Below are 72,089 nucleotides of genomic sequence, written 5' to 3' on the forward strand. Positions count from 1 at the left end.
TGGGTAAAAGTTTTGTATGTATGGTCTATTGACATGTAGGAATTTTAGGCTCTATATATGTATATGTACGTTCTTGACCGCTTACATTTAATATTGAGAAGATTCAATAAATTATGGGACATGGCATCCTATGTGACCGATAGATTAGTGTATGGAATTGGCTATTCCACATGACTCTAGTAGCGTCATATTTGGGTAAAAGTGAAACCTCTATTATTTGGATCCAACTTTGGGTTCGTTCTATTCTACTACAACTACTTTATGAAAGAGAGCAAAATGAAACAAAAACAATAATAAGTAGTAGTTGTTTTAAAAATAATAAAAATGTATATAAATGTGACATCACTTATTCAATTATCTAATTAGTTGAGTAAGCGATGTTATGTTATGATTTTCAGGGTGCAATTTAAGTACACAAAATAAGTAATAATTCCCTAAAAATACTACTTCTACAAGTATACAGACGTGCAATGCAGTATAAAAGGTGTCGAACCCACAGGGAGGAGGTTAATAGCTAAAAATAGTAAGAACCTAACTAAAAAGTAATAAAATAGTTTAATTTTGGGTTTCTGATCGAGAGGCGAGTGAAGGCCGAAACGAGAAGGAAAAAGGCAAGGGAATCACGATAAAGAGGAAAGACTACTCCTAGCTTGTTTCGGGTTGCTTGTTCACATGAATCCTAAAGTAATTACTTTCCATTATTTATCGGGATCGTGTTGATTTTACGCTCTCATGCAGCTAATCACTGATCGTGGAATTTTACACCTAGGATAAGCTGATCACGTCTCCTAGGCTCTACTCACCAACCCCTCACTCCTACAGTCGCATAGTAAACTCGGGATTCGCTTCTACGAACGTTCAACACCCAAGATCCACCCAGGACTATTCCCTGAACAGTTTTAGCCCTAGATTTCTTATCTATGTTAGCTCCCTACTCCAAGTTAAAGAGACATTAAAGTTAATGCTATTACCGGAAAAAGTTTGCTAGCAAAACCCAACACGGATTGAAACAAACAGAGAGAAAAGAAGCAAAATACGGAAATCAATCAAAACACAATCATGGATTCATATTTACAAGCTTCCATAACTAACTACGAGTAATCCCTAAAATCTAGCCACTCATAGTGGGCAACAATACAAGAAAACAAGTAAATACTAGCATATGAGCAAGATTAGGGAAGAATTATCCTCAAGCTTCTTCTTCTTCCTCCCAAAAGTTAACTCCAAGCATCTTTCTCTTTCTAAAAATCGACTGCAGCCACCAAAAGATGCTTTGGGAATTCATGCCCTAGCTATATAAATAGTTAGAGCTCGAAAAACATGGCCAGTAACATTTGCCCGGTCGGGCATTTTTTTACTCAGAATTCGCCCGATCGGGCGTTTTTTGATATGCAAGCAAATCACCCGGTCGAGCATTTTTTCACTGCAATGCGCAGTCTTCGTAAAACAGCCATATCTTCTTCTACCAGACTCAGATTGAGGCGTGCGAGGTATCCAAGCGAAGCTCTTTCAAAGATGAATGCAATGCTGGTCTTGTAGAAGCATTTGAAATTAATCTTGGAGGGCTGATTACTGTTCAGATTCGGACCTTTTTTTCCTTTCTCCTCTATCTGTTAGAGCTTGGTCTTATGTCCTACAATATATCAAAATGAGTTTATTTTTCACCTTAAAAACTGTGTTAAGATAATGCCATAAAGGACTACAATTTGATTCACATCATGTTACAATAACTTAGATTGTAGATTACAAAGAGAGGTTTGTGAGATATCATATGCGGTCATTCCAAATAGTTCATGAGATCCTCACAAAGCCCTCACAATTGGTCTCAACATTAGGCTATATTTGGTTTATGGTTTTATCAATTTTATTCTAATGTGTTTTGTCATTTTGATTCTGCCACGTGTCAATAAATCATCCAAAGTTTGCCAAACAATTTGAAACATTTTCCACATCAAGGATAAAGTAAATTGAGTATTGGATATCAAAACAATAATCAAATAAACATAAAGTCGGTTACTCACAATCCCTCTAATTCTATTGTTTAGCTACTAATTAACATAGTATCGATAATAATAACTACGGTACCGATATGAAGTAACAACTAGAAAGAACTCGGCGTTAAATTAAGTTTCTTTTGCCTCGATCACAACTCGGAAGATGAAAGAGGGTGAAAATATGAAATAAAGTATGTAGGACTAAATGTAAAGAGCTGAATCCCTTTAAATGAAGTACGAGTGGAGAATTTATTGACTTGGGGGCTCCTTCTCTCATTGGGTAAGAAATAAAGTAAAAAAAATGTAGCAAAAACTCGAATTAGGTCTTCAGCCCATTCGTCGCACAATCTCAGGAACCGTTTTCAGTGGCTCAGCGGACTGCTAGCACTCTCGGTGCCACAACGTACAACTGACTCGGTCTCGGTGGACTGTTCTGCATCTTCTGGTCTTCGCTCCGAAGCAGGCCCTTGGGTGTCACATTTCTCGATCGCTCACTTTGGTCAGTTTATTCATTCTATGTTTATCTGACCTTTTTGGAGTCTATTTGCTATCAAAACTCATGGAACCCGTCATATATCAAAATATCTTATATATGAAATAATAGACCATAGTTCACATGTTTTACAATCAAAATCGGACATGCCTAGGCCCTAAAAAACATGCAATTTCCATGTTTATCACCCACCTCTGGCGCCACCACATGGAGTAACTTGTCACGCTTTGCTCCACGTCGATAGCTTCGCTACCCAAAATGCCAAATGCGAGCAAGAACATGTCAAAAAGCATACAAGCGGAACGTCAATGAGCATCATCACGAACTTTGCCTGATTGTCGCCAAACCATGTTGTACAAACATCAATGAAGATGGACAAAAATTGAAATTTACCTAATTAGTTAAGGGTAATATCATCCACAACCTATTATTGCTGCATCTTTATTACTCACATAAAACAAGATGTTCAATATCCATTTTCTTTCTTGTGTATATCAAATACTTCCTTTGTCCCAATTTGTTGACTTGTATTCCTTTTCGGGGTATTCAACTAAATTGAGTCATTTAATTTTTTGTCAGACTTGTATTTCTTTTTGGGATATTCAACTAAATTGAGTCATTTTATTTTTTATCAAAAAATAAAACATCTAGTCACTCATACTTTATTCATTTTCTTTATTTATTTTTACTTCTTCTATTTAATTCTCTCTCCTATTTTATTCTATCATTTAATCCATTTAACACAAATTTTTAATCTCCGTGGACAAAAAAACTGCTTCAACTTAGTTGGGACGTAAGGATTATTTTCTTAGCCTCCATTTTTTAAGGGTATGAAACTGGGGATATCAATCGGGCCGACCCGCTCGGGTTGTCGGATTATTCGGTGCAGGCTATTCGGTTTGTGATTTTTTTGGGTTATGATTTTCTGACCCTATGATAGGGCTCGAGCATCCAAATCACGCTCAAGATCGCGTCCAAATCTCTCTCAATCTCCAACGTATCTTTTAATTATATTTGATTTGATTTTGCATATCTTTTGTAATCTTTTTATTTGTTTATTTTGCTTGCTTAGCAAGATATGTTTTAGGGTTTAGAGTTCTATAAATAATAGAAATCTATAGTATTTTGATTCATTGAGAAATAAAGTATAAACTTATTCTCATTCCCCGGTTCTGGCGGAAATCGCCCCTTAGTACCTGAACTAGGGTTTATCTTGTTCTTTGTCTCACTACAGATCATTGGTGCTCTAGTCCGATAGATCAAGGGTCTATCAACTGGTGCTTCCATTGAGCTACTCTCCCTCCAACAAAACCAATTTCTGCCTCTCCATATTCACGCCAGTTTCTCCTCCCAGCAGCCACTAAAGAAGTAATATTGACCTCCCCATCCAAATCCGAAACTACAAGTAATCCGCGTTTTCATTTTGTTTATTATTTATTTCCCGCGCTTAAGATATAAATGTCTATTAATTAATTAAAGTCTGTTATGGACTTAATTAATTAACATCTTATCAATTCCAAGAGTGGACTTATCAAGAAACACTTATTTATTATTCATGGAATAATTAAATTCCAACTGGCAAGTTTCCGAATAATAAAACCTTGTTCAAGCTCCTCTTGGGGACATTATCAAACGAGACTCACCTCGCGCACGATTCAACATAATAGCAATCCTAGCACCGCTAGATATTAATCACCGCTACACAATATATCAGGATTATTGGGTTGCGAAAAACCCACACCTTTTGATAAGTCAAAGTAGTGCGTAATCAATACCGTATGCTCAATGCTAACGTATGTAGATTAAGAAATAGTATTTTATCAAGACCTAGTCTTTCAGTAGATAGCATAAAGACACGTCTTGCTTGTTAGATCCATTCAGTGCTATACCACACCAACGTCATCTTATTTCAGTAAGGCTTAGAAATAATCGGACTGACATTGCAATCTTTCGCGATAGGTAGCCAAAGCCTATTTAGGTTGTGAAATTCTTCTTTTTATTTTGCAAAGCATTGCATAGAACCGACAGTAGTTACCTTAAAGTGGATGACGCCCACAACCAGTCTACTAAGCAAACGACTTAGACTTTGTCTGCTTCTTACGCATTTAAATGTTTATAAAACATCTTATAAACGCACAAGCAAACACAACGTAATAATATACTGATTCTATTCGTGCAAACTGCTCGAATAATATTGAAACGGGTTAAAAGTGGATTGTAGAGATTTACATATACAATCAAGATTATACTCACGCGAACTTGCTCGAAACATGCTTTTCAGTATACTAAACCTAACAGGCATACCATTCTTGCATTCTAGGATCTTTACTTTATTCATTGCATTATCATATTCCGTTCACACCATCAGCTTGTGAATCAAGCTGTTTGATTGCAATGTTAACACGTGGAAGGATTTCATGGTGGCGGTCTATCGTCGTTTTACCCCGGAGTTACTTAAGGGGGATTTACATATGGTGGACGATGTCCATCAATTTGAGCCTGTTGTGATTTAGACACACAAGGCTTTCACACACTCAAGAAGATCACACACACACTCACTGTTGTATGAGATCACACAATGCAGAAACACACACACTCACACTTTGAGTATTGAAGATGATAATCTTGGAGAGAAACTGGAAAACTCTTTATTGATTAAACTACTAACTACATACACGGTTTATGAGCTATTTAAAGCTCTACAATCAAGTAGCAACTGCTACTAACTAACTACAACAAGAATCAAGAAAACAAGAAGAATAACCGCTACACTTCAGCTAACTAACTGCTGCTCCAACGGCTAGTTTCTCTAGGTTGCTTCTTCCTTCTCGGCTCAAGACCGTACTCCCTTCTCGGCTCAAGACCGAACTCCCTTCTCGGCTCAAAACCGAACTCCCTTCTCGGCTCAAAACCGAACTCCCTTCTCGGCTCAAAAAACCGAACTCCCTTCTCGGCTAGTTCCAGCTCAAAGCCGAGCTTCCTTCTTCTGCCTTCTTCTTCCAACTGAAATGAGCACTCCATTATTACAATTCTCCACCTGAGGGCTCATCTCAGTTCTTGCACAAACATTGATCAACTTCTTGCAATGATCAAACTTGTCTCTACCTAGAGACTTTGTTAGCATGTCAGCCGGATTGTGCAAGGTGTTAATCTTAATCACCTTCACTCTCCCCTTCTCAATCTCATCTCTAATAAAATGCAACTTTATGTCTATGTGCTTGCTCCTTTCATGAAAACCCGGATGTTTAGCCAAGCACATAGCTGAGCTGCTGTCACAATGAATCACCATTGTCTTTTGGTCAAAACCAAAGTCAGAAATCACTCCCTGAATCCAAAAGCTCTCCTGTACAGCTGCAGTGAGAGCTATATACTCTGATTCTGTTGTTGAGAGAGCAACAACACTTTGCAACCCTGATTTCCAGCTGATTACAGTTCCAAACATGGTGAAAAGATAACCTGTTTGGGACTTTCTGTTGTCCAGGTTTGCAGCATAGTCTGCATCACAATAGCCCTGCACAACCTCCTCAGATTCACCTTCCCAGCCATTGAAGACAATTCCCCAGCCACTGGTTGACTTCATGTACCTCAATATCCACTTAAGAGCATTCCAATGCTCCTTCCCCGGGTCAGCCATGTATCTGCTAGTCACTGAGATAGCATGTGCCAGATCTGGTCTGGTACAGATCATAGTATACATAACACTTCCAACCACACTAGCATAAGGAATAGACTCCATCTCCTCAGCCTCTTGCTTAGATTTAGGGGCCTGCTCCTTTGAAAGCTTAAAACTCTGGGACAGAGGAGTTGATGCAGCTTTTGCATTCTCCATTTTGAATCTCTGCAAAACTTTCTCAATATAGTCAGTTTGAAACATCCACAGCTTCTTGCAGCCTCTGTCTCTCTGAATGTGTATGCCTAGGATCTTCCTTGACTCTCCTAGATCCTTCATTTCAAAGCTAGACTTCAAATCCTCCTTGACTTGCTGAATTTCTGTCATAGAAGGTCCTGCAAGTAGCATATCATCCACATAGAGCAATAGATAGGCAATAGGTGTTTTGCCCTTCCTCTTGATGTAGATGCAATCATCAAACTCTGATCTAATGAAGCCAATCTTCTTCATTTGTGCATCAAACTTCTTGTTCCACTGTCTAGGACTTTGCTTAAGACCATAAAGACTCTTTTGTAGCAAGCACACCTTGCTTTCTTCACCACTCTTCACATAGCCCTCTGGCTGATCCATGAAGATAGTCTCCTCTAGGTCTCCATTTAGGAAAGCAGTCTTCACATCAAGCTGCTGCAATTCCCAATCTAGCTGATTCACCACAGCCAACAAAATCCTAATAGAAGTGTGCTTAACAACCGGAGCAAACACCTCATTGAAGTCAACTCCTTCTTGCTGTGTAAATCCCCTTGCCACCAGCCTTGCTTTGAACCTGATTCTGTCTTTATCAGTGGTCTCTACCTTCTTTTTAAACAACCACTTGCAACTGATCAGCTTCCTCTCCTTTCCATCTGTATTCAGCTTGGATTTGTCCACCAAAATCCAGGTTTTATTCTTGAGTAAAGACTCTATTTCTTCATTCATGGCCTCTATCCATCTCTCTCTGTCTTTGCTTCTCATGGCCTCTTTATAGGTGAGAGGATCAGCAATATCAATACTCTCAGCAGCACACAGTGCATAATAGACCATATCTGCAAATTTCTCAGGAGGCTTTGCATTTCTCCTTCCCCTATCTCTTGCAATCTGGTACTCTCTGGTAGGATCTGCTGTGGGCTCATCATTTCTTCTACCTTGAGCTGGAGCACCATCACCCTCTGGATCAGGTTCATTTTCTGAGTCAGTGACTCCACCTGCTCCTAGGCCAACTCCCATAGGCTCCACCTTGAAGAAATCACTCTCAACTTCACTGGAGTCACTGGAGTCCAGCTTATCTTTCAAGTAGGGCATCTGATCCTCCAAGAACACCACATCCCTACTCACCACCACCTTCTGCCTACCAGGCTCAATACACCAGAGCCTATACCCCTTAACACCCCTCTGATATCCCAGCAAGATACATTTCAGAGCCCTAGCTTCAAGCTTACTTTGCCTAGCATGAGCATAGGCTGCACACCCAAACACCTTGTATTTTGAGTAGTCACTATGAGCTCCATACCACATGTAATCAGGAGTTTCAGATTTCAGGGCAGTAGATGGGCATTTATTGATGAGATAGGCTGCTGTATACACCGCCTCTCCCCAGAACCTGCTGCTTAAACCAGAACCAAGAAGCAGGCACCTCACCCTCTCTAGGATAGTCCTATTCATCCTCTCCACAACACCATTTTGCTGGGGATTACCAGGAACAGTACGGTGCCTCTTCATACCCTTCTCTTTGCAAAATATATCAAATTCAGCAGACAAGAATTCCAAGCCATTGTCAGTTCTTAAACATTTAACACTCCTTCCTTTCTCTAGCTCCACCTCCTTACACCATATCTTGAACTTAGTGAGTGTTTCAGATTTTTCCTTAAGAATATATACCCACAACTTCCTTGTATAGTCATCAATGATAGCTAGATAATACTTTCCTCCACCAATTGAACACACCGGTGAAGGCCCCCAAAGATCACTATGTATGTAGTCTAAAGGGGCTGTAGAAGAGTGAATACCTGTAGGATAGGGTGCCTTCTTTGCTTTTCCAAGTATACACTGCTCACAGGGGTCCATCTTGTTGAAATCTCCAGAGATCAGGCCCTTCTTGATGAGTTCTTTCAAGCTTCCTTCTGCTGGATGGCCCAGCCTCTTGTGCCATAGCATTAGGGAATCATCTGACACAGCATTGCTTTCTCCATCAACAGCCTTAGCCTTCAAATAATAGAGAATATGCTCTCTGTCAGCCTCCATCATCACTGCATCTCCAGATTTCACAAACAATTTTCCTTGGCTCATTAATATAGTGAACCCCCTCTGCTCCAGCATTCCCAATGAGATGAGGTTCCTCTTCACTTCTGGAATATACCTCACCCCAGTCAGGATCTTCACAGAGCCATCTTGTAGGCTTAGCTTCACCTTCCCTATCCCTTTTATCTGACAAGTATGATTATTTCCAAGAACAACCGTACCCGATGCTTCTTGAAGATCATGAAACCAGCTTCTATTGGGGCACATATGGAAGCTGCACCCCGAGTCCATTATCCACCTGTGACTGACCCCACTGTCACTAATATTCATAAGTTGAGCCGGGGGATCAGCACTCTCCACACAATCAGATTGGTTGTGTCCCTCAGAGGCCATCTTTCTCTTCCATGCATGACAATCTTTCTTCAAATGTCCAGGTTTCTTGCACCAATAGCAAGCTCTGGTTTCCTTCTGAGCATCAGAACTTGAGGGTTTAGGGCCCTCAAACTTCTTCTTGAAGTTCTGCTTCTTGAACTTCTTCACATTCAAGGCCTCTGCAGCTTGAACATTGGAGCTTGCAGAGCCTCTGTTGGCTGTCTTCTGGAGTTCTTTGGCCATCAAGGCTGAATAGACTTCTGCATAGGTGATAGGTTTATCTCTTCCATAGATAATTGCATCACTTAACTGGTCATACGAGCTAGGCAAGGCATTCAATGTGAGAATGGCCTTATCCTCATCTGAAATCTTGACATCAACAGATCCCAGGTCATCAATGATCTTGTTGAACTCCTCTAGCTGCTCAATGATGGACCTATCTCCAGAAAAACTATAGGCATACAGCCTCTTCTTGAGATACAGCCGGTTAGCCAAGGATTTGGCCAAGTAAACTTCATCCAACTTGTCCAAGATCTCCACCGCAATCTTGGCTTCTTGAACATCCCTCAAGACCTTATCTCCAAGGCACAGAATCACTGCAGAATGTGCCTTGAGCTGCATCTCCTCCATCTTTGCCTAAGCTTTATCATCAAGCACTGGAGCCTTTCCTTTCTCCTCTGCTTTTGCAAGAACTGCGGCCAAGCCTTGTTGAATCAAAACCGCCTTCATCTTCATCTTCCACAGGCTATAATCATTCTTGCCTGTGAACTTTTCTGCATCAAGCCTTGCTGCCATCTCTGAAACCGTTTGATCCTCTGCAAATCAGCTTCAATATCCCTTCCCACAGACGGCGCCACTTGTTGTGATTTAGACACACAAGGCTTTCACACACTCAAGAAGATCACACACACACTCACTGTTGTATGAGATCACACAATGCAGAAACACACACACTCACACTTTGAGTATTGAAGATGATAATCTTGGAGAGAAACTGGAAAACTCTTTATTGATTAAACTACTAACTACATACACGGTTTATGAGCTATTTAAAGCTCTACAATCAAGTAGCAACTGCTACTAACTAACTACAACAAGAATCAAGAAAACAAGAAGAATAACCGCTACACTTCAGCTAACTAACTGCTGCTCCAACGGCTAGTTTCTCTAGGTTGCTTCTTCCTTCTCGGCTCAAGACCGTACTCCCTTCTCGGCTCAAGACCGAACTCTCTTCTCGGCTCAAAACCGAACTCCCTTCTCGGCTCAAAAAACCGAACTCCCTTCTCGGCTAGTTCCAGCTCAAAGCCGAGCTTCCTTCTTCTGCCTTCTTCTTCCAACTGAAATGAGCACTCCATTATTACAGAGCCTATTGTTGATGCACCGAAAGAAGTCACGTTGGATCCTTCAACTCTAGATGCAGCGCCAGTTTTTTTGTGGCACGAGAGAGGTTGTGTTTGATGATGTCGACAACGTTTCCTTAGTTCAACAAACCCGTCGGTCTGTTGTCGATGCACCACATGATGTTGTTCCTCCTTCTATTGACGTCACACAACTCGTAATTGCATCATATGTGCCCACTTCTACGCGAAGCTTGGAGTTTTGTCCAGAAAAGGAGAATTTGCATACTGTTGATGATCGTGAGTTGTTTCGATTGGAACTACCAGCCGTTCCCCATCAATTACCTACTTTCGCTACTGATGCCCACTCAATTCCGCCGCGCGTTGCATCACCTATTCTAGATTATGAAAGAGAATAAGAGTTCCCTAAGTCCTTTCGGCTGATAATTGCTAATTATTAAAGCATTATTTTTTCGAGCAAGCAAGATTTAATTATTATACTCCTAGAACTCTTTTGGACGGTGTATGGTGCCGTGCAACTCATCAATTTGGTGATGAAATTGGGGTTCACATATTTGATTCGAGACCTTTTGATGTGTCCAAACTGATCCGCTACGGCACGTTGGAAGACTTAACTGCAGCCCTCTCCGTAGGCGTCCACAATGAAGGAGAACATAAAGCTTGAACTACGGTGTTGCTGTTGAAGCCAAGATATGGTGTCACTTTCGCAGTGCTTATTTTTCCACCTTGAGGACAAGGTGGATTTCAACCGGGGGAGAGTTGATAGGGCCCTCGAGTATCCAAATTACGCTCAAGATTGCGTCCAAATCTCTCTCAATCTCCAACGTATCTTTTAATAGTATTTGATTTGATTTTGCATATCTTTTGTAATCTTTTTATTTGTTTATTTTGCTTGTTTAGCAAGATATGTTTTAGGGTTTAGAATTCTATAAATAATAGAATTCTATAATATTTTGATTCATTGAGAAATAAAGTATAAACTTATTCTCATTCCTCGGTTCTGACGAAAATCGCCCCCTAGCACCTCAACTAGGGTTTATCTGGTTCGTCTCACTACAAATCGTTGGTGCTCTAGTCCGATAGATCAAGGGTCTATCACCCTAACCCTTTGGGTTTCGGGCTAACCGGTTGGGCTAATCGGGCCAAAAAAATATAACAATTCTTGGTGTTAGTTTTTGTTTAATTAAAACGTAGAATTCATTTTCACTTCTTCACATAATAAAGTAATTGAAATAATTACTCTTCTTTGTTTTGTAAACAATATAACTATAATGATATCAAATTATTATACTCCCTCCATCCCATGCTACTCGCACATTTTTCATTTTGGACCGTAAATAAAGAATTGAGTAATTAGTTAAATTAACAATTTAAGTGAAATAAAGGAACACTTAATTAACTCAAATATTTTAATTAAATACAATAATTCTTATTTAAAATAAAAATAGTGCAAATAGTTTAGAACATGCTGAAAAAGAAAAGAGCGAATAGCATTACATAAATGAAGTATAAATTAATTATAAAGTATATATTTATTAAATAATAATATTTTAAATATAATCTCATGACCTTTGGGAAAGAATAATTTTAAAACTAATACTCCCTCCGTCCCACATAATTTGACCCAGTTTTCCATTTTGGGTCGTCCCACATAATTTGACCCATTTCACTTTTACCATTTTTGGTAGTGGACCCCACATTCCACTAACTCATTCCTACTCACATTTAATTATAAAACTAATATATAAAAGTGGGACCCACATTCCACTAACTTTTTCAACTCACTTTTCATTATATTTCTTAAAACCCGTGCCCGTTCAAAGTGTCCCAAATTATGTGGGACGGAGGGAGTATATTTTTTAAATAAATAATCATAAATTTGCAGAGAATAAAATTGTTTAACATATAATTGAACTATTTAATTTTTATTAATACTTCTAAAAATATATTAAAATATTAAATATTATATACATAAAATGTATGAAAGCAAGAACTAATGAATCATGAAAGCATGATTTATATTTAAACCAAATCTTAAATTTATTATTATGTTAATTGGAAAGTGCCACCCGTCATGCTGACCCATAACCCTATCAGGTCAGCCCACCTAACCCGTCGACTCATTTGGGCTGGCTCATGCAGCCCGTTTTATATTCGGGCTATAAAATATAGCCTTAACCCTATAATTTTATCGAATTATTTGGACTGACCTTTCTGATTGACCTCCCAAATCAAACATACCCTTAATAAAAAGTAAAAGCAATCCTATAAAATATTATAGGATTGTCCCTCTCCATCGCCAACTTAACTTCCATTTCTGCAAAACCTAAAATCGCATCTTTGCCAAAACGCAGTCGACCAAATCCATGGCGCGTCAAGCCACCAGGCTGATTGCTAGTTTGTCATCGCGCCTGCTCCGCCCTAATCAGCTCAATCAGCTACGCAATTTCGGATCTCCGCCGCCGCCGCCCGCCGTCTTCGTCGATAAGAACACCCGCATCATTTGCCAGGGCATCACCGGAAAGAATGGCACTTTCCACACCGAGCAGGCCATTGAGTACGGCACCAAGATGGTATGATTTCACGCTCCCCATTCGCTTTTAATTTGGTTCAATTTATGTGCTGCTTATTTGTCATTGAGTGAATTCATTGGCTTGTTTTGTTTCGGAAGGGGAAATGTGATCTCTGGTGTGTTTAGGTTTTATGAGTAAACTTTAGGGCTTAGGTTTCAATTACATAAGTTTTTTTTTCTTACTCCAGTGCAGCAGAGGTGAAATTGAGTATGTTTGAAGTACATAATAATCAGGAATCCTGTGTTTTACTATATGACAAGAAAAATGTTGTGAAGTATAAGGCGTAGCATGCTGATTGCTGAGTATTGCGAACTAGAACTTATATAATGGCGTTTGGCTTTATCATTGGGGAAAATATAGTTCATTCAGAGTCAAATATTGGTTATATTTGTACAAGTATGACTTTGCTTGCTGAAGGACTAGTCGACTAGCGAGCATTATTTAAGTTTGCATCTGAGTTTCTGAAGATTGAGCTGACTAACATTAGTTCCCATGTTAGTCCTTTTATTATTTCAAATTACATGGTTGTTCCCTTGCTTTGTTGCTTTAATTTTGTAAATCTGTTATCTAAGTATATTAGTGTTAAGCTATTATTATGAGTTGTTGTAAAACTTTGCGAACTATATGGATTTTTTTTTAAATATATCGTTATTTATCAATTTTTTCTGCATGAATAGGTTGGCGGAGTTACACCTAAAAAAGGTGGAACTGAGCACTTGGGACTCCCTGTGTTTAATACTGTAGCAGAAGCAAAAGCTGAAACAAAGGCTAATGCATCAGTGATATATGTTCCTCCTCCATTTGCTGCAAAAGCCATCATGGAGGCAATGGAGGCTGAACTAGATTTGGTTGTATGTATCACAGAGGGAATACCCCAACATGATATGGTAATACGTTTGTCTAGTTTATCTTCACATACAGATTTCTGTTCGCAAAGATAAATTGAACGATCAACCTCTTCCTATTGCTTTAGTTCTTGTATATTTTATTGTTTGGATCATGCAACATTGCACAAGCTAAATGAGTTATTTGGGTTTCATCTTTATGTTAATTATCATTTTGTATAGTGCGTGAGTCTTCCCCAACTTCTGTAATTTAGTTATTGGAACAAACCACCTGTTATTTTCCATAGTCTTGATAAGGTTATCAAATGATACTCTGTCTGTCCACCTGAAACTTATAGACTAGTGGTTGCTGCCTATTAGTTGCTAATGCCAAGTAACACTGCGTATCATCAAATTGCTTAAACCATGAGTGAAATATTGTGTTTTCTAACTAACCTGTTGACTACAGCATACTACGTCGGGGATACTTACATATCTAGACCTTTACCTATTGTCCAGCTTGGTGCTGGAACTACAGTGTTCCATAAGCCTCTTAGGCGGTGTTTACTTTTAGTGATATGATAGATTGATAAAACACATGATTGATTATTTGAAGGATAAGATGATCATAAACAAGTTGGAAAGTAATCAATCCATCAAAGAAAATGGTAGATTAGCTGGTATTATTATAATTATTAATGTCAATCCATTAAACACCCTCTTAGAATACAATGATCATAAACCATTACATCAGCTTAAAATTTTATTGATATTTTTGTTCTTCAAGATTTCTTTTCCAAATTGCAGGTTCGTGTGAAAGCTGCTCTTAATCAGCAGTCACGGACTCGACTTATTGGTCCAAACTGTCCTGGCATTATTAAGCCTGGGGAGTGCAAAGTTGGAATTATGCCTGGATACATCCACAAACCAGGACACATTGGAATTGTATCTCGATCTGGTACATTGACTTATGAAGCGGTAAGATTCAATTTTAGGCTACATCCTGGTGACATCATAAATAATATTCTAGTATCATTTCCTAGCTCTTTTTCCATGTTTCCCCTAAAACCTTATGCTCTAGAGTTAGCTGATGACACTTAACCAATAGTTGACCTTTATTTATTTGTGGCAACAACAAGCAATCTCCTCCCTCAAACATAAAAAATTATGTGATTAACTTTATCACCTGTTTATTTTAGGTCTTCCAAACAACTGCAGTTGGCCTTGGGCAGTCAACATGTGTGGGAATTGGTGGAGATCCTTTCAATGGAACGAATTTTGTTGATTGCATGGAAAAGTTCCTAGTGGATCCACAGACAGAAGGTAAAATTTGTCAAACTGTCATTTTCATTTACTACCTCAGTCTCTTAGGATTATAATATATGTTTTTTGTAATTCATTTTACTGATTCAAGGGGATTTTTTTATTAACTTAATGATGTGGGAGTGGAGATGCATAGAGGATGTTTTTTTGTGGTTCATTTTTATTCAAGGGGTTTTTTTATTAACTTAATGATGTGGCAATGAAGATCCGTAGAGGATGTTTATTTATCAAATACATTGCTGTGATATGCAATAACTTTTGCTTTCCATTAACCATTTAATCGCGATACACTAAGGAGAGACCAGAATCATTATATAGGAGCTTTAAACCTATGATTGTTTTGACTTCATTAGTTGAATATATTTGGTAGGAGTTGTTGGGGTTTTTTCTTTTATTGTTCTAAAATAAAACTTAGATTCCGTGAGTGTACTGGACTTTTTTTTGTTCCAACTTTGGGAGAGACGCATGACCCTCATGCGTCTCTTTTTAATGAAACGCATGACGGAGATGCGTCTTTAAGGGAGATGCATAAGGGTCATGCGTCTTTTTAACGACGCACAACCATCATGCGTCTTAGGGAGAGACGCATCTCCCTCATGCGTCTCTTAACCCATATATATGAAACCATTCTTGGTTGTTTCTCTTTTATATAAACATCATTGAATGTTTTATGTTTCACTTTCGATGTAGGATAAAATCATTCTTGGTTGTTTCACTTTTATAGAGACATCCTTGAATGTTTTATGTTTCACTTTCGATGTGGGACAAAATCATTCTTGATTGTTTCTCTTTTGTAGAGACATCCTTGAATGTTTTATGTTTCACTTTCGATGTGGAACAAAATCATTCTTGGTTATTTTTCTTTTATAGAGACTTCCTTGAATATTTTATGTTTCACTTTCGATGTGAGACAAAATCTTTCTTGGAGAAATGCATCTTCTTTAATTTGTTGGCGTCCATCTTATAAGAATTCTAAAGTTAAGCATGTTTGGCTTGGAGAAATTGTGAAATGGATTACCCTATGGAAATGTTCAAATTCCACATGTTGTCTTGATATCGACTTTGATTTTGATATTGGTTTGGCTTCTGATTTTGACAGTTTGGCAAATGAGATTAGTCCTTCAGACAGAGATATTATTTCATAATTAATTAACCACTAGTTAATTAATCTAACGATCACAACCTTATTGATTAATCAAGCAATGAATTAAACCTTCCATAAATTTAATTAATGATTTTCATTAACTTTTTAGCTTATTGAATCGTTAATTAAGTAATTTTACATATATTTTCGTTAATTAGTCAATGATTTCGTACAATTAAACATTAAAACACATGAAATTATATGAGTTCATTATAAAGGCAAAAAATATCATTTCACATTTAATTTATAGAACAATATAGTCCATCACACAATTAATTTATTTTATTCTTATTCTTATTTTACTAATCAAGCAACACTACTAAATCTTTATCTTAATTCTATATCATTTATTTTATCTTAAAGTCCATCTTGACTTAATTATTTTGACATAGCAAGACTTATTTTTTGTAGTTCATTGTTGTAACCAATATAGATTTTGTTGGAGCTAAGAAGAATTAAATCTGGTTATCTCTTACTTAGAAAAGCATATACTTTCTCCATCCTATTAATTTAGAAATATTTGTTTTTTGGCATAGAATTCATATATATTTATTTAAATTAAGTGAAAAGAGAATAAAGTAAAAAAAAAGGAAAAATAAAGACGATGATATTTTACATTTGAAGAAATGATTCATTTCTAATAGAATAGATAAAGTATAATTCATAGAAAAAGCATAGAGGAGTTCATTTGTGATTAAAAAATTATTGAAAATAGATTAATTCAAGAGAAATTAGTAATTTATTTTTGGCACCTTTATAAAAAAATCCCATAAAAATCAACTAATTTTTCGTCCTTGATTACAAATAAACTCACACCGCGTGCGATTGCTAAATTGTTTTATTAAAACTCATCTAATATTTTTAATTAAAAAATATATTTGATGGTAAGAATTTTGAGGCTGTTAGAAAATAAAATAATATTCTATAAAATAAGAGTGTTGGACATGATAAATGATGATCCTAAGAAAGGCAAAAGTGTTGGATGTATCTATAAAACATAAAACAACCAAAGATGATTTTGTACCACATCGAAAGTGAAACATAAAACATCCAATGATGTCTCTATAAAAGAGAAACAACCAAGAATGGTTTCATATATATGGGTTAAGAGACGCATGAGGGAGATGCGTCTCTCCCTAAGACGCATGATGGTTGTGCGTCGTTAGAAAGACGCATGACCCTTATGCGTCTCCCTTAAAGACGCATCTCCGTCATGCGTTTCATTAAAAAGAGACGCATGAGGGTCATGCGTCTCTCCCAAAATCGGAACAAAAAAAAAGTCCAGTACACTCACGGAATCTAAGTTTTATTTTAGAACAAAAAAAGAAAAAACCCGAGTTGTTGTATGATAACCAAAATAAGTATTAAAAGCTGTGAACGCCGGTAACCGGATAAGGATTGGGGGAGTACACTCCTTTTATTTACAGGGGTAACAGCTTTAGATTAATTTGAATAGGTGCTAAAATTCTAATTTTCTATACTTGCTTATTAGAGGTTGATTAATACATTTTTCTTTGCGCATTTCAGGTATCGTTCTTATTGGTGAGATAGGTGGCACCGCGGAGGAGGACGCGGCGGCTCTAATAAAGGTAAATAACATCCTCAAATTCACAATTAATAAACCCTGACCACAACTTTCTTGTGCAATATGACAAGTGGCTTGATCAAAATCTGACATCCATCTCTGTTGATTCACAGTCCATGAATATAGTCCTGTAGTGTTTTATTAACATGCTTTCACAGTACTTAAAGTGAATTTATGGGCATCTTGCTTGTGCAGGTCATTGACTATTCTCTCACTGTTTCCTTTTCTTTATGTGCTTACACCTTTTGCTTTAGTGGAATTATGGAAAGACAATTTTGATTATAGGAGAAATAGCTTCTTTATTCTGCAACTTTGCGTACAGCAGTTAAATTCTTGAAACCTTTAGCTCGTATAGTTGATTGCCAGTATTATAATAAACGAATGAAACTCTGGCTTACTAAGTCTATGAAGTCTGCTATTTCTGCTGAAATTGCATATCGTAATATCACTGGTCCCATAGAAGAGTAACCTAAAAGGATTTGAATTTTTGCTGGATTTGTTCAGAGCTATCCAGTTTGATAGATAGGTTAGCTCAATGTAGTTAGTTGTTTTCTTATCATAAGTCAACTTCAGATGGAGGAAATGATGTGATGTCTGAGAAGACAAATGAAAATGATAATCAAGTACCTTCAGTAGGATGAACCGTTGCTCCTCTGAACTGGAGTTTTGATCGCTACCAGAAATGGCCTACTGCATCAACTGTTTGTTTTTAACCTAAGAAACACTTCAGATTATCAACATTTGCAAATTGCAATGTTGATCATTTACCAAAAGTTTGAATGTCTACCTGTTCCCATCTTCTTCATTGTTACGACAATTATTTTGCTGCTTTTGGATTATTTGCTTAGACTTGCTTGCTATCTTCGTACACGGCTGCTTAGTCCGTCTTTCATAGAAGATTCTGTGCCTCTGGTTGCGACTTAAAATATCTAACTTTTTTCTGTTTGCATGTGATAGGCAAGTGGGACTCAGAAGCCAATTGTTGCTTTTATTGCTGGGCTCACTGCTCCACCTGGACGAAGAATGGGCCATGCAGGAGGTACATATCTTTATAAATTCCAATGGTTATATTATTGTTACATGTCTTATGTAGTTATTTCACCTTGTTCCAAATTGATTCAGAGAGACAGCGTACATGTGAATAGAATATTTTGTACTATTCTTAGTATATGGCTTTTGAGTATTGAGCTCTAATTTGATCCTCCACTAAGAAGCTCGACCTTGTATGTTTCAGCTCATATCTCTCCTGTCAACAAAACTTTCACTATACTTCTTCTATTTTACCTCAACCATTTTAATAAGCATACATATGCTGAACAATTTTACCTAGTAAGCTGGAGAGATTGAAGAATCATTGCCTGAGCTCAGTTTCAAATCTAGCTAGCAATAGCCAAATTCTTTTGCTTTGAATCTTCAGACAATCTAGTTTTATGATTGTATCAGTGGTTTTTCACCCGGTGTCATTAGAATAACTATTTAGGCGAGAGAGATTGATGGAGTAGTTGAATTTGCAGCTATTGTATCCGGAGGGAAGGGTACTGCGCAGGACAAAATCAAGACCCTACGGGAAGCTGGAGTTACTGTCGTTGAGTCGCCTGCAAAGATAGGCACTGCAATGCTGGAGGTCTTCAAACAGAGGGGTCTTGTCTGAGGCCGATGAGGAAATTTTGTTGCCTTTTTTTTCTTGTTTTGAGGACGAGAATTAGAATTTATTTGGTTGCTTAAGCCTCCGGCTATAGCTTGTAATAACAAACAAATTCAATTTATGCAGCGGGATTGTAAAGACTCTTGCTGCTGGAAGAATATCTGGGCGGACTGTTCTCAACATCATGTCCATATATTATGAAAGAAAATTTGAAAATTTTCCACTGAATCTTGAATGTAAATAGTTTTAGTTTACTCGACTCTGTATTATTTTGGATTTAAATTATTTTTGTTTTGCTTTCTGGTGTTCACCTTTCATGTTGGTAACAACAAAGAAATACTCCAATTGTCGATTAAAAATTGAACTTTTATAGATAACATGAATTTTAATATAAAATTGATAAAATAGGAGAGACATAGAAAGAAAATGTAATTGCAGTTTTGTTAGTAGAGAATGGGGCTTGCTTTGTAAGAGAAAAAAACTTACCCCTTTTGTTAGACGGATTAAAATGAATAAAATAGACATTTTATGATACTAAGGGAGTAGAAAGAAATTTTAACTGGGTTGAATTGTACCCCTTTTAAAAAGCTGATGTTATTTTGTACTGTGCCCTTTAAGATGAACAACATTCCAATTGGATATTAATCCCTTTTGAAAATCATAAGTCAGTGAACAAAAAATGTGGGATTCAAACGTAGGGTTACCAAATTCGGCATTTCTCCTCCATTTGAATGGTTTTTTTTTTTCAAATGGTCGTATTTAGGAAACAAGTTCCACGTTTGGAAGACTTTTTTTAACTTCCGATAAAGTGTAGACGCGTTTGCATTTTACGTTTATAAGAAAGAGACATAATTATAAAGTGTCTCTCTAAAATATTAAATTTGAATAGTGTAACTGGCAAGGGATTCGCGATAGGGCTTTGACTAGTTAGAGCATCCGCAATGCATTTCTTAATAGTCTCTTATCTTGTCTCTCTGAGACGAGACGGTTAAAAGACGCGTTGCAGCGTCCCGTCTCGTCCCTGTCTCGCCGAGACGCTCGTCCCTCCGAGACGGCTGGCTCAAGGCGTGAAGCCCACTCGCCGGCCCACGAGTGGGCGTCGTCACACTGACGCAATAAATCATTTTTTTATAAATTTGATTTTAATTAAATAAAAATAAAAAATAAAATGATCTAATGGAGAACATTTGGGAAAACTTTGGCAACCAGTAGAGTGCGTGGAAGAAATTAAATTATGTATTTTTAATATTTTTTTAGGATTTTAATTATATTTTTTTTATTTTTGAATTTTAAGTTGTAATTTTATTTTATTTAATGAAGTGTGTTTTTATTAATTGAATTTGTTAGAAATAAAAATAAAAAATAAAATTGAATGAATAGTTAAGGGGTGGGATGGTTAACGGTTAAGAGATGGAGGGTTGCAGGTGGTGTCTCTTAGTTAAGAGATGGAGTGAAAAGTACAGTGGGCCCCATGAATAGTTAAGAGATGAGACAGATACGAGACACCGTTGCGGATAGGGGTGGGAAATTATACTGAAATACCGGACTTACCGTACCGGAAAAATACTGAAAATACCGATTTTTCGGTATACCGTAGTTTCCGGTACGGTATGATACTGTACCGCAGTGTTTCGGTACGGTAACGATATCAATTTTTCTATACCGCGGTATACCGGTATACCGATAGATTATTATTATTATTATTATTTTATTATTATTATTATATATATATATATATATAGGGTTGTGATCAATTGAGATTTTTTAGCCTAATTGAGAATTGAGATGCATTATTAGCCACTCATTTTTATTAAATGAGTGGTCCAGAATTTACCACATGGAAAATATTTTTACATTAATTAATTGTGAAAGGGCAGAATGGTAATTTCATCATACATTTTATTTAATAAATATTTTTTAATTTTTTTAAAAAAAATTAAATTTTTTTTCGATTTTTTATTTTTTTTATTATTTTTATTTTTTTGTCAACTACATATACAATTCAAGTCAACTACACACATATAATGTCAACTACATATACAATTCATGTCAACTGCACATATATAATGTCAACTACATATACGATTCATATCACCTATACACATATAATGTCAACTATAACCTGTTGACATTTGATGTGCAGGCTATTGACATTTGATGTGCAGGGCTATTGACATTTGATGTGCAGGCTACACATCGTAGTTGACATCGTGTGAAAATTAAAAAAATTAAAAAAAATTAAATTTTTTTTTTAAAAATTTAAAAAAAAAAATAAAAAAAATAAATTTTTTTTTAGTTGTTGACATTTTAATACGAGTTGTTGACATTTGATATTCTGGCTATTGAAATGAAATGACGATAATACCCTTAGTTGATATAATCTACTTGTAGTTGACATTTCAAAATGAGTGGCTAAAAATGCATCTCAATTCTCAATTAAGCTAAAAAATCTCAACCTAACAAGACCCTATATATATATATATATATATATATATATATATATCCCTATATATTATATGAAAAGTGACAGCTGAAAAGTAAAGGACAAAAGTAAAAAGTGGTTAAAAAGCAAAAGTGGTCCAAAAGTTGGATGGAGATGTTATCTTCTTCCACATGAATCAAATCAGATCAGCGAATCTAGAATTATCACCATAGAAACACAGATTAACAACTTCATGAACACAGATCTACAATTAAAACCTCAAATCAAAAGATCAAATACCGAAACTGCAACTAAACTTACTGGGTGACATGCAAGGTGGCAGAAACTACGTAAACTAGGCTTTCACATTTAACCATTTCAGATCTAAAATCTACCAGCAAACTGAACTCAAGAACTCAGATCTATCAATTCGGAAATGGAAACATGCTCGCAACAACTAGAAATTACCGTAACTACTGGATTTAAGCTATCTAGGCAGAAAAGAACGAGATCAAACAAGAACCGATGCACAAAAACAACTTCATATCATAGAAACGTTTGGATCACAACTAAGACTGCAAAGTAAGCAAATATTGAAAGTGCAACAAATCCAACGTAAGAAAACAAAGTGCGATTAACTAAGAAAGCAAATAAAGATTGTTTGCCACTCCTGGCGATGAAACTGTTAACACTACGAAACACGCTAACTGGAACGAAAGGATGTGGAACTCCGGCGAGCTGATGAGCTTTAGGTGACCATGGCTGTCGGCGAGGAACGAGAATATGAAGGATAATGCTGAAGGATTGATCTACCGAAAAGAGATTGCTAACTAAGCATAGGAGTTGATGAACTAATCGATTCTGCTTCTCTCTCCAAGTGGCTTCCTTTTATATGGAGGCCTCCCTTGATTTTTAGGGTAGACTTCAAACATGAAATGACTCTTTTGCCCCCTTGCTTGCGGCTGATCTTCCCATCTATCATTCTTCTCCATCTCGAGCCTTTTTGGCATGCATATTGGTCAGGATAGCAACATCGTGACGCCCTTCTCACCTGAATTCTCCTAACATTCCCATACTGACTAGAACACTTCCCTGCACACTTTAGCAACTGTTTTGCAGATATATTCCAATTATGCACATTATACTGACCAGTAACCAAGGCCTAGAATACGACTTATCAAACTGCTCACACTTACCACATGCTTGTCCTCAAGCATGAAGAACAACAAAAGAAGTAAGTCGAATTCTAGCTTGGTTACTCCCCTGACCGACTCTATCCTAACCTAGACCCTAAACTATGGCGCAAAGAAAAACACATAAGCACGGACACATACACATAAACAGAACTAAAGACACTTAAACACATTAACACAACTCAGTTGGGCTATATTTTCAACCATCTCTCCCCTTGGGATCAGGTGCAATCCGGCCTTAGACAGCCTTGAATTTCCGCCCCCCCTTTCCTTGCCAGTCAGTACATCCGCTTGTCAAGATCACCTACACTCGCGGCTTAACACTAGATTCTCTCAGTCACTCACTCCTCACTGGGGATGTTAGGACTGTATTCTCTCATAGCGCTGAACCACAGATGCTTCAGACTTAGATCTCACGTGCGGCTACTGAAGGTCTTTAAGGCTTGTAACGGGGCTATTGGGTTATAGTGTTTGGGGTGGTTGTTCCTAAGGCTCTAAGGTTCAAAAACCATTACTTTATTCTGATGCGGGGGAACTGTGTGCGCTCAGGCTTTCGGCTGCCACTTCTGCTTGGATGGACTTTTTCCGAAGTTGCTTCCCAACTAGTCAGTAACGTCTTGTGGCTTCGCCCTTATTCCTTCTCATTCTTTTTGTGGTCAAGTGTTTTCGACCATTTTCTTCACATTTTCCTTCTTACTATTTTTGGGCCTGGAATGACTTCCTGGTCGATTTTCTCCCTGCTTCTCAATTCTTTTCGCTCCAGTTGATTTCTTTATTGTATGTCCTTCTGGCCAGTTGTCTCCTTGCCTTATGCCTTGCACACACACAATTCCAGGGGCTAGGGGTTATATCTGGGTATATATGGCTAGAAAGTGGGGTTATAAGGGTTGGAAAATATTTCTCTCTTTTTTTTGGGGGGGGGGGTTTCCTACTGTTAGGTTTAGTATACTGAAAAGCATGTTTCGAGCGAGTTCGCACGAATAGAATCTTGCTTGTGTACGAAAAAACTCTACAATTCACTTTTGACCCGATTCAGTATCATTCGAGCAGTTTGTACGAATAGAATCAATATATTATTACATTGTGTTTGCTTGTGCGTTTATAAGATGTTTTATAAACATTTAAATGCATAAGAAGTAAACAAAGCCTAAGTCTTTTGCTTAGTAGACTGGTTGTGGGCGTCGTCCACTTTAAGGTAACTACAGTCGGTTCTATGCAATGCTTTGCTAAAGAAAAAGAAGAATTTCACAACCTAGATAGGCTTTGGCTACCTATCGTGAAAGGTTGCAATGTCAGTCCGATTATTTCTAAGCCTTATTGAAATAAGATGACGTTGGTGTGGTATAACACTGAATGGATCTAACAACAAGACGAGTCTTTATGCTATCTACTGAAAGACGAGGTCTTGATAATTAATTTCTTAATCTACATACGTTAGCATTGAGCATACGACATTGAGTATCTATTACTTTGACTTACCAAAGGTGCGGGTTTTGGTCACCCAACGATCCAGGTATATTGGGTAGTGGTGATCATTATCTAGTGGTGCTAGGATTGCTATTATGTTGAATCGTGCACGAGGTGAGTCTCGTTTGATAATATCCTCAAGAGGAGCTTGAACAAGGTTTTATTATTCGGAAACTGGCCAGTTGGAGTTTTATTACTCTATGAATAATAAATAAGTGTTTCTTGCTAAGTCTACTCTTGGAGTTAATAAGATGTTAATTAATTAAGTCCATAGCAAACTTTAATTAATTAATGGGCATTTATATCTTAAGCGCGGGAAATAAATAATAAACAAAATGGAAACCCGGAATACTTATAATTTCGGATTTGGATGGGGAGTTCAATATTACTTCTGTAGTGGCTGCTTGTAATATTCCAATATAATCTTGTATTAAATTGTGGGTTCAATTTAATTAGTAAAAAGCTAATTGGGGGAGCCCATATCCAAAACCTTCCATAGATCCCTGACTGGGCCCAATATGAACTATTATAAATAGGAGAATAAAAGAGACAGAAAATCAATTTTTGAGAGTGAAATTTCGTTCCCCTCCTCTCTACAGTAGGGGACGAAAATTTCAATGGAATTTCTCCTCCGTGAGATTTTCAGCTCCTCCTCCGTGAGAAAGTTCTGTCTTCTTTATTCGAGTCCTAGTGTTTCGATAAGATCAGCCCACCCTGATGCCGGAATACAGTTCGGGACACCAGTCAGAAGATCTGTGGTCTAGTATTGAAGATCATCGTGGAGAAGGCGCAAGCAATCGACGATTCTTTGGAGAATCAAATCGGTAACTCTAAACAGTAAAATTCATGTTTAGGATTTATATTCTATGAGCATGAATTATTTGCGTTCTAGCATGCAATTCTGTGTTAACATGTGAATAGATTAATTCCATAATCGGTCAAATAGATCCTACGTCTGATTTATTTGTTTGTACAAGTCTTCCGCTGTGCAAGGGGCTCCAAAACCCCAACACCTACTGCCTCCAGTGTTGCTACACGCGGTCACTTTACCCTAGGCACCTTGTGGCAGCCACTCTTTTCTTTTATGAATTAGTGGAAAGTGGTTCCACTTTAGGCTTTTGACTCAAATTTTAAGAGGGCTTTTGTGTTTTGGCTCTAAGTGTGGGCTTTTCTCTCATACTCGCATCATCTATACTGACTAGGAGATACTAAGGGGGGGGGGGGGGGTTTCCATTTTCCAGCATGTCCTATCTCCCTCAATTCCCCTCACCGTCAGTTCGAGACAGTTGAGTTTTAAGCCTAATCAAATAAAAAACTAGACCTAGACACTACACAAACACAGATAACACAGATAACACATATGTACACATGTCATACTGGCCAGTGCATTCCCCCCTCCCACTTCACACGTGTCTGCCCTCAGACGAGGCTGTGAAGTGGAAAAAGGTAATGGCCAGTATGGCTGACACACAGACATACCAAAACACAACAAGACATACTTATACTAAAAACTTCTCACACTTAGACAATATAATAGGCTAAGTGGGAGAGTTTAAAATCTAAACAGAAACCATCAAACCTAAACATATATATAACAAACTCCTCACACTTAGACTATAAAATAGGCTAAGTGTGAGTTGACATGCATACGAAAAAGAAAACAGAAAACACAAACACATGCGCCAAAAATGGCAAACCCTTTACTTTTCACACTTAGACTATTGCGTAGGCTAAGTGTTATGAAAGGGGTTTGCTCACATACTACACAGATTATACTACCTGAAAACACAGCAAAACACAATTAAAATATGAAAAACTAAAAACTGAAAATAAAAAGAAAACTAACTGGTCAGTATGGTTGGTCACTTGTTCCTCCTGCTCCTTCGCGGGGCAGGTTGTGGTGCAGGTGGTTCTTTCGGTTGTTTCTCCTCATTCTCGGACTGTTTGTTCCCAGATTGTGCCGACTCTTCGGCATCTCCTTCCTCTTGTTTCTCTTCTTCTGTCTCGGTCCCCATGGGTTCATCATCCTGGCCTCCATGGCCAATCGGTCCAGCTTCATAGACCAACTTCCCGGTCGCCAGTTCTTTTAGGATTTCTTCCATCACAGTTGCCAAACGGCTTAACTCCGCTCTTGCTTTCCTATTATCATCGGCTAACTCTGCCACTGCTTTTTCCAACCTCTCATGCCTCTGCTCATGCGCTGGTGTTCCCTGGGCTGCCGTCGCTCTCCTGGCTGGTATAGCTTCTTCTCCCATCACGTAGAAACGTGGTATGCCCTGCCTCATGTAAACGGTGTTCGTTCGGACGAACAAAGGTTTATCAAAGAGGCCAGGAGGGTCGACCATCGTCAAGGGGGATAAGTCCTCTCCCTCCGAGATAGCTATGTTGTTCCTGACAAATACTCCCAATATATGGCAGAGGAAGGGGTTTCTCGCTGGGTGGGTGGCGATGAGGTGACACTGGTACGCGGTCCAGAAGCCCAGGTGCACTGTCCTTCCGCGCTTAGCGCACCAGAGGAGGTACAGTTCGGTCATTGAAGTTCGGACGGCGGAATTTGATTGCCCCAACAAATTAAATCCAGGTAAAGTTGTACCAGACGCAGAATCGGGTTGTTGAGTAAGCTCCTCCCAGGCTTCCTGGGGCTCAAATTCCACATGTCTGAGGGGAATTCCCCGCTCCCTACTTCTCCACTCTGGCCCTATGGCCTCCTCCAAACTGCACATTCCCAGATGCACGGTCCACTCAATCAAGCTCATCCGTATCTCTCCGCCAAACATCCTAAAACTGATACATTCCTCATCTAGATCAGTGGTGACCTTAAACCTAAAGGTCGTGAAAAAATCCTTCACTAATCTAACCGGGACACTCGGATCTCCATTCTCCAACAACCACTCAAAACCCAACGCACGCAAATAAGCCAGAAACGACTCACGAGCTTCCAACTCATCCAAGGAAGGGAAATGGAGTGCCTTTCCACATTTAACCTGTTTGCTCTTGTCATCCTTGGTGCCGAAAGCATCTTGGAGCTTTTTGGAGTCGAAAAGTTTCATCTCCTCCACTAACTTGTCCGTGAGCTCCACTGCCCATCTTCTGAATCGGAGTCTCTCCGCAGGAGGATGTAATAGCTCCCGATGATTGCCTGGGAGTTGTTGCTCCTTGTACTCCTCATCCTCCATGGATGTATCGCTATCTGATTCGGATTCATCACTGGCAGTGTAATCGTTATCGCTCGACTCTCTGCGGTTTGGTGGGGTTCTCTGAGTAGCTTCAGTTATTACTACGCCAGTATTGAATGTGCGCTGCCTCTTGCTGCTGGGCTTCTTCTTGACAGGGGCTTTCCCTTTCCGTTTCCTTTCTACTTGATATCTGGCTTCCTCTCCGTCATCCTCGTCTTTCTCTTCTTCGGGTTCCTTCTCAGCTTGTGTCAAAAGTGGATCCTGGGTAGTAAGGTCGGTCTCTCCGCTGGTACGGGCATTGTCAATTCTCTACTCCTCGTGGCCTACTGACTTGGATGCGAGGTCCAGACCCTCAGCCATCCCGTCAGCCTCTTCACCTTGGCCACTCGGTGTTGGAGAGACCGCTTCGGTTTCCATTGTAGTATCCTCTAGGTCAGTAGCAGGTAAAGACTCCTCCCCAGGTTTGGTGGGAGTGGTCCTCTCCTCTTCACTCAAGATCTCCACGGGATCTGCCTCCGTGTTCGGATTCGCCTTACTAGCTGCCCACTTTCCTAAGCATCGTTGAGATACCCTTTGCGGCTTTGGCCGACAAGCCTCAGGTTCGCCCTTCAACACCAACTTTTTCTTGACGGCCTTCGGTTTTGTCACCGGAGGTGCCACTGGGTTGGGTACTTCTGGTCTTGCTTCTGTTTCCTCTGCTTCCACATGCACATCACTCTTCCCCGCCTCTGTCTGGGGTTCACTGACTCTGGCTCTTTCTCTCCTGCCCTGCCTTCAACATCTTCTCCTACTGCCCTAGATGTGAGGTTCAGATCCTCAACCATCGTGGCAGTATCATCTTCCCTCTGGTTTACTCCAACCAAAATCGCCTGAAATTCGTCATCCGTCATTAGGCCTTGTTTCTTGGCCGTCTCATTTAAATCTATCTCTTCCCTCGCCGTTCCTTGAGAAACGGTCCCCGCCGCCAGCGTTTTCTCTGGTTCATCATCTCCCTGTAGGCTCCCATATTCCCTGCTTTACCTCGCTCCACGTTCATCTGAGTTGGAATCGTAATGGGCGGATATGGGGTCAACCTCCAACGAATCACTTTGTTGTGGAGTTTGGGAGGGGTTCCGAAGATTCTGGCGGTACGGTTACCGATGGAGATTTTCTTTCTGGTGGAATTTCGGCGGAAATCGGAATGGAAACAGTTGGTTGTACCGTGGATTGCACATTCGGTTCAGATGGGGCTCCTCCGGTCATACTCCCTTTTCCCCCCATTTGACTAAAATCGGCCAGCGCCGCCGCCCAATCTCTGTTAGGGTTCTATAGTCGAAGGAATTCCGCCATTGCATCCAAGGAAACCATTGTTGGCGCCTGAGGAGTCGGCTCCAGTGGTTGTGGGCTTGGCGGCCGTTCTTCCTGCGGTGGTGGTGATTTTGGAGTTTCTTCCCTGCGGGTTGAAGTGGGTTTGATTTTTGTTGCCCATGCTTTCTTTCCCATGGCTTAGACTTGTGATTTCTTAGGTGAATGTGGGTGGTGGTTTTTGTGGAGTGATGGTGGAAAAATGCAAAGAGAAATGGAAAAATTGAGGGTTTGTGAAATGAAAAATTAGAAAGACGGTTCAGTTATGGGGTGGAAAAAGCGTAGTTGGGGTTTGTAACCGGTGATAGGCGGGTTCTAGGTTGGCTTTGGTTAGTGTGAGGGACGGTTTAGCTAGCGGTCTCCTGATTGGATGTCGCCCATCCTTTCACTGCACCACGCGCCTCTTTTCAGTCGCTGCCTACTTGCAATGCTGCAGCAAGCCCCAAATTCAAATTCTGCCCTATAATGATTTCCCCCTATATTTTCCTAGAGTAGAAACAAAGTAAAAAGGACACTTAAATAAATTGGGGAGTTTCAACAAAATGGTATTCTGATGGTCAGTACGTACTCCCTATTAACATTTGAGGTCCTAAAAAATATTTTTGGGTTTTCTTAAATTAACTAGCATGCAAAGGTTCAAATTAATTAACTACCACATATGTACCATATTTACATCTTCCTTAGGAAAATTGGAATTCTACTTTGCCAGCATATGTACATTACGCTAAAGGAGCTAGCTCAGTAGAATCCCAATCCCTATCCTACCGGTTAGTATGATACCTGAGTATGTGGTTGCAGTGGGATCTCATCCACTACAGCCACATCACTATTGGCCATAAATACTTTCAGCCTATGCCCATTCACAATAAAAGGTTCAGAGTTAGGAAGACTCCCTGAAATCTCCACTGCTCCATTAGAACGGAGTGTGGTGATGACATAAGGCCCTGTCCATTTCGACTTGAGTTTTCCAGGCATGAGCTTCAACCTCGACTGGAAGAGTAGTACTTTCTGCCCAACATGAAGATCCTTGGTCCTCAGATTCCTGTCGTGCCACAATTTGGTTCGCTCTTTGTACCACATGGCTGAATCAAACGACTCCAATCTGAGTTCCTCTAACTCCTGCAGCTGCAGCTTCCTTTCCTCTTAACAGGCTGTAGCATCCATATTCACTTATTGTACTGCCCAGTATGCTCGGTGCTCAATTCCCACTGGTAAGTGGCACATCTTTCCAAAAATGATTCGGTACGGGGACATTCCTATGGGGGTTTTGTAGGCTGTGCGATATACCCATAGAGCATCCTCTAACCTCATACTCCAGTCCTTCCTGGAAGGATATACGGTCTTCTCCAGAATCTTCTTTATCTCTCGGTTAGAGATCTCTGTCTGCCCGTTCGCTTGCGGGTGGTAGGGGCTTGATAGTCTATGATGCACACCGTACTTCTTCATCAAGGCTTCGATGGTGCGGTTACAGAAGTGGGTGCCTTGATCAGATATTATGGCCCTTGGTACTCCGAATCGACTGAAAATGTTACCTTTGAGGAACTTGGCTACCTCCCTTGCTTCACACGTGCTCGTGGCCTTGGCCTCTACCCATTTGGAGATGTAGTCAACTGCAACTAAGATATATAAGTTCCCATACGACGAGGGAAAAGGCCCCATGAAATCCATCCCCCATATGTCGAACAACTCACAAACAATGATCGGGACTTGCGGCATTTCGTCTCGCGTGGATATTCCATCGGTCAGTTGACAACGCTCACAACTTCTACAAAACTCGTAGGCATCTTTATTGAGGGTTGGCCAATAAAATCTGCTATCCAGAATCTTTCTCTCTGTCTTCTTGGGACCGAAATGTCCTCCACATGCCAGAGAGTGGCAATGCGTCAATACGTCCCTCTGCTCCCAGTCAGGAACTCATCTTCTTATCACTTGATCGGCTCCTACCCTCCAAAGATACGGGTCGTCCCAAAAATAGTATTTCGACTCACTCTTGATCTTCATTCTTTGAGCTTTGGTCACGTTCGGCACTTCTGGAAGCTCCCCTGAAACAAGGTAGTTGGCTTGGTCCGCATACCATGACTCCTCCCCTACTTTTTCCTTTCCTCTTTCTGTCACATCCTGGCCAGTAAGCTTCATCACTTCTTCCTAGTTAATTTTTCTGGCGGCGAAAATAACTTCACACAAGTGTTCTTCCGGGAATCGATCTCTCAACTCCTCGCTATTTCTATCCTGCACTATCCTGCTTAAATGATCCCCAACCTTATTCTCAACCCCTTTCTTGTCTTCCACCTCCCAATCTAACTCTTGTAACAAGAGTACCCATCGGATTAAGCGGGGTTTGGATTCTTTCTTGGTAACCAGGTACTTAATGGCTGCATGGTCAGTATAAACGATGACCCTTGACCCCAACAAGTACTGCTGAAACTTCTCGAATGAATAAACCACAGCTAGCATCTCCTTCTCCGTGGTATCATAATTCCTTTGAGCTTGATTCAATGTCTTAGATGCATAAAAGATCACATACCTTTTTCACTCGATCTTCTGACCCAGAACCGCTCCTACTGCATAATCGCTGGCATCACACATCACTTCGAACTGATGATCCCAGTCAGGAGCCCGGATAATCGGTGCGGATATCAGCTTTTCCTTGAGCAAGTTGAAAGCAGCCTTGCATTGATCATCAAAATTGAATTCTACTTCGTTTTGGAGAAGTCTGGTGAGGGGTTGGGCAATTTTGGCGAAGTCTTTAATGAATCAGCGATAAAATTATGCGTGCCCCAGAAAACCCCTTATTTCCTTCTGGTCAGTAGGAAAAGGTAGTTTGGAAATGATGTTCACTTTGGCTTGATCCACTTGGATACCCCTCTCTGACACCACATGCCCTAGGACGATGCCCTCTGTGACCATGAAATGACATTTCTCAAAATTCAAGACTAGGCTCTTCGCTCGACACCTCTCCAAGACTACATCCAAATGACGAAGGCACGAGTCGAAAGAGTCTCCGTAGACTGTGAAGTCATCCATGAATATTTCTATACACTCCTCAATTAGATCAGAAAATATGCTCATCATGCATCGCTGATATGTTCTCGGAGCGTTGCAAAGTCCGAACGGCATGCGTCTGTACGCATAGGTTCCAAACGGGCAGGTGAAGGTAGTTTTATCCTAGTTTTCAGGATTCACGTAAATCTGAAAATACCCGTTGTACCCATCTAAAAAACAAAATTACTTCTTCCCAGCCAGTCGCTCCAACATCTAATCGATGAACGGTAGGGGGAAGTGGTCTTTCCTGGTCTCGGTGTTCAGCTTGCTGTAGTTTATGCACATCCGCCAACCAGTGACTAGCCTTGTCGGTATTAGCTCATTCCTCTCATTTTGAACCACTTGAATCCCAGACTTCTTGGGGACCATGTGCACAGGGCTGACCCACTCGCTATCGGGCACCGAATAGATAATCCCTAATGACAACAACTTCAAGATTTCCTTCAATATTTCCTCCCGCATGTTGGGATTCACCTTTCTCTGCGAATCTCGATGTGCCTTCGCCCCTCTTCTAGCCTAATATGATGCATACAGACGTCGGGGCTTATTCCCACCAAATCTGTAAGGCTCCATCCAATTGCTTTCTTGTTCCTGCCTAGGACGGTCAGTAGCCTTGCTTCTTGCTCCTTTGTTAGGCTGCTGCTTATGATCACCGGATATAAGTTTTCCTCCCCGAGAAAGGCATACTTCAGGGTTACTGGCAACTTCTTCAATTCAACTTGTGGGGGAAGTGTGTCTGCTGGGAGAGGGTTTCTTGCAGCATCCCATTCCTTTTCTAATTTTCCCTCTGAGAGTTCATCTGTACTGACTGGTAGCTTAGCCCCTGCGGCTCCAATAAATTCTGATTTCTGGCAGAAGTCCTTAATAGCTCCTTCTATCTCTTCATCAGTTAACCCTTGGCTACTGATCAGGTCACACCATGCAGCTGCCTCTACATCAGCCTGCCCATATACATCCAATGCTTGTAGCTTTTTCTGCAATAATTCAGTTTCAAGAAAATCTTGGACTAGAGGGTCAATTACATCCACATAGCATAGATTTTCAGAATCGATAGGCTTTTTCATGGCCTCATTGATATCAAATGTAAACTTTTCTCCATGAAAATCAATACAAATTGTTCCCTCAGCCATATCTACAATCGTCTTGGCTGTCCTAAGAAATGGTCTTCCTAACAAAATACCGCTAGACTCCCTAGCTTCAGACTCACCCATCTTGATCACGTAAAAGTCAGCAGGATAAGTAAAATCATGTACTCTCACCAACACATTCTCTAACACTCCCTCAGGACTTATACACGACCTATCAGTCAGTTGGATTAATACCCTAGTGCTAGACAACGTTACTCCCTTCAGCCGATTATAAACTGACAATGGCATAACATTTATAGAAGCTCCCAGATCACACATTGCATGCTCGATTTTTACATCTCCTATAGTTATAGGCAAAGTGAACATACCTGGGTCTGCTCTCTTGGGTGGTAGCTTTTCTTGCACAATTGCTGACGCTATCCCTTCCACCATGATCTTCCTATCCTTCTGGGCTTTCCCGGCTATGAATTCTTTGATAAATTTTCCAAGCGGGGGTAGCTTCACGGCTTGGAGGAATGGTATGGTGACATTCATCTTCCCAAAAATTGACATGTAATCCACTGGGTTTTCCTTCTTCCTCTTGGTCACGAAATGATAAGGGAATGGCTTTTTCCCCTTCTCTTCTTCGACGAGCTCCTTGACAGCCTTCCCGGAGTCTTTCTCGGGCACATTCTGGGTTGGAGTTTCCTTCGTCAGTTCTTTTTCCTTAGATGAGTCCACCTTGGGCTGCCTGCTTCCGGTTTCACTGTCCCTCGACGGTTCCTCACTCAAGAAAAATGGATCTTGCATTTGGGCTAGAGGTTTGTGTAGCACCTCTTCCGAGACAACGTCTCTCAGTAATGTTGCTCCACTTGATTCCCCACTGGACTTCTTTGGTTTGGGCCCCTCATAGGAGGTACCGGACCGCAATGTGACCTTGCTCACGTTTGCTTTCTTAGGCACATGGACTGTAGACGGGAGTTTCCCTGAATTTCCTTTTAACTCACCCATCGAACTTGCCAGCTGGGCCAACTGCCTATTCATCATATCAATGTTCGCTTTATGCTTCTTCTGGGCATTCTGCATCCCCTGCACAACTTCATTATTGGACTGCAACTCACCCTTGGATGTTTTTTGCTTGTGCTTTTTAGTGTTTTATTTTGTAATATTTTTATTTCACTTTTTATGGAAATGTCTAACCGGGACTCCTAATGCCAGACGGATGAAAATGGTCAACCGGGACTCCTAATGACAGACGGATGGAGTACTTAATTTTTTTTAAAAAAAACTACATTACTAAATTTAAAATAACTTAATCTAGTCATATAAATCTAACTTCTTTCTCAAATTTCTGTCAAGCCTCCGGCGGGCGGCCGGATCGGTGGCATTTTCAAAGCTGCTGGTCGCGTCAAGTATAAACCTATACTTGTAACTCTCGCGAAAACCACCGAACTCCTGGAGCACTGAGGCCACGAGCTGAGTTGACGGTGCAAGCGGGGGAGCAGATCCAGACGTGGCCGCCTTCCCTCTGGCCTGGGCTCTGGCAGTCTTGTTGCCAATGGGACGCCTAAAAGTAGACGTAGGCATGCCGGAACTCCCTTCCGGCTCAGCATTGAGGTCCACAGGCGGGCCGCTGCTGTTCTTGTATGTTTTTCGTCAGCTTTGACATTGAGGACGCGGCCGGTATCCCTCCGTCGAACATTGGTTTGTCCTTCAAGATCAACCAAATATTGTAGAACTTGAACTACCCGTACTTCGACCGGTACTCGACCATTGCTTTCTGGATGACAACCTCCATGCTCTCACCGCTGCCCCTTCCGTCCCTCAACTTCGTGTAGATATCCCTAAAGTTGTTGACGTGGAGCTTGATCCGATCCTAACACTTGCGGAGCTGCTCCTTGTTCCGCTTGTACCCCCAACTCGGCTTCACCCCATTGTATCTAGCCTCAATGCGATCCCACATCCTGGATGAAGTCTGGTGGTTGGCGTATATCGAGTCCTTCGATATATCGACCCAACACTCAACCACCTTCATCTACTCATCCATGGTGTAGTCTGTACGCCCCATGGTGTACTCGTTGTTGGGATCGTTGGATGGGAGTACGACTGGCGCCTTTTCCTTCCGTGCCATCCTCTTCTTCCTCCTCGTTGCCTTAGGAGCGGAAGGTTGCCCACAGCTCGGCTCCGTCTCCTCGACTCGGTAGGCATCGGGGTTGAAGAACGGATCGCACTTAGTCTCCGAAACGAAAGTGGACCCTACATATCCAGGAGTCTCGACCCGGTAGTCTTTGTCCCCGGGCCAACGACGCCGCCACCGCCACTGCCGAACATCGGGATATCGTCGTCGGCACTATTTGGGTTTGAGAAATTGTTGGGATCCATATTTGATAGAGAAAAGAGAAGAGAAGAGAGTAGAGGAGTACAGCGTGCATGTAAAAAATTCGGCAAAACGCGTCGAGATCATCCTTGTCTGCGGTCCTGCAATGGATGAATGACCTCGCTCGGCCGACTCGTTCGCCCGATCGTCCTTCACTCTGCAATGGGCGGACGATCTTCTGACGATCTTCGGACGAGGACGATCTTCGGAGATCATCCGGATGAGTATCCTGTTAGGGTTTTGTTTATTAGAAATCACCTTTCGAATGATTGGATACTGTAAAACTCTAATTGTTATTTTCCAATAAATGCAACAAATTATTTTTTTGTCATAATATTGTTATGTTTTACATTTAATGGTTGTTTATTACATATTTAAATGTATAAGCAAACGTAACAAAGTCTAAGTCTTTGTTTTAGTAGACCGGTTGTGGGCGTCATCTAATTTAAGGTAACACGGTCAGTTCTAAACAAAGAAAAATAAGAATTTCTCAACCTAGATAGGCCTAGACTACCTATCGTGAAAGGTTGCAATGTCAGTCTGATTATTTCTAAGCCTTATTGAAATAAGATGACGTTGGTGTGGTATAACACTTAATGGATCTAACAACAAGACGAGTCTTTATGCTATCTACTGAAAGACGAGGTCTTGATAATTAATTTCTTAATCAATGTACGTTAGCATTGAGCATACGATATTGAGTATCTACTACTTTGACTTACCAAAGGTGCGGGTTTTTCGTCACCCAACGATCTAGGTATATTGGGTAGTGGTGATCATTATCATCAATCATCAAGCTCAACATAGTCTTCTAGCTCATCATCATCACTATCATCGGCATCCATTTCATCTTCATCCTCCATTGCTTCATCCTCTTGATCTCCACTTACACTATCCTCAAATTCTTCCTCCTCCGATTCTTCATCTACAAGCGCAAGCCTTTTCCTTTTCCCTTTCCCTTTTCCAGGTATGATAGGTTCTTTTTTCTTAGAAACTCTAAGACAACTTGAACTAGATGTAGAAGATTCTTTCCTCTTCTTTGACCTAGTATATGTCCTAGGCTCTCCAACACCCGAAGCCTTATACACCATGTTCCAATCAAGTGTATCATCGTCATCATGAACCAAATGATTACCACCATCAATATCATCATCATCATCATCCAACTCCCCAACTAGTCACTCATTGCACTCATCAATATCATCTAGAATAATAGGATCAAATTCATCGGTTGCATTAAGCTTGTTCCTATCATGCAATTTTTGGTTATATTTCACATAAACCAAATCTTGCATCCTCTTATGCTCGAGCCTATTTCTCTTTTTTGTATGAATCTACAAAATAAATATAATTAATAACATAATTGTTATTTATAAATATTATTAGAAACTAAATCACTATAAGTACAGTAAGTAATCTTTAAAAAAAAGTACATTAAGTGGTAAAGTACTAACCTGCTCAAGACTGATTTCTGTTCCTTCTTTTCCTATTTAAATTACAGTCGCAAGTTTGATGGTAAAGCATGTAATAGAACCACAAAATAGAAAAATACCTTGTCGGAAAGCTGGAAGGTGCTGAAAGCTGGAAGGTGCTGGTCGCTGGACTGTTGTTTGAAGGTGCTCGGCTGCTGTAGGCGGCGGCGGCGGGGCAACAGTGGGTGGCAGATTGTGGGCGACAGTAGAGATGAAAAGGGTTGTGGAATTAGGGTTTAGAATTATTGGGGTTAGAATTATTTGGGTTAGAATTATTGGGCTAGAATTATTTGGGTTAGAATTATTGGGCCTATGCAAAATTAAATTAAAAAATAAAAAGCCCAATAAAAGTCAAAATTAGCACCAAAAAGTCAAAATTGGGCTAAAATACCGCTATTGCGGGATATGGTAGCGCTATAGCGCCACAACCGCCACGGGCATAGCGGCCGCCACAGAAAAATGCTACGTATCGGTGTAGCGATAGCGTTTTCATTAAAAACTGATATGCTATAGCGCTATATCCCCGCTATAGCCGCTATTTGACAACATTGGGCTCAACAAGGAGAGATAACAGTGATTGCAGATCTAGCTACCACAGGCCAAATTCCAAGAAACTACCTCCTGGGAGGTAGTATCCGTCGTTTGTTCCCGCAAAAAAAAGTTTCCAGAGAGGGCAAAGACGCGTGAGCTTCTCGCGTGTTTACTTATAGACGCGTCTTCCTCTCGCGTGTTTACTTATAGACGCGTCTTCCTCTCTCGTCTCTAAAAAGAAACACGCATTCTGCTATCGCGTCTCTAAACATACACGCATCAGGCTGATGCGTGTCTCCCTTGGATACAAAAATCAGTCCAGGCTGCTTCTCTGCCTCTCACAGAACGTTCTGCTTCGTCGCCCCATTCATCCCAACCAGCAAAAATCGAACCCTAATCCGACATTTAGCTTCTCCCATTCCAATTTGAAGTGTTGTTAGGTAACTTTCTACCCTTAGTTTCGATTATTATTGGTATATTTTAGTTGGGTATAAGATTTAGGGTTCATGGTTTTAAATTTTTTTGTTGAATTTGGTTGAATTTAGAGTATATGATGTTTTGTCGTACTTATTTTGCAGGTTTGATGGTGTTTGTGAGTTTATATTGGGATGGAAAAATTATTCAGCTCCCAGGTTTGGGTGTTGCTTATGATCCCCCTCGTGCAAAACCATTTATTATATTGAATGAAAAGATATCTTATTATCAGCTAGTTTCAATGATATGTGAAAAAATTGGAATTGATTTGGATGCACATACGATTGCTTTAACATGGAGGCATCCTGTGATTTTTAGTGGAGTGGTGAATTATATAGCTACACCAGTGGATGATAATTTGTTGGAGTATATGTTTGCTGAAAATCCACGTCAAATTAAACTTTTTATTGAATATACTCCTGTGACTACTGCGTTGCAATTTGAACCACCTATCACTCAGCATGATGTTGGAACGTCTAGGAGAGATGATTATCATAGTTTTGATGTCGGGACATCTAGGAGGGATGATGAATATCATAGATTTGAATTCAACACATTTGGGAGGGAGGTTGATGAACAACTAGATGTACCAAATGTGACATGTGATGGTTATGATGGTTCAGATGGTTATGATAATTGTGATGGTTCAGATAATTGTGCTGGTTTAAATGGTTCTAATAATTGTGCTGGTTTAGATGGTTCTGATTGTGATGGTTCCGATGATTCTCAACCAAGTGATCTTGATTATAGTGCAGAATCATATGAAGATTCTACAGACGACGAGACACTTGAAATCATGGTTGAGAATTATGTACAACCATCTGTTCGTGAGGAGCAACCTGATCCCGACTATGTGCCTGAAGAGTTACCATTTTTTCGATCATTACCATGTGAAGGCAGCCGAGGTTACGTTTCAGAAGACCATGGTGTGGGTGAAGAAGATATGTGGTATTGGGATGAGGATAATCCGAGACATATAGATGTGGGAACGAAATTTGATAGCAAATTGCAGTTGAAAACTGCTGTGACATTATGGCATGTGGGAACATGTCGGATGTATGAGGTTATGGATAGTAAATCAAGAAGATGACATGCAGTTTGTAAGGACCCATTTGGTCCGAAAAGAAAAGGCAAGGACCTTGGGCAACGATACCCATGTAATTGGGAGGTTAAAGCAACGTTTAAGAAACGTGAAGGTAGCTGGTCTATCAGACATAATCAATCACGCGTCTGTGATGATTATCTATTTCCAAAAATGGCCCTCAAAGCGCCGAATATTGAAAGGAGTTGTTTCCTCGCCTGCCCACGCCTTGCGATATATATGACTGTGCTGATAATGCAATACAGAAAGATCTTCTGGTCCATATCGCTACATCCTAATATAATCAACAATTAACAACATTCGACACCAAATTCATCACCAATTCATCCCTATTTCAACAACAAATTCATCACAAATTTCAACACCAAATTCATCCCAATTTCAACACCAAATTCATCCCAACGTGTCTTTCATCACAATTCAATACCAAATTCATCACAAATTTCAACACCAAATTCAACCCAATTTCAACACCAAATTCATCCCAACATGTCTTTCATCACAATTCAACACCAAATTCACCCCAATTTCAACACCAAATTCACCCCAATTTCAATACCAAATTCATCCCAACATGTCTTTCATCACAATTCAACACCAAATTCATCACAACACCAAACATTTGAAACCAATTTTAATATTTCAACAAAAATTCGACACCAATTTCAATATTTTAACAAAAATTCACCACCAATTTCAATAATTCAACAAAAATTCGACACCAATTTCAATAATTGACAAATTCAATAATTCAACCAAAAATTTCAAATCATGAACCCTAAATCTATAATAACCAACTAAAATCGAAATTAAGGGTAAAATCTTATCTAACAACACTTAAAAGAGGAATGGGAGCAGCTATATGTCGGATTCACTTCGATTTTCGTCGGCTAGATGACGATTTCGCAGCTTATCACCGTGCAAAGAGGGGGAGCGCTGGGAGTGAGGAAGAGGGCAGAAACTGGGAGTGAGGAAGAGGGCAGAAGCCTCGTAATTTCATTCATTCAAATACGCATCAGCTTATCGCGTGTATAAATTCAAACACGCATGAGCAAATCGCGTGTATAAATTCAAACACGCATTAGCAAATCGCGTGTTTAATTGAAAAACGCATGAGCAAATCGCGTGTTTAATTGATACACGGATACTACCTCCCAGGAGGTACTTTCGTGGAATTTGGCCAGCTACCACAGCCTACAAACTCAAATTAGCATCTGTTGGCATGGTTAGTTTTGCTTGCCTTGTAATTTCTTCACTATTTTCACTGTTTGAAATTATGCCATTTGCTGGAAGCGTCAGCATTTTAACTTCTAATATCATGAAATCTCGTCATGAAGCTCATGTTTGCTATAAGCTATGCATTTATGGTGTCCTTTAATCGTTTGATTATGGTAAAATCAGTATGACTCTCAAACTTGCGAAAGTTGTCACCCTAGGCTAACATTTTTAGTATTGGCCGGCCTTAAATTAAGTAACTATAACCAACTGGACAAGATATGAACTAGTATACCTCTTTGGATGACACCATAGTAACCTACTTGCAGTTTTGATTGTTTTATTCTATCTATCAAGGAACTATATGCATATACATAATACACTATGCAAGATGACTTTTCCTTTTGATTAAACAGAGACTTCATCAAAGCTCTAGATCTTTATTGTCCTCTCACTACTTATTATTTATGTACTAATGTAGAGTGGGGTTTTAGAGGACATTTTTGTGTGATTTTGCAGGAATGGATGTTTGAACTGCTATAATCTCTTAGGAGTTTCAAAAAAATAAACATTCAAGATACTGCTCTTTTCTTGGGATGACACAAAAAGTTGTAAGTTCCACTCCTTGCATACAACATCACTTATCTAACCAGTTGTTCATGTAGTCATTGTTGGAAGATGAACTTTCATTTAAAACAAACTGCTATGTTTTTTTTGAACGGTAATTTCAATGCTCTACTTGATTTTCTTTTTCTGGAAGTTAAAGAATTGTTACAATTGCTGGTGTTGAGTTTCGTTAATAGTGGATGATTGCTCTCTCTCTGCAGATGTAGCGCTACACGGTTAATAAACTACCCATTGTTTTAGATGTTTCCAAAATGCAGGAAGGTTGTTGTTTGTATAAGTTAATCGAAGATCTTTATAAGAATTTGTACCTCAAGCCTAATAGTTCAAACGTCGGGACCTCCAATTGCTTCAGCCTGTTGCTCATCTTCTTTCCTAAATATGAACATGAATGGACAATGCTTGTGAAGGGAGAACTATATACAGGTTAGATCACTCTCTCATACACTCACAGACTCACACACACATATTTGTAGACTGCCAATACTATCACTCGTCATATTTGGCATTTTGGGGACTAAACTTTTCTAAGGCACAAAATATCATAAATAGGAAGGTTTGATGTTTCCAAGGGACAATAGATTTTTTGCTTTGCTAGGAGAAAATGAGTGAAGGAAGTAGGAACTTTTTACTGGCTCTCACTTGCTATTGGCTTCATGGAACTCCTCGTCTACATCAAGTTTGGACACCATGTGTATCTAGTTATATTGGTATCCATGATATACATCGGTATAACTGATAGCGGTAGTTTTCGCAGTGTGTTTGTGAGATCGTTGTGAAAGACTAAGGCCTTGCAATGTGTTGATCTCATGCTAAAGAGTTAGTTAAGAAGATGCTGTTTGAGCCAGATGTGGACATGTGGTTGTGTGGGGCGCTGTTCGGGGCTTGTGGGCTGCATTCTTGTCTGGAAGTTGGTGAGTTCGCAGCAATGAGAATATCTAAAGTGAAAAAAGATAATCTGGCAGTTTACTCGCATGTGTCGAAGATATACGGTGCGAATGGCACTCGAAGTGGTGTGTTTCAGTTAAAGAAGATGATCAGAGAAGGGCAGGGGAAGAAACAAAAGACTGGTAGTTGGATACAATCCAAGTAAAGTGCACAATTAGTATTCTATTTTGATTCAGTATGTGAAATATTGTTAATTTGTTGAAATATTGTTAATTTGATTCCTTCAATGTTGGAACTTTGTGATGAAGATATAGATTGGTTATTTGTTTGAATTTTAATCTAAATTTATTAGTTGTAATGGATATCATTCTATAATTTGAGACACCATAAATTGCATTTACAGACATTTTTAATAGTGTATCTATCTAATTTGCATTTTGGGACGCTTTATAATAGTCTCTAATTTGCATTTAGGGACGCTTTTTAATAGTGTCTCTAATTTGAATTTGGGGACGCTCGTCTTAGAATTAATTCACCGCCACTTCTATTTTGTGTCCTTATTTTTGTTTGGCACACCACTGATAGGGACTCTTTTTTAAAGCGTAGGTGAATTATTTAGCAACAAACATTAGCGTTCCTAATTGACTAAAAAAAGCGTCCTTACCTGTTATTTTTGTTGTAGTGATTATTTGTTTTCCAAAGCTATGGTTTGTGTCTTCGGTAATCCTAGATTTATTCTAATTTTATCGCATAACTTTCTAGGGTATATTACAGATGATAGTCCAACCCGCCATTGTATGTTGGTAAATTGTGTGGACATATGGTTTTACAAAATTACGTATTGTAAATTGCATAGATTCAAAATTCTTGTTAACTAAAGAGGTCTAGGTTTACATGCTTGTTTATCGGTCCATATATTTTTTTTCATTGTTATATTCATTATGTCTAAACATTTGTGAGTGGATCTCCATGGTGAATAAGTAGGGAGCAATGATTCGGTCAGGTCGTACTCATCGTTTGTGGTCAACATGTGATGAAAAAATATAATATTAGTTGCCTCGTTACTCGAATTGGTTGTTCAATGATGGAAATCAGATAATGGTTTACAAGGTGGTTATCGCATGCGTTTCAAAGAGAGTTTGCAGAAGGAATTTCAATCAACAGGAATTTCAATCAACAGACCTCAAGGCTACTCCCCATATTATCTCGAAGATATCTTAGAGGAACATGAGCTATAGCAATCTGCATTAGATACTAACAAGGAGTGGTATGTTAGGGATATTTACTTAAATGTGAATAATAGGATCTGCATTAGATACTAACAAGGAGTGGTGTGTTAGGGATATTTACTTAAATGTGAATAATAGAATCTCCTGAAAGGCGTGAAACACTTTCAGATTAAATCAATTTGGTGGTTCTACTAATATTTGATCGGATAAAATTCAAGTTTAGAAGTTTCGTATGTTGATTCTGCGATCACTACTTTGAACCGAAAACGATCAATAAGAAGAGGCCTGAAACGAAATGTCGCGTCTCTTCGGATATTAACTGATTTTAACTGTTTTTCAAGGGTTTCGAAAATTGTAAATTAGTCCTTCGACTATCAGAAGTTATATTTCCGGATGAATTTCCTACACAACAACTTTAATGGAAATAAAAAAAATATTCCAAGCTGACCTGGGGCTCTGCCCCTTGGACCCCACCAGGGGCTGCCGCCCCTTGGACCTCGCTACTCGGGGGCGCTGCGCCCGAACCCCTGTCTAATCATAATGAATTCAAATAAGCGTGCACTCCGCACTTCCCAACTTATATGATGTCTCATTATAATAATATTGATCAATCAAGTTAATCCAATTACACTAAAATAACAAACAATCCTCCCCTATTTTAGTGCAATCCTTGATTAACTAAAACAAGTAATCTCAAAATTCAAACTTTTGCATAAATGAAATATCGTAACGATTGAATTGCACCTTAGTACATTACACATTCCATACATTCGAATACCCAGGGTGTCTCTAAGGATTGAACCCTGGGAACTCACATTGAATACACGAAGATAATGTACACAAAAGTTTACATACGAATATATTCTATCTTGACACTATATTTACTAGCTTATGTCATTATCCTTCTGAAGGGAGGATTTTTGCACGTGTGTCGTGTGCACGTGTTCCTACTTTCAACAAGATTTATAATTTTCCCACTAATGCAACAAATATTACAAAGTATAAGCGGCAAGAGCGGGGTCGAACCACAGAGACTAGGGACCTACTCGAGATTGTTTCTACGACACAATCGGAAAAGGGGTCGACTGCTGCCACGCATTCATTAAGGGCTGAGTTTTAACTACTAGACCTAGGAATTCAAACCTAATCTATTCTATCTACTGGATCCAGAGAACTAAAGGTGCTTCAAATGTAATTGCAATCATGAATTGAAACTAAAAATTAACTTTAGATCATTCACCAAATTTCCTGGGTCAAGCAAATAAGTTTCCTAAACCAGCCAGACAGCAGAGCGTAAGAAAAGCAACAGAACAGATTTCCCTAAATAGCTACTGACAAGAATGCTGCAACTAACAAACTAAAGCAGATTTGATTCTAACTACCAGCAAACTTCATCTTCTTAATGAATCCAACGGGAAATACAACACAAAACAGAGCATTAAACACCATGAAAACAGAGCAATCTCATATCTAAATTTAAACATGAAATTAAAGCCTAAACTAACAGATCTACGCTACTGGGTCTAGCAGATGCGAGATCGAACAGTAAACAGCCATAATCATGCAGAATAGAAACAGAGAACTTCAGATCCACCAACACAGAATCAGATCCACCACAATCCAACATCGAAAACGAAACGTAAACACGAAATTCAAGCTAGAACTGCCAGATCTACTCTCCTGGATCAACCAGAAAGCAGAATAAACACAGATTAACCTTGCATGCATCACATAAACTAACAGATCTCAGAAATTGAGCACATGAATAACTAGATTTCAACCTCTAAACTACTGGAAATCATGTAAACATCATGGATCTAAACATCTAAGCCACCAATTGCGAAAAGCATCCAAGAAACATGAGTAAATAGCATCATCAACATGAAAATAAACACCAAAGCTTTATAAAACCAGAAATAGGTCGAGATCCAAAGGCGGAGTCGTTAATTCCTCCGATGAAACTCGAGATCTAACTACATCGTCTCAAAAGCGGTAAAGAATACAAGGATCCAACGTTGGAGTCGTCAATTCCACCGTCGAAACTATTGAACTAAGCTAAGAAAGTAGTGGCGTTAAGCGCCTATGAAAGTTTCCTACCTAAACTACGAGAATGGTAGCGTTAAACGCTACCGAGAACTTCCTACCTAACTACCATAGCGTTAAGCGCTGCCTTCTTCATTCATGTTGGTCGCTTTATATAGGGAGGCTTCAAGCTCGAATCCTAGGGTATGCTCTTCATGATTTGACGTTTGTACTCTTAAAATAGGATCTTTTAAATCTGCACCTTTCTTCACTTTTTTCTGCTCCATTTTCCCCGCCCCGGGTAATTTGTGTGCGTTCCTAGGTCCGGCAGATTTTTTTACGCACCTGCTCTCCTGATAATTCTCTTTGACCTAGTGGATTTTTGACACTTTTTACTCCTTTTCTGCTCATTTTGCATCTGCTCGGTCAATTTGCAGCATCTACTTGACCCAATAAATATCTGCACAATTAATCTCAAATTTGCTCATTATCTCCCCAAAAAAGCATGTAATATCACCAAAAAATAATGCATGAAACGAGCCTTATCACCCTCATAAACATGTCGAAACCAAGTCCTAGTTTCTTGAAGTGACTAATCTTCATGCTTATATAGGTAGTTCTTTTAATCTTGCACCTACCTATGCAATTTTTCAAAAGAATTATTAAGAATATATACATTCAACCTCCTTAACTTGTAGGTCTGAACACATACCTTGGGATAATTCTTCGACGTGTTCCAATCTCCAAACATTAAGCCTTCCACATTGAATTCAACATCTAGTATCATACTAAATGGGAATTGGGTATCTTAATATCAAAGATTTGTAGTGGACTTTAATCCCACCCCTATAGCCAACTTGTGCACAAGATCTCTACGAAACCCTTTCGTTAATTGATCGGCTAAATTGTTATGAGTTCTCACAAACTCCACAGATATCACACCATCCGTAATAACTTCACGAATCATGCTATGTCTAACAGCTAAGTGTCTTGACTTTCCATTATATACTTGACTATATGCCTTAGCCAAGGTAGCTGCACTATCACATCTGATAGATATAGGTGATATCGGTTTAGGCCACAATGGAATTTCATAAATTAAATTTCTTAGCCATTCAGCCTCTTTACCAGCTGCTGCTAATGCCACAAACTCTGATTCCATTGTTGAATTAGTGATACAAGTTTGTTTCTTTGATGCCCAACATATAGCACCACCTCCAAGACGGAATACCCAACCACTTGTGGAAGAATGATCTTCCATATTGGTAATCCAACTTGCATCCGAATAACCTTCAAGAACAGAAGGATTCATTGCTTGCCAATGGATTAAACTTGGATTATGAGTATATCGACTAAATTTTCCAACTGCAAAGGCTATATCGGGTCTAGTACTAATCATAGCATACATAAGTGATCCAATAGCATTTGAATATTCAAGCTGATTCACGGCAACTCCTTTATTAGGAACGAGTTTTGCACTTGGATCAAAAGGAGTCTTAACTGGAGAACAATCATTCAAATTAAATTTTTCCAACACCTTCTCAATATAATGTGATTGAGAAACGGAAATTCTTTGTTCTCCATGTGTGATTTAATTCCAAGAATCACATCAGCCTTCCCCATGTCTTTCATCTCAAACTTAGATGACAAAAATTCTTTTGTTTTATCAACTTGATCTTGGTCAATACCAAAGATCAACATATCATCTACATATAGGCAAATGATCACCCCTTTACCAGTAGTATCAATTTTGCTATATCCACACTTGTCTGCTTGGTTTAATACAAAACCATTAGACAACACCACATCATCAAACTTTTGATGCCATTGCTTGGGGGCTCGCTTTAGTCCGTAAAGAGATTTTACCAATTTACATACCTTATGTTCAGTATCAGGCATGACAAAGCCTTTTGGTTGTTTCATGTAAATCTCTTCATCTAATTCACCATTCAAAAATGCAGTCTTAACATCCATTTGGTGAATTATAAGATTATGTATAGCAGCAAGTGCTAACAATAATCTAATGGTGGTAATCCTAGCAACAGGAGCATAGGTATCAAAGAAATCAATTCCTTCCTTTTGTTTAAATCTTTGGATAACCAATCTGGCTTTATATTTGTCTATGCTTTTATCCACCTTCAACTTCGTTTTGAAGATCCATTTACTATCCAAAGGTTCACACCCAGGTGGTAAATCAGTCAGTTTCCAAGTATTATTTTGGATTATAGAATCCATCTAATCTTGGATTGCCTCTTTCCAAAATGCAACATCCCTCGATGCCATAGCTTCTTTGTAGGTTCTAGGATCATCACCAATATTAAAACAATATTGATATTGAAAGTTAATTTCATTCCTTGATCCTTCTACCAAGTACAACTGGAAATCATCACCAAAAGACTTAGTTTTTCTTGCTCTACCACTTCTCCTAGCCTCAGGAGGTGTATTAGTCACTTTGTTAGTCACATCACGGTTACTAGAACTTGCAATCATGCCTCCAGGTTTAGGTAAAGACGTGAATCTATCCTCATTGCCAAAATCAGCATCTCTTGACTCAATAATAGAGTGCACGGAACGTAGTCATTAGGTTCTATGACATAGAACCTATAGCAGACAGAATTTTCAGGATAGCCAAGAAATACACAATCTATACTTCTTTGACTTATGGTTTTAATTTTAGGGTCAGTTAGTCTTACAACAGTCAGACAACCCCAAACTCTGAGATATTACTTCTGTTTTGGTGGTTTCTTATGCCAAAGTTCATAAGGGGTTATCTTGTTCCTTTTATTAGGATCTCTGTTCAATAAATAACATGTTGTTAACATAGCCTCACCCAAAAATCCTTCACTTAGGCCAGAATAGCACAACATTGAATTAACCATTTCTTTCAATGTTCTATTCTTTCTTTCCGCTACACCATTTTGTTGTGGTGTATATGGAGCAGTGGTCTGATGTACTATACCAATAGAATCGAAATATAATGGATCATAATACTCACCTCCCCTATCAGTGCGAAGAACTTTAATCTTCTCACCATGATGGAGCTCTACACTTTCTTTGAAGATTTTAAATTTATCAAGAGCTTCATCTTTTGAATGGCACAGATAGACATGGCAATATCTAGTAGCATCATCAATGAAAGTAACTACATACATTTTATTACCAAGTGATGGAGTCGAATGAAAATCACACAAATCACTGTGTATAAGTTCTAAAACCTTAGTATCTTTACTGATATGTTTATTGGACGGTTGTCGAGTAATCTTAGTTAACATGCAAGTTTTACACATTTCAACATTCAATTCAAAAGTTGGTATTAAACTCATTTTAGACATATCTTTCAATCTCTTGTAATGAACATGACCTAATCTAGCATGCCACAATTCTGATTTGCTAACATGATTACTAGAACTAGTAGAAGTCATGCAAACAAAATTATTAACAAAAGAAACATCTAGATTCAACTTAAACATACCACAAAGATAACCGAATCCAATAAAAGCACCATGTCTTGACAGAATGAATTTGTCACTTTCTAAAACTTATTTATAGCCACAATTATTTAATACAATACCAGATACTAAGTTTTTACGAATTCTAGGTACATACACAACATTTTCTAAAATAAAGAGTTTCCAGAAGTAAATACTAGGTTAACATTTCCTATTCCTTTGATTGATTCAGTTGCAACATTGTCCATCTTCAATGAAGATCTATCTTCAATTGGTTTGAAATCTTTGAACCATTGACGATCCTTGCACACATGACATGTTGCACCCGAATCAACCCACCACGAGAGATCATCATCCTGCACATAAAATGCTTCAGAAAACGAACCTGATTGTTTTCCCGGATCCTTGGATCCACTAGTACCAGCCTCGTTCTTTCCTTTACTTCCATCGTTTCCAGACTTGCAATCCCTCTTGAAGTGCCCGGATTTTCCGCACTTCCAGCACATCAGTTTAAGCCTCTTATTGCCATCCTTACTGTTGTTTCCTTGAAACTTTCGTTTCTCTTTACCAGCCTTGGAGGATTCACTCTCTTCCACCATGTTCACAGAAGAACCAACCTTTGTTTACCATTACCAACAGATCCTTTTTCCACATCACGTATGGACTGTTCGATTTGGAAGTCACTTCTAAGTTCGACCAGATTCAACTCCTCCTTCTTATGTTTTAGATTATTTTTAAAATCTTTCCAAGAGGGTGGCAGTTTATCGATAATGATAGAAACAGAAATGGATTCATCCATTTTCATATCATATTGGGAAAATTATCCCAATATCCTCAACAATTCGCTGTATTGTTCCATGACAGGCCTCGAATCCACCATTTTATAGTTAATAAAATTTCCAACAAGAAATTTCATGCTAGAGGCATCTTCTGCCATATATTTGGCTTCGAGGGAATCCCACAACTCTTAGCAGACTCTACGTTTTTATACATATCAAATAAGGAATCCGACATACCGTTTAAGATGTGACCACGACATATGTAGTCGTCGTTCTCCCACTTCATCCGCCTCCTTGTTTGTTCCAGAGTTTCATTCCCAATAGCCTCGGGCATGAGAGTACTCAGAACATATACGACCTTTGGATTCGTCAACATGAAATGCATCTTCTTTTGCCAGTGTCTGAAATCCTGGCCAGCAAACTTGTCCAACTTCACGAAACCTTTCGTTGCTTCCTTCGCCGTTTCCTTGTTCGACATTTTCAAAAAATTGATTTGATCTTTGTTAGGGATATTTACTTAAATGTGAACAATAGGATCTCCTGAAAATCGTGAAACACTTTCAGATCAAATCAATTTGGTGGTTCTACCAATATTTGATCAGATACAATTCAGGTTTAGAAGTTTTGTATGTTGATTCTGTGATCACCACTTTGAACCGAAAATGATCAAATAGAAGAGGCCTGAAACGAAACGTCGCGTCTCTTCGGATATTAACCGATTTTAACTGTTTTTCAAGGGTTTCGAAAATTGCAAATTAGTCATTCGACTATCAGAAATTATATTTCCTGATGTATTTTCTACACAACAACTTTAATGGAAATAAAAAAAATTTCCAAGCTGACCTGGGGCTGCCGCCCCTTGGACCCCGCTACTCGGGGGCGCTGCCCCCGAACCCCCGTCTAATCATAATGAATTCAAATAAGCGTGCACTCCGCACTTCCCAACTTATATGATGTCTCATTATAACAATATCGATCAATCAAGTTAATCCAATTACACTAAAAATAATCAACATGTTGTGGGATTCAATTGCACGGTGATAGCAAGATTGATTGCGATAATGAGCAGTAATAATAATACGTTACACCATTGTGTATGTAATTACTCACGCTACAAGTTATAATCACTTAGCATTGCCTTTCGGGGATCAATGGGAGGCAATTTTGGGCAAAGATAGTGCCATTTAGGATGGAGCGAGAGTAGTTCGCTCGCGTAATGAGGTCATCACTCATGGAATAGGAAACAACTATCGTGTAAGATCCGATAATATTTTTGAAGAGAACACTCCAGCAGCTGTGACACCTGACAACACGACTCACAGTGATTAGTATATGCTCACACCAAAAAATTGAGGAAAAAAATGTAAAACAAATTCAACTGATGCTGCTTTAATGGAATTTCTCATAAATTTAATGGATTTCGCAAACAATGTCAAGAATAGGGAAACACTTTCCACGATGCAACCAAGAATTAATCCAAGTAAACTATCAAGAGGCATGGAAATACGAATGTAAAAATTGTCACGATGGTCAAGAATTTACGTGAAAAGAAAACATTTCTGTATGAATCCAATTGTAGTATTGTATAGCATTGTTTTAGTATCCTTATTAAGGTAAATTACATACTCATTGATTTATTGTTAGGCAAAATGGCTAGAGTGATAGGGTTTATGATACGGGAATATCTCTACGAATGTCCCCAAATCTCTCTTATTTAGTTTAGTATTGATTAGCACATATTTCCCATATATTATTAGAAACTTTATTTTCTTGCTCTCTAAGTCAGGGTAGTCTTATAAATAGAAGGCATTGTATTCTTCCCATTCAATCAAGAAATAACATATTTTCCCAATTTTATCGTCGTCTTTAATTTTCTGCAAATCATAGTTTTGGAGTTGATCCCGGGGAAAGCCCGTGACGTCCACCTTTATTCTTCCGTCGTCGATCTCTCGTCGACGTCGAAACCTTGTTAGGGGAGAACACCCTTAACAATTGGTGCTTTCATTGAGTGCTCATCCTCCACAATCGACGCATCTTGACGAAGGAGATCTCCACGACGGAAGTCACCATTTTCACTCTCCATCTATGTATCCAACGGGGACCTTAGGACAGCCGCGATATACAACAGTCGGGTACCCGTACAACCCATGGCAGCCCGTATATCAATCCCCAAGTCCGTTTCCCTTGTCCGATGAGCAGCCGCTGTTAGATCATCAATCATCAGATTGGCGATGCAACCTACAGCAGCTACCATGCCAGCCGGACGGGCACCAACAGCGTCACCCCTACCACGCTGACAGTCCACTAGCTGGGACCCACCGTGGATGCGCCAGACCGCCACATATCAACAACCTCCATCCTATGAGCCAGATACGTACTCGCCACCACCGCCCGGACGCCGTCCTACTTGCTGGGACCCACCTGCCTACTGGGAGACACCGGGACAACGCCTCTTCCATGAGGTCTCGGCATACGATCAGCCGCTCCCCCCAACCATAACTCAGGATGGAATCAGCCCGCGCCGCAGCCACCACAAAGCTAAACCCGATTGAAGCGATGCTTGAACAATTATTGGAGGCGTGCAAAAGGATGGAGTCTTGCTTTGATGAAATCGGCCGCCGCATCGACAACGATGCAGTTTATGGAAGTTTGGAATCCATGAATGAGTTCATTCCTGATGAAGTTGCTTGAGGACAATAAAGCCAATGATGGTGGTGATCATCCAATGGAATTTGGTGATCATCCAATGGAATTTGGAGGAGATGTTCCTCAAGTACCAGTGGAGGAGAAAATGACTGATGCATTGCTTGATGTTGATATTACAATGCTGGAGGTCATGGAAAGGGTAGAGGAAGACTCTCTTGTGTTTCATGCGAATGGTTCTCATTTGGGGACCATGTTGCCACTGTCACGGTGGCTTTCTATGGAGCCAAATGAAGAATATTATTGGACTAAGCAGTCTGGTATATTTGATCCAGGAGGAAATATCTCCCAAAGTTTGATTGGAAGAAGTCTGAATCATTTATTGGAACGAAAATAATAATTCAGATACGTTGTCACGTGATAGTCGATTAAGGGCGAACAAAACATCAGTCTTTCGCAGTTGATCCAGGAGGAGAGGTCTCGCCAAAGCTTGTGTTCACGATGCTCTTCATTGTGTCATGGTTTCCACCTTGAGGACAAGGTGGATTTCAACCGTGGGGGAGTTGATACGAGATATCTCCATATCTCTATTAATTTGTCTATCAATTATTTTCCATATCTTTCCATATATGCTTATGATTATTTTCTTGGTCACTAAGTTAGGGTATTAGAGAATTAGTATTATAAATAGGACTCTTTGTTATCTTTTTATTCAATCAAGAAATAACATATTTTCCTAATTTTATCGTTGTCTTTAATTTTCTGCAAATCATAGTTTTGGAGCTGATCCCGGGGAAAGCCCGTGACGTCCACCTTTATTCTTCCGTCGTCGATCTCTTGTCGACGTCGAAACCTTGTTAGGGGAGAACACCCTTAACAATTGGTTCTTTCATTGTCGTACTCATGGCTCGTTACACCACCGAGGATATCGTTTCCCTATGTGACCGGGTAACAGCTTTCTGCAACGAATTAAACAAGAGATTGGACAAGCGTGATGAACAGCAACACGCCCATCATCAATACGACCTCCCTCAGCTCGTGCAGTCATTCCATCCCTACCCGCAACCACCGCACGCTCAACCGTCCGACCCCCCGGATTGGCAACAGCCATACCAGCCTTACAATTGGGGCCCAAACGCAGACCTCACCATCCGTACCTCTTTTCCTCAACCTCCATAGACAGACCCCATCAACACCAAACTGGATCATCCCATGGCTGCTGTTACGGAATTGGAATCGCATATGGGAGCAACTGATCAGATTTTCTAGCATCCCACCCCACCGCAGCAATCTAATCCCACCCCACCGCAGCAAACTAAAAATTAAACTGGTCAATAAAAATGTACATTACAGGTCACAAAATCATACATTATAGAACCTAAAACAACCATTATACAATGTAATATGTACATTATGTGTGTCAGTTAAAAACAACTACCTAGCCAATATGATTTCTAAACCCTTGATGAATGACTGAAACTCGTGTACTTTGATGACGGTTTGAAGACTTAGTACATACTACACCCTAGCCCCAAGGATTGTTAAACCCTTGGGGAAAACAAGAAACGTGCGCCGATCTATCAAACACGGCCAAATTTAAATTAAACTGGCCAGTAAAAATGTACATTACACGCCACAAATCATGCATTATAGAACCTAAAACAACCATTATACAATGTAATATGTACATTATGTGTGTCAGTTAAAAACTACTACCTAGCCGATAAACTTTCTAAACCCTAGTTAAATGACTGAAACGTGTGGACTCTAGTAATGATTTTGATACTTCGTACATACTACACCCTAGCCTCAAGGATTGCTAAACCCTTTGGGAAAACAAGAAACGTGGGCCAAACAATCAAACACGGCCAAACTTAAATTAAACTGGTCAGTAAAAATGTACATTACAGATCACAAATCATGCATAACAGAAGCAAAAATAACCATTACAGAATATTATATGTACATTATGTGTATCAGTTAAAAACTACTAACTAGCTGATATGATTTGTAAACCCTAGCTGAATGACTGAAACTCGTGTACTTTGACGACGATATTTTTACTTACTACATACTACACCCTAGCCCCAAGGTTTGCTAAACACTTTGGGAAAACAAGAAACGTGAGCCACACAATCAAACACGACCAAACTTAAATTAAACTGGTCAATAAAAATGTACATTACAGGTCACAAATCATGCATTATAGAACCTAAAACAACCATTATATAATGTAATATGTACATTATGTGTGTCAGTTAAAAACTACTACCTAGCCAATATGATTTCTAAACCCTTGATGAATGACTGAAACTCGTGTACTTTGATGACGGTTTGATGACTTAGCACATACTACACCCTAGCCCCAAGGATTGTTAAACCCTTGGGGAAAACAAGAAACGTGCACCGATCTATCAAACACGGCCAAATTTAAATTAAACTGGCCAGTAAAAATGTACATTACACGTCACAAATCATGCATTATAGAACCTAAAACAACCATTATACAATGTAATATGTACATTATGTGTGTCAGTTAAAAACTACTACCTAGCCGATAAACTTTCTAAACCCTAGTTAAATGACTGAAACGTGTGGACTCTTGTAATGATTTTGATACTTCTTACATACTACACCCTTGCCCCAAGGATTGCTAAACCCTTTGGGAAAACAAGAAACGTGAGGCAAACAATCAAACAAGACCAAACTTAAATTAAACTGGTCAGTAAAAATGTACATTACAGGTCACAAATCATGCATTATAGAACCTAAAACAACCATTATATATAGTAATATGTACATTATATGTGTCAGTTAAAAACTACTACATAGCGATATGATTTCTAAACCCTTGATGAATGAGTGAAACTCGTGTACTTTGACGACGGTTTGAAGACTTAGTACATACTATACCCTACCCCCAAGGATTGTTAAACCCTTGGGGAAAACAAGAATCGTGCGCAGTCAGTAAACATTTACATTACAGATCACAAATCATGCATAACAGAAGCAAAAATAACCATTACAGAATATTATATGTACATTATGTGTATCAGTTAAAAACTACTAACTAGCTGATATGATTTGTAAACCCTAGCAGAATGACTGAAACTCGTGTACTGTGACGACGATATTATTACTTACTACATACTACACCCTAGCCCCAAGGTTTGCTAAATCCTTTGGGAAAACAAGAAACGTGAGCCAAACAATCAAACATGACCAAACTAAAAATTAAACTGGTCAATAAAAATGTACATTACAGGTCACAAATCATGCATTATAGAACCTAAAACAACCATTATATAATGTAATATGTACATTATGTGTGTCAGTTAAAAACTACTACCTAGCCAATATGATTTCTAAACCCTTGATGAATGACTGAAACTCGTGTACTTTGATGACGGTTTGAAGACTTAGTACATACTACACCCTAGCCCCAAGGATTGTTAAACCCTTGGGGAAAACAAGAAACGTGCGCAGATCTATCAAACACGGCCAAATTTAAATTAAACTGGCCAGTAAAAATGTACATTACACGTCACAAATCATGCATTATAGAACCTAAAACAACCATTATACAATGTAATATGTACATTATGTGTGTCAGTTAAAAACTACTACCTAGCCGATAAACTTTCTAAACCCTAGTTAAATGACTGAAACGTGTGGACTCTGGTAATGATTTTGATACTTCTTACATACTACACCCTAGCCCCTAGGATTGCTAAACCCTTTGGGAAAACAAGAAACGTGGGCCAAACAATCAAACACGGCCAAACTTAAATTACACTGGTCAGTAAAAATGTACATTACAGATCACAAATCATGCATTACAGAACCTAAAACAACCATTATATGATATAATATGTACATTATGTGTATCAGTAAAAAACTACTACCTATCCGATATGATTTCTAAACCCTAGATGAATGACTGACACTCGTGTACTTTGACGATGGTTTGAAGACTTAGTACATACTACACCCTACCCCCAAGGATTGTTAAACCCTTGGGGAAAACAAGAATCGTGCGGAGTCGGTAAACATTTACATTACAGATAACAAATCGTGGATTACAGAAGCTAAAATAAGCATTACAGAATACTATATGTATATTATGTGTATCAGTTAAAAACTACTACCTAGCCGATATGATTTGTAAACCCTAGCTGAATGACTGAAATTCATGTACTTTGACGATGATATTATAACTTACTACATACTACACCCTTGCCCCAAGGATTGCTAAACCCTTTGGGAAAACAAGAAACGTGAGCCAAACAATCAAACACGACCAAACTTAAATTAAACTGGTCAGTAAAAATGTACATTACAGGTCACAAATCATGCATTATAGAACCTAAAACAACCATTATATATAGTAATATGTATATTATGTGTGTCAGTTAAAAACTACTACCTAGCGATATGATTTCTAAACCCTTGATGAATGAGTGAAACCCGTGTACTTTGACGACGGTTTGAAGACTTAGTACATACTACACCCTACCCCCAAGGATTGTTAAACCCTTGGGGAAAACAAGAATCGTGCGCAGTCAGTAAACATTTACATTACAGATCACAAATCATGCATAACAGAAGCAAAAATAACCATTACAGAATATTATATGTACATTATGTGTATCAGTTAAAAACTACTAACTAGCTGATATGATTTGTAAACCCTAGCTGAATGACTGAAACTCGTGTACTTTGACGACGATATTATTACTTACTACACACTACACCCTAGCCCCAAGGTTTGCTAAATCCTTTGGGAAAACAAGAAACGTGAGCTAAACAATCAAACATGACCAAACTAAAAATTAAACTGGTCAATAAAAATGTACATTACAGGTCACAAATCATGCATTATAGAACCTAAAACAACCATTATATAATGTCATATGTACATTATGTGTGTCAGTTAAAAACTACTACCTAGCCAATATGATTTCTAAACCCTTGATGAATGACTGAAACTCGTGTACTTTGATGACAGTTTGAAGACTTAGTACATACTACACCCTAGCCCCAAGGATTGTTAAACCCTTGGGGAAAACAAGAAACGTGCGCCGATCTATCAAACACGGCCAAATTTAAATTAAACTAGCCAGTAAAAATGTACATTACACGTCACAAATCATGCATTATAGAACCTAAAACAACCATTATACAATGTAATATGTACATTATGTGTGTCAGTTAAAAACTACTACCTAGCCGATAAACTTTCTAAACCCTAGTTAAATGACTGAAACGTGTGGACTCTGGTAATGATTTTGATACTTCTTACATACTACACCCTAGCCCTTAGGATTGCTAAACCCTTTGGGAAAACAAGAAACGTGGGCCAAACAATCAAACACGGCCAAACTTAAATTACACTGGTCAGTAAAAATGTACATTACAGATCACAAATCATGCATTACAGAACCTAAAACAACCATTATATGATATAATATGTACATTATGTGTATCAGTAAAAAACTACTACCTATCCGATATGATTTCTAAACCCTAGATGAATGACTGACACTCGTGTACTTTGACGATGGTTTGAAGACTTAGTACATACTACACCCTACCCCCAAGGATTGTTAAACCCTTGGGGAAAACAAGAATCGTGCGGAGTCGGTAAACATTTACATTACAGATAACAAATCGTGGATTACAGAAGCTAAAATAAGCATTACAGAATACTATATGTATATTATGTGTATCAGTTAAAAACTACTACCTAGCCGATATGATTTGTAAACCCTAGCTGAATGACTGAAATTCATGTACTTTGACGATGATATTATAACTTACTACATACTACACCCTTGCCCCAAGGATTGCTAAACCCTTTGGGAAAACAAGAAACGTGAGCCAAACAATCAAACACGACCAAACTTAAATTAAACTGGTCAGTAAAAATGTACATTACAGGTCACAAATCATGCATTATAGAACCTAAAACAACCATTATATATAGTAATATGTATATTATGTGTGTCAGTTAAAAACTACTACCTAGCGATATGATTTCTAAACCCTTGATGAATGAGTGAAACCCGTGTACTTTGACGACGGTTTGAAGACTTAGTACATACTACACCCTACCCCCAAGGATTGTTAAACCCTTGGGGAAAACAAGAATCGTGCGCAGTCAGTAAACATTTACATTACAGATCACAAATCATGCATAACAGAAGCAAAAATAACCATTACAGAATATTATATGTACATTATGTGTATCAGTTAAAAACTACTAACTAGCTGATATGATTTGTAAACCCTAGCTGAATGACTGAAACTCGTGTACTTTGACGACGATATTATTACTTACTCTACACTACACCCTAGCCCCAAGGTTTGCTAAATCCTTTGGGAAAACAAGAAACGTGAGCTAAACAATCAAACATGACCAAACTAAAAATTAAACTGGTCAATAAAAATGTACATTACAGGTCACAAATCATGCATTATAGAACCTAAAACAACCATTATATAATGTCATATGTACATTATGTGTGTCAGTTAAAAACTACTACCTAGCCAATATGATTTCTAAACCCTTGATGAATGACTGAAACTCGTGTACTTTGATGACGGTTTGAAGACTTAGTACATACTACACCCTAGCCCCAAGGATTGTTAAACCCTTGGGGAAAACAAGAAACGTGCGCCGATCTATCAAACACGGCCAAATTTAAATTAAACTGGCCAGTAAAAATGTACATTACACGTCACAAATCATGCATTATAGAACCTAAAACAACCATTATACAATGTAATATGTACATTATGTGTGTCAGTTAAAAACTACTACCTAGCCGATAAACTTTCTAAACCCTAGTTAAATGACTGAAACGTGTGGACTCTGGTAATGATTTTGATACTTCTTACATACTACACCCTAGCCCCTAGGATTGCTAAACCCTTTGGGAAAACAAGAAACGTGGGCCAAACAATCAAACACGGCCAAACTTAAATTACACTGGTCAGTAAAAATGTACATTACAGATCACAAATCATGCATTACAGAACCTAAAACAACCATTATATGATATAATATGTACATTATGTGTATCAGTAAAAAACTACTACCTAGCCGATATGATTTCTAAACCCTAGATGAATGACTGACACTCGTGTACTTTGACGATGGTTTGAAGACTTAGTACATACTACACTCTACCCCCAAGGATTGTTAAACCCTTGGGGAAAACAAGAATCTTGCGCAGTCGGTAAACATTTACATTACAGATAACAAATCGTGGATTACAGAAGCTAAAATAAGCATTACAGAATATTATATGTATATTATGTGTATCAGTTAAAAACTACTACCTAGCCGATATGATTTGTAAACCCTAGCTGAATGACTGAAATTCGTGTACTTTGACGATGATATTATAACTTACTACATACTACACCCTTGCCCCAAGGATTGCTAAACCCTTTGGGAAAACAAGAAACGTGATCCAAACAATCAAACACGACCAAACTTAAATTAAACTGGTCAGTAAAAATGTACATTACAGGTCACAAATCATGCATTATAGAACCTAAAACAACCATTATATATAGTAATATGTACATTATGTGTGTCAGTTAAAAACTACTACCTAGCGATATGATTTCTAAACCCTTGATGAATGAGTGAAACACGTGTACTTTGACGACGGTTTGAAGACTTAGTACATACTACACCCTACCCCCAAGGATTGTTAAACCCTTGGGGAAAACAAGAATCGTGCGCAGTCAGTAAACATTTACATTACAGATCACAAATCATGCATAACAGAAGCTAAAATAAGCATTACAGAATATTATATGTACATTATGTGTATCAGTTAAAAACTACTAACTAGCTGATATGATTTGTAAACCCTAGCTGAATGACTGAAACTCGTGTACTTTGACGACGATATTATTACTTACTACATACTACACCCTTGCCCCAAGGTTTGCTAAATCCTTTGGGAAAACAAGAAACGTGAGCTAAACAATCAAACATGACCAAACTAAAAATTAAACTGGTCAATAAAAATGTACATTACAGGTCACAAATCATGCATTATAGAACCTAAAACAACCATTATATAATGTAATATGTACATTATGTGTGTCAGTTAAAAACTACTACCTAGCCAATATGATTTCTAAACCCTTGATGAATGACTGAAACTCGTGTACTTTGATGACGGTTTGAAGACTTAGTACATACTACACCCTAGCCCCAAGGATTGTTAAACCCTTGGGGAAAAAAAGAAACGTGCGCCGATCTATCAAACACGGCCAAATTTAAATTAAACTGGCCAGTAAAAATGTACATTACACGTCACAAATCATGCATTATAGAACCTAAAACAACCATTATACAATGTAATATGTACATTATGTGTGTCAGTTAAAAAATACTACCTAGCCGATAAACTTTCTAAACCCTAGTTAAATGACTGAAACGTGTGGACTCTGGTAATGATTTTGATACTTCTTACATACTACACCCTAGCCCCTAGGATTGCTAAACCCTTAGGGAAAACAAGAAACGTGGGCCAAACAATCAAACACGGCCAAACTTAAATTACACTGGTCAGTAAAAATGAACATTACAGATCACAAATCATGCATTACAGAACCTAAAACAACCATTATATGATATAATATGTACATTATGTGTATCAGTAAAAAACTACTACCTAGCCGATATGATTTCTAAACCCTAGATGAATGACTGACACTCGTGTACTTTGACGATGGTTTGAAGACTTAGTACATACTACACCCTACCCCCAAGGATTGTTAAACCCTTGGGGAAAACAAGAATCGTGCGCAGTCGGTAAACATTTACATTACAGATAACAAATCGTGGATTACAGAAGCTAAAATAAGCATTACAGAATATTATATGTATATTATGTGTATCAGTTAAAAACTACTACCTAGCCGATATGATTTGTAAACCCTAGCTGAATGACTGAAATTCGTGTACTTTGACGATGATATTATAACTTACTACATACTACACCCTTGCCCCAAGGATTGCTAAACCCTTTGGGAAAACAAGAAACGTGATCCAAACAATCAAACACGACCAAACTTAAATTAAACTGGTCAGTAAAAATGTACATTACAGGTCACAAATCATGCATTATAGAACCTAAAACAACCATTATATATAGTAATATGTACATTATGTGTGTCAGTTAAAAACTACTACCTAGCGATATGATTTCTAAACCCTTGATGAATGAGTGAAACACGTGTACTTTGACGACGGTTTGAAGACTTAGTACATACTACACCCTACCCCCAAGGATTGTTAAACCCTTGGGGAAAACAAGAATCGTGCGCAGTCAGTAAACATTTAAATTACAGATCACAAATCATGCATAACAGAAGCAAAAATAACCATTACAGAATATTATATGTACATTATGTGTATCAGTTAAAAACTACTAACTAGCTGATATGATTTGTAAACCCTAGCTGAATGACTGAAACTCGTGTACTTTGACGACGATATTATTACTTACTACATACTACACCCTAGCCCCAAGGTTTGCTAAATCCTTTGGGAAAACAAGAAACGTGAGCTAAACAATCAAACATGACCAAACTAAAAATTAAACTGGTCAATAAAAATGTACATTACAGGTCACAAATCATGCATTATAGAACCTAAAACAACCATTATATAATGTAATATGTACATTATGTGTGTCAGTTAAAAACTACTACCTAGCCAATATGATTTCTAAACCCTTGATGAATGACTGAAACTCGTGTACTTTGATGACGGTTTGAAGACTTAGTACATACTACACCATAGCCCCAAGGATTGTTAAACCCTTGGGGAAAAAAAGAAATGTGCGCCGATCTATCAAACACGGCCAAATTTAAATTAAACTAGTCAGTAAAAATGTACATTACACGTCACAAATCATGCATTATAGAACCTAAAACAACCATTATACAATGTAATATGTACATTATGTGTGTCAGTTAAAAACTACTACCTAGCCGATAAACTTTTTAAACCCTAGTTAAATGACTGAAACGTGTGGACTCTAGTAATGATATTGATACTTCGTACATACTACACCCTAGCCCCCCAAGGATTGCTAAGCCCTTTGGGAAAACAAGAAACGTGGGCCAAACAATCAAACACGGCCAAACTTAAATAAAACTGGTCAGTAAAAATGTACATTACAGATCACAAATCATGCATTACAGAACCTAAAACAACCATTATATGATATAATATGTACATTATGTGTATCAGTATAAAACTTCTACCTAGCCGATATGATTTCTCAACCCTAGATGAATGACTGAAACTCGTGTACTTTGACGATGGTTTGAAGACTTATTACATACTACACCCTACCCCCAAGGATTGTTAAACCCTTGGGGAAAACAAGAATCGTGCGCAGTCGGTAAACATTTACATTACAGATAACAAATCGTGGATTACAGAAGCTAAAATAAGCATTACAGAATATTATATGTATATTATGTGTATCAGTTAAAAACTACTACCTAACCGATATGATTTGTAAACCCTAGCTGAATGACTGAAATTCGTGTACTTTGACGATGATATTATAACTTACTACATACTACACCCTTGCCCCAAGGATTGCTAAACCCTTTGGGAAAACAAGAAACGTGATCCAAACAATCAAACACGACCAAACTTAAATTAAACTGGTCAGTAAAAATGTACATTACAGGTCACAAATCATGCATTATAGAACCTAAAACAACCATTATATATAGTAATATGTACATTATGTGTGTCAGTTAAAAACTACTACCTAGCGATATGATTTCTAAACCCTTGATGAATGAGTGAAACACGTGTACTTTTTGACGACGGTTTGAAGACTTAGTACATACTACACCCTACCCCCAAGGATTGTTAAACCCTTGGGGAAAACAAGAATCGTGCGCAGTCAGTAAACATTTACATTACAGATCACAAATCATGCATAACAGAAGCAAAAATAACCATTACAGAATATTATATGTACATTATGTGTATCAGTTAAAAACTACTAACTAGCTGATATGATTTGTAAACCCTAGCTGAATGACTGAAACTCGTGTACTTTGACGACGATATTATTACTTACTACATACTACACCCTAGCCCCAAGGTTTGCTAAATCCTTTGGGAAAACAAGAAACGTGAGCTAAACAATCAAACATGACCAAACTAAAAATTAAACTGGTCAATAAAAATGTACATTACAGGTCACAAATCATGCATTATAGAACCTAAAACAACCATTATATAATGTAATATGTACATTATGTGTGTCAGTTAAAAACTACTACCTAGCCAATATGATTTCTAAACCCTTGATGAATGACTGAAACTCGTGTACTTTGATGACGGTTTGAAGACTTAGTACATACTACACCCTAGCCCCAAGGATTGTTAAACCCTTGGGAAAAAAAAGAAACGTGCACCGATCTATCAAACACGGCCAAATTTAAATTAAACTAGTCAGTAAAAATGTACATTACACGTCACAAATCATGCATTATAGAACCTAAAACAACCATTATACAATGTAATATGTACATTATGTGTGTCAGTTAAAAACTACTACCTAGCCGATAAACTTTTTAAACCCTAGTTAAATGACTGAAACGTGTGGACTCTAGTAATGATATTGATACTTCGTACATACTACACCCTAGCCCCCCAAGGATTGCTAAGCCCTTTGGGAAAACAAGAAACGTGGGCCAAACAATCAAACACGGCCAAACTTAAATAAAACTGGTCAGTAAAAATGTACATTACAGATCACAAATCATGCATTACAGAACCTAAAACAACCATTATATGATATAATATGTACATTATGTGTATCAGTATAAAACTTCTACCTAGCCGATATGATTTCTCAACCCTAGATGAATGACTGAAACTCGTGTACTTTGACGATGGTTTGAAGACTTATTACATACTACACCCTACCCCCAAGGATTGTTAAACCCTTGGGGAAAACAAGAATCGTGCGCAGTCGGTAAACATTTACATTACAGATAACAAATCGTGGATTACAGAAGCTAAAATAAGCATTACAGAATATTATATGTATATTATGTGTATCAGTTAAAAACTACTACCTAGCCGATATGATTTGTAAACCCTAGCTGAATGACTGAAATTCGTGTACTTTGACGATGATATTATAACTTACTACATACTACACCCTTGCCCCAAGGATTGCTAAACCCTTTGGGAAAACAAGAAACGTGATCCAAACAATCAAACACGACCAAACTTAAATTAAACTGGTCAGTAAAAATGTACATTACAGGTCACAAATCATGCATTATAGAACCTAAAACAACCATTATATATAGTAATATGTACATTATGTGTGTCAGTTAAAAACTACTACCTAGCGATATGATTTCTAAACCCTTGATGAATGAGTGAAACACGTGTACTTTTTGACGACGGTTTGAAGACTTAGTACATACTACACCCTACCCCCAAGGATTGTTAAACCCTTGGGGAAAACAAGAATCGTGCGCAGTCAGTAAACATTTACATTACAGATCACAAATCATGCATAACAGAAGCAAAAATAACCATTACAGAATATTATATGTACATTATGTGTATCAGTTAAAAACTACTAACTAGCTGATATGATTTGTAAACCCTAGCTGAATGACTGAAACTCGTATACTTTGACGACGATATTATTACTTACTACATACTACACCCTAGCCCCAAAGTTTGCTAAATCCTTTGGGAAAACAAGAAACGTGAGCTAAACAATCAAACATGACCAAACTAAAAATTAAACTGGTCAATAAAAATGTACATTACAGGTCACAAATCATGCATTATAGAACCTAAAACAACCATTATATAATGTAATATGTACATTATGTGTGTCAGTTAAAAACTACTACCTAGCCAATATGATTTCTAATCAAACACGGCCAAATTTAAATTAAACTAGTTAGTAAAAATGTACATTACACGTCACAAATCATGCATTATAGAACCTAAAACAACCATTATACAATGTAATATGTACATTATGTGTGTCAGTTAAAAACTACTACCTAGCCGATAAACTTTTTAAACCCTAGTTAAATGACTGAAACGTGTGGACTCTAGTAATGATATTGATACTTCGTACATACTACACCCTAGCCCCAAGGATTGCTAAGCCCTTTGGGAAAACAAGAAACGTGGGCCAAACAATCAAACACGGCCAAACTTAAATAAAACTAGTCAGTAAAAATGTACATTACAGATCACAAATCATGCATTACAGAACCTAAAACAACCATTATATGATATAATATGTACATTATGTGTATCAGTATAAAACTTCTACCTAGCCGATATGATTTCTCAACCCTAGATGAATGACTGAAACTCGTGTACTTTGACGATGGTTTGAAGACTTATTACATACTACACCCTACCCCCAAGGATTGTTAAACCCTTGGGGAAAACAAGAATCGTGTGCAGTCGGTAAACATTTACATTTCAGATAACAAATCGTGTATTACAGAACCTAAAATAAGCATTACAGAATATTATATGTACATTATGTGTATCAGTTAAAAACTACTACCCAGCTGATATGATTTGTAAACCCTAGCTGAATGACTGAAATTCGTGTACTTTGACGATGATATTATAACTTACTACATACTACACCCTTGCCCCAAGGATTGCTAAACCCTTTGGGAAAACAAGAAACGTGAGCCAAACAATCAAACAAGACCAAACTTAAATTAAACTGGTCAGTAAAAATGTACATTACAGGTCACAAATCATGCATTATAGAACCTAAAACAACCATTATATATAGTAATATGTACATTATATGTGTCAGTTAAAAACTACTACATAGCGATATGATTTCTAAACCCTTGATGAATGAGTGAAACTCGTGTACTTTGACGACGGTTTGAAGACTTAGTACATACTATATCCTACCCCCAAGGATTGTTAAACCCTTGGGGAAAACAAGAATCGTGCGCAGTCAGTAAACGTTTACATTACAGATCACAAATCATGCATAACAGAAGCAAAAATAACCATTATAGAATATTATATGTACATTATTTGTATCAGTTAAAAACTACTAACTAGCTGATATGATTTGTAAACCCTAGCTGAATGACTGAAACTCGTGTACTTTGACGACGATATTATTACTTACTACATACTACACCCTAGCCCCAAGGTTTGCTAAATCCTTTGGGAAAACAAGAAACGTGAGCTAAACAATCAAACATGACCAAACTAAAAATTAAACTGGTCAATAAAAATGAACATTACAGGTCACAAATCATGCATTATAGAACCTAAAACAACCATTATATAATGTAATATATACATTATGTGTGTCAGTTAAAAACTACTACCTAGCCAATATGATTTCTAAACCCTTGATGAATGACTGAAACTCGTGTACTTTGATGACGGTTTGAAGACTTAGTACATACTACACCCTAGCCCCAAGGATTGTTAAACCCTTGGGGAAAAAAAGAAACTGCGCCGATCTCTCAAACACGGCCAAATTTAAATTAAACTAGTCAGTAAAAATGTACATTACACGTCACAAATCATGCATTATAGAACCTAAAACAACCATTATACAATGTAATATGTACATTATGTGTGTCAGTTAAAAACTACTACCTAGCTGATAAACTTTTTAAACCCTAGTTAAATGACTGAAACGTGTGGACTCTAGTAATGATTTTGATACTTCGTACATACTACACCCTAGCCCCAAGGATTGCTAAACCCTTTGGGAAAACAAGAAACGTGGGCCAAACAATCAAACACGGCCAAACTTAAATTAAACTGGTCAGTAAAAATGTACATTACAGATCACAAATCATGCATTACAGAACCTAAAACAACCATTATATGATATAATATGTACATTATGTGTATCAGTAAAAAACTACTACCTAGCCGATATGATTTCTCAACCCTAGATGAATGACTGAAACTCGTGTACTTTGACGATGGTTTGAAGACTTATTACATACTACACCCTACCCCCAAGGATTGTTAAACCCTTGGGGAAAACAAGAATCGTGCGCAGTCGGTAAACATTTACATTTCAGATAACAAATCGTGTATTACAGAACCTAAAATAAGCATTACAGAATATTATATGTACATTATGTGTATCAGTTAAAAACTACTACCCAGCTGATATGATTTGTAAACCCTAGCTGCATGACTGAAATTCGTGTACTTTGACGATGATATTATAACTTACTACATACTACACCCTTGCCCCAAGAATTGCTAAACCCTTTGGGAAAACAAGAAACGTGAGCCAAACAATCAAACACGACCAAACTTAAATTAAACTGGTCAGTAAAAATGTACATTACAGGTCACAAATCATGCATTATAGAACCTAAAACAATCATTATATATAGTAATATGTACATTATGTGTGTTAGTTAAAAACTACTACCAAGCGATATGATTTCTAAACCCTTGATGAATGAGTGAAACACGTGTACTTTGACGACGGTTTGAAGACTTAGTACATACTACACCCTACCCCCAAGGATTGTTAAACCCTTGGGGAAAACAAGAATCGTGCGCAGTCAGTAAACATTTACATTACAGATCACAAATCATGCATAACAGAAGCAAAAATAACCATTACAGAATATTATATGTACATTATTTGTATCAGTTAAAAACTACTAACTAGCTGATATGATTTGTAAACCCTAGCTGAATGACTGAAACTCGTGTACTTTGACGACGATATTATTACTTACTACATACTACACCCTAGCCCCAAGGTTTGCTAAATCCTTTGGGAAAACAAGAAACGTGAGCTAAACAATCAAACATGACCAAACTAAAAATTAAACTGGTCAATAAAAATGTACATTACAGGTCACAAATCATGCATTATAGAACCTAAAACAACCATTATATAATGTAATATATACATTATGTGTGTCAGTTAAAAACTACTACCTAGCCAATATGATTTCTAAACCCTTGATGAATGACTGAAACTCGTGTACTTTGATGACGGTTTGAAGACTTAGTACATACTACACCCTAGCCCCAAGGATTGTTAAACCCTTGGGGAAAAAAAGAAACTGCGCCGATCTCTCAAACACGGCCAAATTTAAATTAAACTAGTCAGTAAAAATGTACATTACACGTCACAAATCATGCATTATAGAACCTAAAACAACCATTATACAATGTAATATGTACATTATGTGTGTCAGTTAAAAACTACTACCTAGCCGATAAACTTTTTAAACCCTAGTTAAATGACTGAAACGTGTGGACTCTAGTAATGATTTTGATACTTCGTACATACTACACCCTAGCCCCAAGGATTGCTAAACCCTTTGGGAAAACAAGAAACGTGGCCAAACAATCAAACACGGCCAAATTTAAATTAAACTGGTCAGTAAAAATGTACATTACAGATCACAAATCATGCATTACAGAACCTAAAACAACCATTATATGATATAATATGTACATTATGTGTATCAGTAAAAAACTACTACCTAGCCGATATAATTTCTCAACCCTAGATGAATGACTGAAACTCGTGTACTTTGACGATGGTTTGAAGACTTATTACATACTACACCCTACCCCCAAGGATTGTTAAACCCTTGGGGAAAACAAGAATCATGCGCAGTCGGTAAACATTTACATTTCAGATAACAAATCGTGTATTACAGAACCTAAAATAAGCATTACAGAATATTAAATGTACATTATGTGTATCAGTTAAAAACTACTACCCAGCTGATATGATTTGTAAACCCTAGCTGCATGACTGAAATTCGTGTACTTTGACGATGATATTATAACTTACTACATACTACACCCTTGCCCCAAGAATTGCTAAACCCTTTGGGAAAACAAGAAACGTGAGCCAAACAATCAAACACGACCAAACTTAAATTAAACTGGTCAGTAAAAATGTACATTACAGGTCACAAATCATGCATTATAGAACCTAAAACAATCATTATATATAGTAATATGTACATTATGTGTGTTAGTTAAAAACTACAACATAGCGATATGATTTCTAAACCCTTGATGAATGAGTGAAACTCGTGTACTTTGACGACGGTTTGAAGACTTAGTACATACTATATCCTACCCCCAAGGATTGTTAAACCCTTGGGGAAAACAAGAATCGTGCGCAGTCAGTAAACATTTACATTACAGATCACAAATCATGCATAACAGAAGCAAAAATAACCATTATAGAATATTATATGTACATTATTTGTATCAGTTAAAAACTACTAACTAGCTGATATGATTTGTAAACCCTAGCTGAATGACTGAAACTCGTGTACTTTGACGACGATATTATTACTTACTACATACTACACCCTAGCCCCAAGGTTTGCTAAATCCTTTGGGAAAACAAGAAACGTGAGCTAAACAATCAAACATGACCAAACTAAAAATTAAACTGGTCAATAAAAATGTACATTACAGGTCACAAATCATGCATTATAGAACCTAAAACAACCATTATATAATGTAATATATACATTATGGGTGTCAGTTAAAAACTACTACCTAGCCAATATGATTTCTAAACCCTTGATGAATGACTGAAACTCGTGTACTTTGATGACAGTTTGAAGACTTAGTACATACTACACCCTAGCCCCAAGGATTGTTAAACCCTTGGGGAAAAAAAGAAACGTGCGCCGATCTCTCAAACACGGCCAAATTTAAATTAAACTAGTCAGTAAAAATGTACATTACACGTCACAAATCATGCATTATAGAACCTAAAACAACCATTATACAATGTAATATGCACATTATGTGTGTCAGTTAAAAACTACTACCTAGCCGATAAACTTTTTAAACCCTAGTTAAATGACTGAAACGTGTGGACTCTAGTAATGATTTTGATACTTCGTACATACTACACCCTAGCCCCAAGGATTGCTAAACCCTTTGGGAAAACAAGAAACGTGGCCAAACAATCAAACACGGCCAAACTTAAATTAAACTGGTCAGTAAAAATGTACATTACAGATCACAAATCATGCATTACAGAACCTAAAACAACCATTATATGATATAATATGTACATTATGTGTATCAGTAAAAAACTACTACCTAGCCGATATGATTTCTCAACCCTAGATGAATGACTGAAACTCGTGTACTTTGACGATGGTTTGAAGACTTATTACATACTACACCCTACCCCCAAGGATTGTTAAACCCTTGGGGAAAACAAGAATCGTGCGCAGTCGGTAAACATTTACATTTCAGATAACAAATCGTGTATTACAGAACCTAAAATAAGCATTACAGAATATTATATGTACATTATGTGTATCAGTTAAAAACTACTACCCAGCTGATATGATTTGTAAACCCTAGCTGCATGACTGAAATTCGTGTACTTTGACGATGATATTATAACTTACTACATACTACACCCTTGCCCCAAGAATTGCTAAACCCTTTGGGAAAACAAGAAACGTGAGCCAAACAATCAAACACGACCAAACTTAAATTAAACTGATCAGTAAAAATGTACATTACAGGTCACAAATCATGCATTATAGAACCTAAAACAATCATTATATATAGTAATATGTACATTATGTGTGTTAGTTAAAAACTACTACCTAGCGATATGATTTCTAAACCCTTGATGAATGAGTGAAACACGTGTACTTTGACGACGGATTGAAGACTTCGTACATACTACACCCTACCCCCAAGGATTGTTAAACCCTTGGGGAAAACAAGAATCGTGCGCAGTCAGTAAACATTTACATTACAGATCACAAATCATGCATAACAGAAGCAAAAATAACCATTACAGAATATTATATGTACATTATTTGTATCAGTTAAAAACTACTAACTAGCTGATATGATTTGTAAACCCTAGCTGAATGACTGAAACTCATGTACTTTGACGACGATATTATTACTTACTACATACTACACCCTAGCCCCAAGGTTTGCTAAATCCTTTGGGAAAACAAGAAACGTGAGCTAAACAATCAAACATGACCAAACTAAAAATTAAACTGGTCAATAAAAATGTACATTACAGGTCACAAATCATGCATTATAGAACCTAAAACAACCATTATATAATGTAATATATACATTATGGGTGTCAGTTAAAAACTACTACCTAGCCAATATGATTTCTAAACCCTTGATGAATGACTGAAACTCGTGTACTTTGATGACAGTTTGAAGACTTAGTACATACTACACCCTAGCCCCAAGGATTGTTAAACCCTTGGGGAAAAAAAGAAACGTGCGCCGATCTCTCAAACACGGCCAAATTTAAATTAAACTAGTCAGTAAAAATGTACATTACACGTCACAAATCATGCATTATAGAACCTAAAACAACCATTATACAATGTAATATGCACATTATGTGTGTCAGTTAAAAACTACTACCTAGCCGATAAACTTTTTAAACCCTAGTTAAATGACTGAAACGTGTGGACTCTAGTAATGATTTTGATACTTCGTACATACTACACCCTAGCCCCAAGGATTGCTAAACCCTTTGGGAAAACAAGAAACGTGGGCCAAACAATCAAACACGGCCAAACTTAAATTAAACTGGTCAGTAAAAATGTACATTACAGATCACAAATCATGCATTACAGAACCTAAAACAACCATTATATGATATAATATGTACATTATGTGTATCAGTAAAAAACTACTACCTAGCCGATATGATTTATCAACCCTAGATGAATGACTGAAACTCGTGTACTTTGACGATGGTTTGAAGACTTATTACATACTACACCCTACCCCCAAGGATTGTTAAACCCTTGGGGAAAACAAGAATCGTGCGCAGTCAGTAAACATTTACATTACAGATCACAAATCATGCATAACAGAAGCAAAAATAACCATTATAGAATATTATATGTACATTATTTGTATCAGTTAAAAACTACTAACTAGCTGATATGATTTGTAAACCCTAGCTGAATGACTGAAACTCGTGTACTTTGACGACGATATTATTACTTACTACATACTACACCCTAGCCCCAAGGTATGCTAAATCCTTTGGGAAAACAAGAAACGTGAGCTAAACAATCAAACATGACCAAACTAAAAATTAAACTGGTCAATAAAAATGTACATTACAGGTCACAAATCATGCATTATAGAACCTAAAACAACCATTATATAATGTAATATATACATTATGGGTGTCAGTTAAAAACTACTACCTAGACGATAAACTTTTTAAACCCTAGTTAAATGACTGAAACGTGTGGACTCTAGTAATGATTTTGATACTTCGTACATACTACACCCT

The 72,089-nt window shown here is 38.2% G+C and overlaps 1 protein-coding gene across 1 annotated transcript; it reads left to right on the forward strand.

Moving 5' to 3' along the window:
• The first annotated feature begins 12,375 nt into the window (after positions 1 to 12,375).
• LOC121741112 (succinate--CoA ligase [ADP-forming] subunit alpha-2, mitochondrial-like) lies at positions 12,376 to 19,493 on the forward strand. Its single transcript, XM_042133806.1, has 7 exons — positions 12,376 to 12,674; positions 13,352 to 13,561; positions 14,306 to 14,476; positions 14,698 to 14,821; positions 17,493 to 17,554; positions 18,508 to 18,589; positions 19,065 to 19,493. Exons 1-7 carry the CDS (start codon positions 12,468 to 12,470, stop codon positions 19,199 to 19,201), a joined length of 993 nt encoding a protein of 330 aa, XP_041989740.1. The 5' UTR covers positions 12,376 to 12,467; the 3' UTR covers positions 19,202 to 19,493.
• The last annotated feature ends 52,596 nt before the right edge of the window (positions 19,494 to 72,089 follow it).

The sequence above is a fragment of the Salvia splendens genome, chromosome 7, assembly GCF_004379255.2.
Source record: "Salvia splendens isolate huo1 chromosome 7, SspV2, whole genome shotgun sequence".
NCBI classification, from domain to species: Eukaryota; Viridiplantae; Streptophyta; class Magnoliopsida; order Lamiales; family Lamiaceae; genus Salvia; species Salvia splendens.

Excerpts from the sequence above, each read along its gene's own strand:
- LOC121741112 (XM_042133806.1), top strand. The coding sequence starts at position 12,468 with ATGGCGCGTCAAGCCACCAGGCTGATTGCTAGTTTGTCATCGCGCCTG. Across the intron at positions 14,822-17,492 it reads AGTGGATCCACAGACAGAAG|GTATCGTTCTTATTGGTGAG; the intron begins GTAAAATTTGTC and ends TGCGCATTTCAG. Across the intron at positions 17,555-18,507 it reads ACGCGGCGGCTCTAATAAAG|GCAAGTGGGACTCAGAAGCC; the intron begins GTAAATAACATC and ends TGCATGTGATAG.